This window comes from Megalobrama amblycephala, linkage group LG13 (genome assembly GCF_018812025.1).
Source record: "Megalobrama amblycephala isolate DHTTF-2021 linkage group LG13, ASM1881202v1, whole genome shotgun sequence".
NCBI lineage: Eukaryota > Metazoa > Chordata > Actinopteri > Cypriniformes > Xenocyprididae > Megalobrama > Megalobrama amblycephala.
The window spans coordinates 81,988-144,005 of NC_063056.1; the positions used below are offsets into that span (position 1 = coordinate 81,988).

A 62,018-nucleotide genomic window follows, 5' to 3' on the forward strand; every position below is an offset into this window, starting at 1 on the left:
AATGATTAGTTAATGATGAGCGAAACATTACAAAACATTACTATACATTCATAAACAATTAATAAGTGGTATGCTAATGATTTACAAATGTGTAAATCATGAAATAAATCAAACAGATCATTAGTAGATGGTTTATAAATTATTAGTTTATACATTATTTATCACTTATAAATCACTGAAGTATTTGTCAAAATTCAATAAACAGTTGTTAATCATGAACAAATGATGAACAAACCATTAGTAAATGCTCAGTATATGATTTATTGATGAAGTTGTAAGCTGGTCTGTGTTCAAAAGCACAAACATGCAGGTATGCTAAAACACTATTTTTAAGAAGAGTAATTTATTTGTTTTGAAGTGGATAAACATTTATAAACGCCTTACAGTCAGGGGATTTCAGTGGATTATATTAAGTCCTTTCACTCATCAGCACAGACTTGTGTTCTGTGTGGAGTGTGTGGATCTAGTGATAAAGTGAACCTCTGAACCAGTTTTACCTTCCACTGAAGCTCACATCAGGTGCACAGAGTTAAACACTCCATGTGTGTCAGAGAAGACACCCTCTGCAGTACACACTACAAAGTGTTCAACACCTGTTCAACACCTATATCAACTAATAATTTATAAACCATCTACTAATGATCTGTTGATTTATTTCATGATTTACACATTTTTAAAGATAATTTACAACACATTTGTTAATCGTTAGCATACCACTTATTAATCATTTTTGAACGTATAGTCATGTTTTGTTGATGATTTGTTCATCATTAACTAATAATTAATAAATGACTTATAACTGAATTAATAAAACATTCATAAAATGTTAACATATAACTTATTAACCATTTATGAATGTATAGTCATGTTTTGTAAATGATTAGTTCATCATTAACTAATAATTTATAAATGACTTATAACTGAACGTTATTATAAAGTGTTACCATTTATTTATTTATTTTTTCTTCAGTGAAATGAACATGCTTAGGGAATAGGGTGTCACGCTGTGGCTGTAATGAGCGTACGAAGATGAAGGAGGTACAAAAATAAACAAAAACGTGTCTTTAAAAAATCCACAAAGGTAACAAAGAACACACAGGAATAAGTTTAGCACAAACACACTAACATAAATGAGACCAAACACTGAAAAAAGGGAACTGAAGGGCTAACACACATGGAGATTAATCAAAGGAACTAAATGAAAAGCAGGAGAAAGTAATCAGTAACTATGGAACAAAATGGCAAACACTGAGAAACTAGGCCAACTAACAATGACAGGGAACACATGGAAACAGGAACAGACCAAATCCAAACTAAAACACAAATATAAGGAGAGACCAGGGTGGTGATGACAGTGGGAGGAGCCAGGGAGGAACTCCGAGAACAGCCAGGACAAAGGCCTACAGCGGAGACGAGGAAGGGAGGAGCCATGGCAGAGGCAGAGCCGCAGCGTCAAGCGTCCGAGGTGGTGCCAGAGGACTGAGGACCAAGGCAGAGCTGGAGGGAAGGCAGAGCCCGATGGAGCCGAAGTGGTGGAGGGATGAAGCGCACATCAATGAGTAATTTGTTGGTTGTGTCAAAAACATGGTTAAAAATTGGTGAGTCAGTCTTTATTCATTTCAGTCCCAAGCTATGCAACTTTCTTCCTGACAACCTATGAGCAATCCACTCAATATATACATTTAAAAAGTATCTCAAAACACATTCATTCACTGGGGCCTTTCCTTGATTTATTTTATTGTTGTATTATTTTTTTAATCTTATTTTTATTATGTGATTTTAGTCGTTTTACTATCTTATTTCTATAAGTGTATGTATGTTTTTTTTCCTGTGTATAAATGAATAAATAAAGCTTTACTTGCCTTCCTGGTCAGACTCTGTTGGCCTCTGGCTCTGGGTGAAGTTGGCTTCAGGCGAGGGCTCTGGTGTTGGCATCGCACAGGTGTGTGCTCTGCGTCTGCGGTGGGCTCAGGCTCTTGATCCATAGGCGGTGTGGCTGCTGCGCTCTTGCTGTGCCCTGGGTCCGTGCTCTATTGTTGTCATATGGACTCCATTTCCCACAAATCCCCATCTACGAACCAATCACACACTCACACTTGTTTCCCATCAGTGACACTTTATAAGCTGCACTCAAACACACGCTCATCGCTGAGTATTTTTTAGCCTTTGTTTTACCTTGTCTCCTTGTTTCCTTGTCCTTGTCCAGCCTTGCCTGTGTTTTGATTTTTTTCCTTGTTGATGATTGTTTGCTGCCTGCCTTGACCATAGCCTCTGTTTGGATTACTCTTTTGCCTTGCCTTTCCTGTATCTGTTTGCTGGTGTATGACCTACTGCCTGTACGACTACGCTCTCCTGTAATTAAAGCCTGCATGTGGATCTCCAACTCCATTGCCCCGTCCCGTACATTACAGCCAAACTAAAACACAGACTTAAAAAAGACACACATGACATAGGAAGCAGTGAACACTGCATAGGGACCCTGTCAAACGGAGCATAGCATGGCGCTCTCTCTTAACGAGCTGCAGATCTGAATTTGGTCTGTTACTGAGACGGGGAGAAGGGGGTGGGGTTTTGATTTCATGTCAGCTTCATACCTCTACCACTGTTATTATTTATTATTTATTTGTTCCATAATGTGCAAAACGCTTTCTCATAATGTTTCAGATAAATCTAAATGATAAATCTCGTCTTGTCCTCTATAAACCATAGTGGGAATTGTATGGTGTCCAGTCTTCTTATCACTCTCACACTTCAGGATATCCGAGAATTAGATTTTTGAAAAAACAAATGTTACCCTATTTGTTAGCACAATCAATAGGCACATCTCCATCGCATTCCCAAACATGCCATTTATCAAAACAACCTGTCTGTGTCAGTTTTATCATGTTATTATTTCTTTCTAATAATATTGTCAACAGAATCAAAATGTCTGTTTGAGCATAATGAATCAGTATTGGGTCTTTATGTCACTAGAGATGGGTTAAGTTGGATAAGAAGTGGGCTCTTGAATTGTGTGTCAACAGGAGACTTTGAGACTTGAAAGTAATAAATCCTAAATCAGTTCTATCCCTTACATTCATAGATAAGGCAGCCCAGAATCAAACTCATTTAAATTTCTGCACACAGGGTCGTGTTTTCAGAGCTAACACAGAGAACGCAGCCATGCCGATGTGAAGACATGGTCAATTGAACACCTCAGCAGTGAAGGCTACTATTTGTCAATTATTATTTGAATAAATGCATATTTTATGTGGTTTCTGCAGACCATCTAAACTAAAATTGAACTAAAATTTTAGTTGACTGTTAGATGGAAGTGTCGGACAAACGAAATTTATATATTTTGCATTGCACAGTCATTCGTTCATATGCCGTTATGTGTGACAATGTCAGCACTTGATCTGACAGGCTATTCATCACTCCGCTAAGTCGCAGCATTGCATTCTGCCTGCTATTATGACAGCCACATTATTCATCAGGATTAGGGCCAACCACACAGGCCCCTGTGCGTCTGCACCAGTTCCAGTTCTTTATCGATCTCTGTTCTCTCCATTACCAAAAAGAGGGGCTATCTGCATGACAGCGAGCACACTGTGCATGTTGATGATGCTCTTGCCCGCTGCACAATTTGTTTTTTATAGAGGAGAAGGTGAGGAGAGAGATAAAGAGGCACTGTACTGACTCTCCAGAGAGAGCCATATAATGGAGTGCTGGATGACTTAAATACGCAGAGTAGAAGGGCCTTCACCGGAGAAGAGTGATGCCGCTTCTCTTTAAACAGTTTAAGTTATCTTGGACTTTCTATGTTTTGATAAGGGATGAATGAGGTTTTCGGGGCACAGCTTGATTCAGATGTTATGTAAATACCCAGATAGCTCCAAAAACAACTTAGTATGATCTAAATCAACTTGTATGCGTACTTGTTTTTCTTAAGAAATCCTGCTCTCTGAGAAGTGCTAGAAGATAAACGGAGGCAAGAGTATCAACGCGCTTCCGGCGAATCAAATGCTTCACAAATAAAGAAAATTAATGAAAGCTGGATGTTAATTAACACCATGATATGTGTAAACATGCATATACGTTACAATAGTGTAATGCATGGATTATGCTACTTATATCACGGTCACTTGCCAGCATTGACAAGTTAAAGTTGTCATTTATGTTTGCAGCTCACAATTTGACTAGAGGCTAAAGAAATGGTTATTTTTGTTAGTTATTTGGGCTGTGGGTGGTTAGATCTCACATTCTGTGTGCTTTAAATCAGACACAGAGGTCACGTTCACACAGCAGCAGAATACGGCTGTCAGTGCTGTATTTGAGTCCTGATGACTTTCTATTCGCACTGTTTTAATCCCTCATTTCTTTGATCAAACGTCTCATTTCACCTTCTTTGAAACTGTATCAAATACCCTTTTTCAAAAAAAGAAACATTTTAGTGAGCGTTACTATTCAAAATTAATCATAAAAATAACATATTTGCTCAGCTAGGTGGCAGGTGCATCTTAGGGCTAGCTAGCATGTTAGCTTAGCACACCATCAATACACGACACTTTATGAGAATAAAACCATGTTTTTGCTCCAAACTTATTTTATATCACAAGTCGAGTGTTCTGTGATCTGATGTGGCTTCGGATAAAAAAAATCAGACAGAAAACATTATTTTACAGTATTCTGCACAATGATAAAAGCTATGTCAATTAGCATTGCATTATGAATATAATCTATTTTGAAAATACCCAACATGGCACGAATAACTCAAATAAACCATATATCATCACAATTGTGTTTATTGTCTTCAAAAGTGTCTATCTGCATGTTATAGATCTCTGGAAGCCTTTGTTTGATTTCCTGGAATGTCACATGGTATGCCTGTTCATCACGAGTGTCATTTATGGACAAAACCTGCATAGAGCGCCCTCAGGCTGCCAGTATGAACTGAAAACACAGTTCATCAGAGTATCCGGTGCTCATAATGATTACATCGGCACATTTTGAACAATTTAATAAATATTACTCCTTTGTATAGAAATTTGACATAAACAAATATTGATCAATCCATCAATATTTCTCCAAATTTGCATGCTTTTGAACTAAAAGCCCAGAGGGATGTTGTTTTGTCAGTAGTTTTCATGACTATCAGGAGGGTTTTTTTTTTTTTTTTTTTTCTCAATGAATGTGGCTGACACTCATATTTCAGTCAGAAGGTATCAATTCCGTTATTCATATTCATAACACCTGACACATATTAACAAATTACAGTCACTATAAGATTTTAAGAGTAAAACAGAGGTGAAAAATTGAAGCCTGAGTCTTATATGTTTTTAATGATGTATAGTTCGTCAAGGTATTTACATTACACCTAACAGTAACTTTGATCTAATTTAAACAAAGAAGCTTCAGTGCGTCAGCACCGAACAGGTTTACAAGACAACTCTGCACTGCACATACATGTCTATCGCATTGTTGCATGTTTTCGTGCGTGACTTACAGCGACGGAGACATGAGCTGTGTGTCATGTAAAGGTTTTAGATCCCGTCACAACAGTTTTGTGGACTCAGGGAACTATATAAAATCTGCGGTGCTGTGTGTACACATAAAACATAAAGCACACAGGTGGACTCAAATGAAGCAATTATGTAAGAGTTTAATTCAAAGTAGCATCTTGTGTAAAAACTAATTGTACTGTTTTTGTTTGACACAATATAATTTTAGATTAAAGTACATGTCATATGCAACATCTAGCTGGCACACTTACCTGATCTCATGAGAAAATCTAAATATTTAATGAGATGGCGATGACATATTGAATCGTACAGAAACATACTATTTTTTAGGAGAAAAAAAAAGTAAGCATGAAGGCCCACTTCTAACTCCACCCCTAAAAACATTAATGAAAAACTTGAAAAATGTAGTTTTTTATTCTTTTGGTTTAACTGCTCACTAGGTTTGAGCACAGAACACAGCAGAGACACTACAGCCTCTTTCACACTATAAATCTGCTAAATTATCGCTGTGCAGAGAGAGTGGAATCAGACGACTCCAGACTCGCTCCTCCAGTAGAGTTGTGCTGAGACAGTGGTTGGTATCAATATCATTTAAGTGTGTGACACGCTGTGCAAGTGTAATAGTAGACTGGGTCAATGTATGGATCCAGCCGTCTGGAGCATGTGTGAGATTTCTCTGCCACTGGTTTGGCTCTGTGAATCCTTAAGACTGTGATCAAACAGCCAAAAGATGACTAGAGCTCATGCAAAACATTGTTTCAGGCTCACCAGACCCAGTTTCCACCGCCCCAAGTCATTAGTGAACAAAAAGAAAATCTTCACCTATCTGTAAACCGCACAGTGTTTCAATCCATCTGAACTGTTTGGATAATTCTGTTCATATGTATAATAATAAAATGTTACACCTAGAATGAAACAGAGAGAGAAAGATCTACCTTTTTTCTGAGGCACAGTATTCCTGTGATTTATTACCAGTCCGAGTGTTTTTGTCATGCCTCCAGCAGACTCTCCGCGCGCTTGTCAAACAGAAGACTGCATGCGTATTTGAAAGAATGTGTAAGGTTATAGAAAAGGAAGGAAATAAAAGTGCATGTTTGTTGCTAAATTGATATGAAGTTCAGCTTTTACATTTTCTGTGAATTAGAGACAATTTGTTCAAATTTGGAATCTGAATTCCTGTTCGAGAACTGCATTTACGTCAGTATTTGTTTTCAGTTTGGCTGAGATGAGAGGTGAAAAAACGACTCGGCGCTGCTCTTAACTGATGACAGTGAAGTAAAGAGACTCTCTGTTGATTTCTGTTAGAGTGGCTGCAAACCATGTGTAACCTCCTGAGACCCGAGAGTTTGCCTGGTGTGCATTTTATAATTGTTCTTGCTATTTGGGATATGTAGGACCTAATAAGTGTAATACCTAAAATTTGTTTTTGTACAGGAAGTAGTTTTTGCAGAAAAAGATGTCCTCATGTGAGGACAGTGGGTCTATCATAACTTTTTGAAATATTATTTGTTGTTGAGGCCAGAAGGTCCCAATTAGTCAAAATTCAAAATTTCAGCTTAATACAATAAGTAGTTCTCTCAAAAATTAATGTCCTCGTACGAGTACAGTGGGTCTATCTTACTGTATGACACACATAGACTCCATTGGTACAAAAAGTTAATTTGACACATTTTCACAGTTTATTTGAAAATGTAAACATCAGAGTGTAAAGCCTACATAAAATGTAAACAGCCTGAAACATGGCTAATAAAACAGCTAAAGTGCAAACTGTAACAGTAACAAACAGTTGAATTCAGCATAGCAGCCTTTGAACTGTGGCTTTTTTTCCTAACTAGCTGCCTCTATCTTTCCAGCCTGACTGGAATAGCCCCTATTGACCGGTGTGAAATGCTGCAAAGCAGTTTCATTCACTTTGCAAGCACAGATGCACATTGCATGTCATGCATCGCACACGGGATTTCCCAGTGCAGCCTTGTGCTCTGCAACGCATGGGGTTTTTCAAGGCCACCATCTCCAGGAAATGAGCAGCACTGGAACGGACTGAGATATGGGGGATTGGAGCGACCCGAGATTTTTTGCCTGGTGGTGGAAGGTGTCCTTTCTCATTCTCTTGTTCTGTGACATGAGCACCTTCATGAAGAACATCACACTTGCTGAGGAATACCTGAGCCACTACCATGCGAAACTCAAGAAACTTCATGATAGATTTCCTTGGGGTGCCATTTTCCTGGTTATCTCTGCGATACAGCAGCCAGCTGTTGGCAAGGGCAAGATCCATGAAATGCATCAGCATGTGAATTGTCCACTTCTTCGTCCGCACAGACATTCGGTAGTAGCTCATCATTCTATCTGGCATGTCTACACCTCCCATCTTTGAGTTGTACTCGCGCACGATGCTTGGTCTTGTCACGGTCACATACTTTTTTCCCTTCTTGGACCACCGCTGGCAAGTATCTTCTGGCTGCTCTGAGTGAACAGTGGAGAGCATCACAACTGGCTTGTTGTCGTACCACTTGACCACGCATAGTTTCCCATCTGGACAGGCCCCTGTAAACGGGATCATCTGCTCATCTATTGAGACGCATTCTGGATGAACCTGAAGGCGGCAGCCAGTAAGAATACGGTCCATAAAAGGCCTCACATTCCAGAATTTGTTGGTTTCCCTCTTATCTTCTGATACATCATAGTCAATAACTACTTTCAGATGGCTCCTAAGTTTGAAGAAGCGATCACGTGACATTGTGTTACTAATGGCGGGGATTTGTAGGGCATTGGACCAAAACATCCTTATCTGTGGATAAGGCATGCAAGACATCAAGATTGCTGCTCCAAAAAAGTGATAAATCTCATCTACCGAAGTTGAGAGAGATCTCCCACTGTTACCCAGTGACATGGCATTTGTGCAGTCAGCAATGAGTTTCATCAGGTCTGAGTCAATGTACTGCTCCACATAATCCAGTGGCTGCCAACCTGTTCGCTCATCTTTCAGTCCATCATCTCCATCCTGAAACTGGACCAAATTTGGTCTAAATGGAGCAGACCTCCAGCGTTCTCCACGTCCAGCATTCCTTGGTTCTGGTCTGGGCTCTCCATGTCTCTGATCTTCCTCATCCAGCTCATCATTCTCAATATGCTGTTCTTAACGTCCACGTCTGTGCACTTGTGCATGATTTGGCTGACTTTCATTCTCAGAGTCAGTATCTTCAGCTGCATCAGGTGGTGTGTACTCTTCACCGGAATCATCTCCTGATGAATCAGGTGGCGAAAAATCAGGATGCTTATCCATGAGGTCAACATCTTGTAAAATGACTTCGTCCACAGCAGGATCATTATCTTCCCCATCTGAGAGATCCTCCACCTCAGAGTTGTTTGCAATTGCCATGAGCAATTGTTCTGCTCTTGACAATGAAAGTTTCGCTGTAATAACGTAAAAAAAATTAGAGATCCAGCTGGGGTTTGAGTAGGCCTATCTGCCGATATCCGATATTTACTAGAATGATTTACCAGGATTCTAGCATGATTCACCTTGATAAACCATATTGTAGTATTATTTATTATGATTTACTATGATTTACTCTGCTCACACACACACAGACAAATGTTGTTGTTTTTTCAATGCTAATGCGTCTAAATCCATCTAAATATTCCCATGTTTAGCTAACCACATGGTAGAAAAAATAACGTTATATAGTCCCAATGTCCTCAAACGAGTGCTTCACATTTACTGATGTCCTAGAGTGCTACTATTACTAAAATATGTCAAATTTTAATCCCCATATGATGATAGAGACAGTATTGTACATAAATACATTTGTTTCATTCATATAATTTGAATAGATTTTTTACCTGGGTCATTTTTCTTTTGGGAACTGGGGTAGAAGTTTTTTGCTGATATTCCAGCCATTTTGTTCTCACTGACAGTGGTGTAATGTTGTGATATCACCACAAGGTGGTGTGGGCAGTGTCCCTAAATGTGGCCAACAGGTCTAAGATTTACAAAATTGACTATCATTGTGTCAAGAGGCAAAAATGTAATGTCCTCATATGAGGTCGCAGGGTCTCAGTAGGGTAAAGCAAGTTTAACGAACCCTATGTTTACAAAAGCATCAGGAGTAACTCAGGTTACTTAAACTCCAGCGCCTTGATGCTCCGCTGGCCACAATACAGTCATCTACTTTCCTGTAAACGAGAGAGACCTGACATTCAGATCCCATTACACTGTATAATCTAATAACAGTCACTGTTCTCATTCAAATTTTATTGCCTGCATTACATGTAGGATTTTAATTAAATATTGTCAATTTAAAAGCTAAATTTAATGTCCAATGTTAGTATACGGTATGTTTGTGTGTGTGACAGTACTGTTCTGTGCAGACCAGAATAATCAGTAATAAAAGAAATTGTTGGCAATTAACTATTGAAATCAAAGTGTGCCTCGTGTTGCTGGTTCTGACTGTTTGTAGCTTTGATTGTATTTTTGTGTTTGGGCCAATTCGATCTGCCCTGCTCTTTCTGTTGCTCTTGCTTCCTTTTGTTCCCTTCATGCTTTCCCTAAATCTATGAGCATCTCTGACTGTTGGGTCGAAAGCTCTGTCCCTGCTTCCAAGTAGAGGTCTGCAATCCAACAGAGTGCGGCGCGGGACAAGTTTTGTTGAGTGCAAATGCGGAAGGGAATATACTGATATGTGGAGAAAGAAATGACTCATATGGACTCCAACCAACCATAATTATCTAATAACAGCTATCCATCTATTATTATTATCTATAAAAACAGCACGCGGAAGTCTGTAACTGAAGATCTGGAGTGTTGTGTTTGTGGAAATTGGAAAAAATATCCTATTGACACTGAAACGAGACAGAATCTACCCAGACCGGGACTGAAAAACTGTGTAGACCTCTTCCTATGGGCTTGTGCTGGTGGGAACAGGAGAAAATGTGAAAGTATCAGGCGGGAGTGTGATAAAATATAACATGTTTGGCAGGAGCGGTTCAGAATCTTGAAAAGTCCATCCCGTGCAGACGATTACTTTCAAGTGCTCTGCTTCACCCAATATATAATTTTTGTTCAATTCTGTCACTCTTTACTATGGCCAAAATCACTGTTAACGCCAATTCACACTGAACCAACAGACCGGACAATAATTATAAAAGTAATGCTGTTAAAATAATAGTAGATGAAATATGTCAACTTCCTACAGGTATTTTACGACTCCCTTAGAAATACCAAATATCCTATTTAACGGGAAAAGAAGAGTACAATTACAGGACAGAAAAAGGATTCCAGTTTCAGAATAAGATACCAAAGTGTGCAATCAAACTCATTCATGAACTCAAACATGCATCATCATATTTCACTGAGACCAAACGATCAGTTCAAGAAGTGTAGCCTAGTGGTTACAAACATCTGGGCTGATTTCCAAAAAAAATTATCCATATTGATCCATATTGATCCAGGGCAACTGTCCATATAATAATAATAAAGAATTATAATAAAACATTATGTCAATGGCTAATTGGTAATTAGGAAAGCAAGACAAAATCTTGTCTCTCTGCAGGCGCACTGCACTCGCAGTCAAAAATCACAGCCAATCAGAAGAGCGTGTGGGCGGGGTCTCTCTGCAGGCGCACTGCACTCGCAGTCAAAAATCACAGCCAATCAGAAGAGCGTGTGGGCGGGGTCTCTCTGCAGGCGCACTGCACTCGCAGTCAAATGGATAAACACGATCAAATTCATAAATATTATACCATTTTAACATTATTAAAAATACATACTGAGTGACTGAAACAATTTGTGTCAGAATACACTGTTTGAATGTTCTTGTTTCCTTTAATTTATTTTCAAGATCTGAGGTGAATTATCCACTGTTGCTTTCAGTCCAGCTTTAAAGGTCACACAAAACGATATTCAAACTCACATTAGACGCTTTTAACATTAAATAAAGCACATAATCAGTATCTGAGATTATCATTGTCATAGTTTGTATGTTGTTGTTCCAGCCGCGACGTTGCAAAAATAGAAACTGTTTCTAAAACAGAATCGTTGTGTATCATCTTTGCGACTGGTCAGGACAAAAACTCTAATAAACATGGAAAAGACGCCTTTTATCACGCATCGTGTCCATTCGGTTTAGGATGAGGTGTTGCTCTTTAAAATCTAGATCTACAATTTATCAATGCGCCAGCTGCGTGTCATAAGTTTTTCTCAAATGAAGCCACATTTTAACATGATACGACTAATCCTTTCGGAATCTACTCACGACCAGATGTTCTTCTATTTTAAAAGGGCAATGAGGAAATTTGGGACAAAGAAAGTGAAAGGAAATCACGTCAAAACAATTGGTAAATGAGGAAAAGATTCATTTTTGTGTTTCATGGGGAGAAAGGTCAGATGCTACAATGAAAACGTGAGAAAAGATAAACAAGTGGTTGTGATTTGCTGCCTTTCACCGTATCTTTTAAGTGGTAATAGGATAACCCTGGACACACGGGCCGCCTATCACACTGGCCCTCACACTCGACCCCTGTGTGAGCCAGAAAACGCCTGCTTTGTTTGCTGCTATTGGCTCCTATGTGCCTTTCCGTAATGAAGTGACCTGAAATAATGGAAAGCGCTCTGCCTCACTTGGATGATTTTTGCCGGGATAAGAGCAGGGATCCTGATTCCGAGACACAGTTCATTTCATTTTTCGCCTCTGATGAGATCTCCGTTATCTGATCAAATTGAACAGCCATTACCGGCTCTAGTTGAGGCAGGCGGACTGCTCCTAACAGAAATCCTATGCACTCCACTTTGTCAGCGTTTCTGAATTCATTGTCACCAGGGGTTGAGCTGGATGATAGGAATAATCTGGCACAACCAAGATTGACAGTTCATTTCAGAAATCAATATTTACAATTTACTTCTTTCAAAGTTCATTCTGGGAGACGATTCCATATTATCCCTTTCCAAATAAGCTGATCATATCTCGACTGGGGTCTAAAATGGGTTTCCCAAAATGTGCATTTTTGGTAAAAATCAATGTCGGCGTTGTTGGCTTTAATCTGGCCTTTGATGACAGTAAATCTTTATCTTTTCAGTGGCAAGCGGCGGTAGGGTGCTGAGAACATTTCCTCCCAGAACAAAGGCCCTTGCCCTGTGCAGTCTCTGCTAGACACATGGGGCCCTAATATGGCTGGACGTGCCTTGGACGGGTCATTAATCAGACCCGGTGACAGCCGGCGCTCCTCATCCACCGGCAGACAGATGAAGAGAGAGAAACGCACGGATTATAGAGAGGCTGCCTCCTCTCCAGCCTCCGATCGCAGCCTCTGCTTGTGATTTTATTCCATCTGAAAGTCATCTGCGCAAACTGGTTTGGATATTCCTCGCTCCATGCCTCAGAATCCCATAAAAATGCGGTTGATAATCTAGAATTTGTTTTCATCGAAATCCCAATTTTAAATCAGGATACTTTGTAAAAAAAAAAAAAAAAGACTACCAATTTCTGTGTGACGCTGCAGGAAAATCCATTGTTTTGTTTTGTTTTGTTGTTTTTATTTTGGGCTATTCTGCTTTAGATACGACTTCTTTTCTGACTTTAAACATTATTTCGCTTGATCTATTTGTGTCTGTAGATTTCAAGTTTGAGTCAGAAACCTCCACTTCACTAAACTATCATATATCATTCACCTGATCTGTACAATATTTGACTCCTAAAAATATGGTGAAAATGTATTTGTTTTCTGTCTGTATTTTCAGTTCTGTATTTTATGTTTTCACTATTTTCTGATTTATGGAGTGATAAAAAGAGAAATCCAGAATCCCATCTGGAAAAAATAACTTCAACAACATCAAACAAGAGTTGTTTAAGGACAATTCTATCCAAATTCACTTTCATTGGTGTAACCTAGTTGTCATGGTGAAGTATCCAAATGAAGGAAAAGGTTTAATAAATAATGTAAAATATAATAGCAAACACAAAGAGAGTGCAGAAAGGCAGAAAACTTAAGAAACAGAACTACAGGACAAGATGGGACAAGAACACGGGGAGCACAAGAGCTTAAACACACAGACGCTAATAAGAGTAACACTGCTGAGAACAATCAATAACAGGAAACAGCAGCTGAGCTAAACTACAGAATAAAAGTCCATTGAGTAGCACAAACAGAACACCACAGTAGTCAGGTTGCTCAGTCAGGATATTTCTGATTTGAATGAAACCTGATTTGAACTAAATATTTCCACATTTACAGCCTCGTCCAAACCTGATGGTTTAAAGGGTTATTTTCACCGTCGTGTCATTTCACATCTGTAAGACCTTCATTCATCTTCAGAACACAAATTAAGATTTTTTTGATGAAATCTGAGAGGTTTCTGTCTCCTCATAGAGATCCAACACAGCTAAAGCACCCGGGTATACTTCGGCCGTCCGCATTCGTGCACCATCCGCATGACGTAATTTTCGGCCGGCCGCACACCCTGGCCGCGTGCAGGCCAAATTTCGAGACCGCGCGGACAGTCCGTGTGCAACAGCGCATGCGCAAGCAGTATAGAAGAGTCCACTAGGTGGCAATACGCACAGTATTGAGCACAGTGTTCAGCCGTCAAAGAAGAGTGTGAAAAGACCATTTTAAAAACAACACACTTGAAAAGAGAAAAACACGACAATGGACAGTGAACTTGGCGAGCGTTTGTGCGAAGAGATTAGAAAGTAACCACATTTGTACAATTGTACATGTTTAAAGAGTACAAAGACGTGTTTAGGGCGGCAAATTGATGGAGGGGGATAAGTAAAATATGGGAAAGGATGGACTTCTTTTCTTCTCCGATCATGCCCAGTGAATGTCACGTTGATGACACGACGGTGCTGCTCTCCGATGTCTGGTAGAGCATAGAAAAAAGCTGTACTGCGCATGTGACGAACGCGGTCATCCGCGCGCATCCGTGGTGTAGTATACTTTGAAAGACGCGCGGACGTGACTGCGCGCGTGACACGTCCGGGCGCGGAAAGTGAAGTATACCCGGGGCTTAACACTTCAAGGTCCAGAAAGTTAGGAATGACATCATTAAAGTCATAATCATTAAAACATAATTTATCACTTTATTTACAAAATAATATTATCCAAAGCGTGTTGATGCAACAATGCCAGCTCTCATGTGAACACAAAACGCAGGCGTCGTGATGCTCTTGTGAACGTGCGTTGCAGAACAATATTTTTTTAAGTGGTAAATTATGTTTTGTTTTGTTTCGTTTGTTTGTTTGTTGTTGTTTTTTTGTTTTTGTTTTTTTTGTTTTGTTTTTTTGCTCCAACAAAGCACTCGAGCCACTGGAGTCACATTAATGTTGTCTTTTCTACCTTTCTGGACCTTGGAGTGCTGGATCTCTATGAGGAGACAGAAACCTCTCAGATTTCATCAAAAAGATCTTAATTTGTGTTCTGAAGATGAATGAAGGTCTTACATGTGAAACGACACAAGATAATAAATGATTTCATTTTTTGGTGAACTAACCCTTTAATGAGGAAGAATTGTTGTTCTCATCTACTTTATGAGCTTATCAAATAATACAAAAGTGCCCAATTCAATGACAGAGACTAAATAAAGAACTAAAACAAACAAAAAAAGCTAAACAAACAAACAAATAAATAAATCCGTTTTAGAATAAACCTCAAACTGCTATGTTCATTAGTTTGTGTAAAATGTTTGTAAAGAAAGCTTAGAAAGCCCCACTGCTAAAGGCACTGATAATGTAAAATAAGCTCATGCTTTAAATACTATTGATTTGATTCTAGATTTCTGTTTAATTGAAGCGTGAGTCTCTGTATGCGTTTTCTACATCACATTCATCAAATCAAATAGATAAAATCATATCAAACAAGAACGGTGTGGAGCACGAGTGATTGTAATTACAGTAAGTGAAACTGATCACAGGCTTTTCCTATAGTTTACAAAAACAAGAAAATAGAAAACTTCACTGAGCAATTTTCATCTGATGTAATAATATACAGTTGTTGTTGTTTTAATTGAATGCTGATGTTCTTGCCACACTGATGAATGTTTCGCATGATCTTGAGCAACACCAGCGGCTCTGCTGGGTCTGAGATTGAAGTATATTTCTGAACACTAGGTGTCACTGACACACCGGCAGGAGCACAGGTGAGACGCGCAGAAGTGTGAATGAGCAGAATCCTGAAATAAACGAGTGATTCCTGAAGATAAACACACAGGAAGAATAGATCTTTATGAGCATTACTGAGCATGATCTCATTCATTATGTTAATATGTGAATCTCACCAACCACATGTGAAGAATAATAATAATAATAGATAAATGACTACTCTAGATAAATAATATTCATAATGATGGGCATACACTAAAAATTAATTAATGATTAAAAATAGCTTATGGAATTTAACTTACTTTAACACACACAGAACGACTATAGTAACAATCAAAAGCTAAACATATATTGATGTATTGATATTGTGTGTGTGTGTGTGTGTGTGTGTGTGTGTGTGTGTGTGTGTGTGTGTGTGTGTGTGTGTGTGTGAGAGAGAGAGAGAGAGAGCAGGAAAGCATAACAGTTATTAAATCAGCAGTTATTCAGCTTATACAGTTAAACAAAATTGATTTTTAACAGTACAATTAACACTGTTAAAAACATAAATTAAATAACATGCTTTTTCAATTCATGCTCCCAGCCAAGTGATTTTGGTGTGAGAGAAAAATTAGATTTGATGTTAATAAAATAAATAAACATAGCCTATATTTATTATAAAACAAGACAAGGATACTAAATGATTTTTATCAAAGTAATCTCACTGCACAAATGGCATTTATAGTGTGTTAAACATGGTATCGTGTGGATGGGAATATGCATATTGAAATGATATGCAAATGAGTATATGCATAGTAAAACTAGGCGTTGTGAGCTCCATATATGGATATTTCAGGGAGGAGACGGGATGGAGCTGCAGGTGCGCACAATCTTCTGCCGACTGGGTTTAATAAAGGGATTTTTGTGCAGGTTCTGAAAAAGTTTTATACATGAGGCCCCTGGAACAGATTTCTTACGGCACAATAATTCAGTTTTTTAATGAGAAAGAGCCTCAATTTCAGGTCTAAAACGTGCATACCAAATTTATAAAAACACTTAAAAAATACATTCACATTTTAAAAACCTAATTAATAATAATTTATGAATAAAGTTTTATGTGAATAAGACTGTAATCATTTCTCTCAGCAGACTTCTCTAAGTGTCCCAGTGGAGCAAATTACATAATGCCATTTTCTAATTGGGTATTGAGTAAAATGACATGATGTATGATGTACAAACAAGTCCTAAATGAAATAATAATATACTTAGTGGTGAAAAACAGATAGATGTATTTAACTCTCATGAAAGTAGAAAACAGACAATCTCAAATTGAGGAAAATTACTGGTTAGCAATCATGTTAATATCTCAGAGTGGTGAATGGAGGCGCCAGACTTTTCTCCACTTCATCAATCAATTCATATCTCATTAGTTGATTTTATTTATGATTCTCATAATGGTCCCTGTCGGCCTCTGAGTGTGGATGATGGCTCAGCTGCGCTTCAAATGAAAGAAGACATCATGTATCTTATATAAGTTCATAGCTGCTTATTATAATGGTTTTTCCCAGCACTATTGATCACTTTTAGCCCATTTCAGAGATTAATGGAGAGGCAATAATTGTAAATAGTTGTAATTGGACATGCTGGTCAAAGCGATGTCTGTGTTTCATATTGCACAATAAAGCAATACATAAAAAACAGAACATTCATAAGCATTATGTAGAACATTTGGGTTTAAATGTAAGGTTATAGTACACACTGGGGTCAGATGTTGTCAACAAATGAAGTCAACATTGTTTTAATGTTTAAAATCTTCATTCTCTTCAAGACATTGAGGTTGAGCAAAGGAAAGATATGAGTGAGGAGAATGTTATAATGTCCTCCTCTCAGGTCTTGTCATGTTGAACAGAAGTTATGCATGTTACAGAGAAAATGAAGACAGAACGTAGTTGCCAAGGTCATTCCTGTTATAGCTTTGACAACAGAACTGGATTAATAGACCGAGACAGTTTTTGCATGATTTGGACATTTGGATGATTGAGTCTCAATTTATGCAATAGTAATCAAATTACAAGACAATCAGAAGGTGTGTACCTTATATGATTAATGTGAATACCAAATGATAAATGTAGAGCATATTTCTTCATTTTACCTCTCAGATGTAAAAAAAAAAAAAAAAAGAAAAAGAAAGAAAGAATGAAAAAAAAAGTGTCAAACATTTTTCTTTACTGTTTTCTCATGTAGCATAAAAATGTGCTTTCGTTTACGTTTATTCATTTAGCAGACACTTTTTTATCCAAAGCGAACATTTGATCAGTGTTTAGAAGAGTATCGGACCGAGAGCGAAATAAGAAATAGTGAGAATTAACATCAGCAGGATACAGTTGTGTTCACAGAAAACCTTTTTGACAGATTTGTTCAGATTCAGCTGTAGGTTTTGGAAGATCACAGTAAATGTTAATGTTGAGGGAAGGGATTTTGTGCAGGTTTCTCCAGGTACGATAAAGTGGAGTCTGCGGCTGACATCAATGTCTTGAACTTGATGAAAGTTCATGTGATAACATCTAAATTATATGACAGAATAATCCTGACAACATTAGTTTACATGAACAAAAGTAATTTTTTAAGGGTTTACATTTACTTGCACTATGTGAAAACGCATTTCATCTTTTTGAAATTGACAGATGTTGTGCAGGCATCCGTAACAACTGTCTTCAAATTTATCGATTTATCAAATCATGATCATTTATCTTTTAACAAAAGTTGTTATAAAAGACATTTTAGTGAGCAGTTTTCATATAATGATTGTGTGAAACCTGTTATTTTGGTTCTAGTTGTGGTTCTTGAGCTCAGACTCGAGTCCAGTTTTTAACGGATCACACTTGTCATGGACTCGGATGGATTTTTGACTCGGACTCAAGCCTTTGGGACTCAAAAAATGTTTCCGAGTGCAACCGAGTCCAGCGGGACAGATGATGGAAATATCACTGGCCTGACTGTGTCAGTACTGCATCGTCATGAAAATATATCATTTGCACGTGTTTTTAAGTCTCGCCAGTTTAAACGTTCAACCGATTTTGAATTGTTCAAGCGCAGTAAGACGCAGAAGAGAACTGAATTGCTGCGTATTCACATGAACACAGAGGGTTATGTGGGTTATGTCTAAAAGTAAACAGTTGGGGAAATATGCAGCGTTTTATTTGTACATTTGATCACTGCATTAAATGTCTGTAGTATTTCATATAGACCTACAGAATCCCATCCGGACAGAGTCTTTGACAAAAACACTCTTTTCTTTAGCAAAATGTTGATTTTTTTTTTTTTTTATGAAACTTACCCACAGTTGATTAAAAAAGTCTGAGTAATAAAATGGATGTTTGTTTTTCTTTCTTTAATATATTGACTGTTAACATATTCATACAACAAAATATTCAGGGTCATGAAAGCTTTGTGAATATGATCAAAAATGTCTCTTTAAAAAAAAAACGCTGGCCTGGAAAAAGTTAATCAACATTTTTATTTGACACAATCTGTATACAATATTTTATGTATTTTGTATGTATATGAAAGTAGAAAAAAACTAACAATCTCCATTTGATTTATTTTATTTGCCATCAAACAACAGTGCATTCAAATTGTTAATACAACAAAGTAATTACTTGTAGAAAGGCATGTAAAAGTCAAATGAACTGAATACAACTCAAATAAAGTTGTTAATCTGTTCGGCAGAGAAGGTTAGCGGACAGGTTTCGGCTCTCTGAGGCCGCGGGGAACGAGCAGAGACGAGACTGACAGCTCAGATGATGTCATCAGCAGGAGCCCCGGCAGAAAGTGCCCGAAAACACCCAGCGGGACAAAAAACAGGATAATGGCGGCAGCCGAGCGTGACCGTCCTCTCAGAGTAAAGCCACAGAACGTGTTCACAGATGTACTCTTAAAACCTCGGGGCACGGGAGAACTTTACATGACTTTACATGGACATTATCTTAATTATTTCACAGTTATTAAGCACACTTTTTAGGCCTGGAAATAAATGAGCATTATTAAAGGGGCTTTAAAAGAAGGCTACATCCCTGACAAAATGATTTTACATACATTATTCTGTTGTTCAACTATTGTGAGTTTATCATTGTTGTCATGAACGGGTTTGTGTAATCGTCCTCGGTGCAGATTGTAATGATGTCAGGAAGCCACTATCGATCTGTCTGCATCAAGCGTCTCAGAGCAGCCGCCGAGCGAACGCAGAGTAACGTTATAACAACTTTCAATATACGCATGACCGGGCGAAGCGGAATTGCTCCGCTCATATCGAGACTTGTGTTGTGCTCGTCTCTCGTTATCAACACCCTGCTTCATACTGCAGTAATGTTCATCTGTAATACATTAGCTCATCCATGAATATGATTTCTTCCAGATTCTTGTCCACCGGCTGCAGACGTGAAGACGACACCTCCCATGATTCTGTGAAATCAAGGCGTCATCAAGCTACTCATCTGGTTTGGATAAGCGACCTCTAGTGGCGAAAAATGACATATTGTGCCTTTAACAGGTTAATGTCAGTATCAGGACTAGCAAAATAATGGCAACTTACTCTCTTCGTACAGTGGCCAAATCCGCAGGATAACGGAGGTGGGTGAACAGGTGTGTGGTTCTGCTCCCTTATGCGCTCACTGTTAATCCAGACGGGGGTGATTAACGAGTCACAGAATCCAAGAAACCTCCACACTGGCGAGCTCTAACTTTCTCTGAGTGCAGGTAGAGCGTCTCATGCTTTACGCTGCGACTGCTTGTGATTTATGACAGATGGAAACCAGCGTTAAGGTGCAATACTTGACATTCCTGTGCTTTGGAATGTCAACCAGATATTAAATGGTTTGGCTGATATGGGACCATTCTTCATCATTCAAGCACAAGGTGTTTCTCCCAAGAAGACAAAGTGCTGTTACAACTTCTTGTTGTTGCTCAGACAGTCTCTCCGGCATGAAGAACACCAGATTTCACCGCGTCTTCGCAGCTCTACAGCTGAATTTGCGCTTCTCGTAGCTTGTCAGATGCGTTGGTGCTTCGCTGGAAGAACTGAACATTGTGCTCAGAATTATATAATGTTAGCACTGCATCATCAGTACCTCAGTACCAGCAGATCTAAAATATCATTCACAAAATTCATTAAATGCCTCATGATAACCCATTCCATGCATTTAATTGTTTAGCTCCTGTTTTTTTTTTTTTTCCTTTTTTTTTTTTTCTGGCAGAATGGGAATAACAATCAATATCTTCCATAAATTTGGTACTGTTTTTAACAAAAGTTGGAACAACTGGGTCAAAACCCCGGTCAATTGATAAACACAGTCTTTCAGTACCTGCTCATTCAACCCATCAGGTCCAGGTGCCTTATTAGGCTTAATACAGGATAAAAAATATGCAATGTCATGTTCTTCCAAGGTAATATTGTCATATAAAGGAATTTCGGAACAAATCCCATTAAACTCACAACTACATTCACCAGTATCAAACCTACCAAAAAAATACATCTAATTTACCAGCAAAGGATGCATCATATGAATGAGTGGAATTCATTTTCTTTCCCTTCATTCCCATCATCACATTCATGCATTGTATTACCCTTAAAAAATGTACATTCAGTTTTGGTTTTGCACTGTAAAAAAAAATCCCAGTAAAATTTGCAGTAAAAAAACAGCAGCTGTGGTTGCCAGAACTTTACCGTAAAAAATACAGTAGCGACGTTAAAAAAAATCTGTTACATTTACGGTAAAATAACGTATTTCATTAACTGATATAATGTTAATTTACCAACCTAATGAAGTATAATACACTGACAGTCACCAATCACAGTGGTGATAAGAGTCACATGATGAATCAAAGTTCATCACAAGCAGCTTTTCCACAAGCTGAGGAGGACAACACTAACATATAGAAGCACACAGTGTCATTCACACACACACTAAACACCATCATGGTAACATGCATGACATTTTAAAAATGCAATAAACATTAATTTAACAACATTAGATGTAACATAAAACCCTAATGTACATAACTGATTAGAAAAAAATGAGAAAAACTAAGAAGAAACAGAGTTATTTCAACGAAAATATACCAAATGTGAAGTGTCACGCAGGGTATGTCAATTTACGGTTTTTACGGTTTTTCACTGTAAATTTTACAATGAATTGTTATTTTTCACTTCCAAAAACGGTATTTTACCGTAAAATTACATTAAATGTACCGTTAGATCTATTACAGTTATTCACTGTATATAGTACGGAAACTTTCTGTAAACCAATTAACAGTTTTTCACCGCAGCATTTTTACAGTCTTTTACTGTTAAAATCACGGTTATTTTTTACTCACGTTTAGCACTTATAATTTTCCCCCTGAATTCTCTCTAATTCCTTATTGCCCTTTTATACAGGATACCTTCCTCTCATTAAGGCATAATTTTAGATCTTTGGTGAATAAGTTTGTATTGTTTGGGTATATACACTGAACACAATTGCTCTCACAGAAATTTAAATAGGATGTAATGTATCAGTAATATCATAAACACTTGCATTAAAAAACAGTCCCCAGTCCATCTGTTCAAAACAGTCTCTCAATAATGCTGAATGACCTACTATTTACAAAAATAGAAATATTTATACAAAATGAATGTGATTGTACCCAGTTTTTTGGGAAATACCTAATAAGCAACTTTGTTTTCACTAATAACTCCACAACTCCACTCTTGTTTAGTCAATTGTATATTTAATTATGTTTTACTATGAAAAGAAATGTACATATGGAGAACAAGTCATTCTGAGCAAACATGCTTAGTTTCATGAATTTATGATGCTTGGGAGGCTAACAGCAAATTCCAAAATATCAGACATATCAACTGAAAGATGAAGTCTGTGATATTAATGTTGTCCACTAGAGGGAGCCACAGGATAAGGAATCTTTGAAGCCTTTTTTCTATCAGTTTCCATCCCTTTGAGTGAAAATAAATGCATAGATATTATTTATTTGTATGGTGTGTTGACAGTATAGTTTATATAATTAGTGTACACGGAAATCCGCAAAATGCTTATTGATCATTAAATGTTTATTGAACTTGTATAGACCCCAATAAAACATTGTTTTAAATTGCCAGACATGATTAAATATACATTACTCCACTAATATAGTCCACTTGAGTGAATGAAAATGAGAGAGTGAATTCGGACACTAAGTGGGTTTTACAGAGCTTGTGCTCGCTGTTCAGTAATCATTAGAAACTTAGAGAACTGGCAGCTCCTATAGTAATGAAAAGATTTATCTTGAACTGCCATAAAAAACTACCATAAACCTCAATTAAACAATTCAATAATTAAAAAGGAATTTATACCTGTATGATATTACGATGTACCCACATTGGACCAGCGGTTAGGAAGATGGATGGATGGATGATTCAGCTGCGGGCGCCATCCTCTGGTCAGGCGCGGGAATTCATTCGTCATGCCGGTGCGGTTAAATTTTGTTGGAGGTCACATTGGTGCTGAAAAGAGCTGCCATTTCTGTTTCATATGAGAAACATCAAAAGGCAAACAAAATGAAAGGGTTAAAAAGGAATTTATACGAAAGTGAAACAAAAGATGGATGGATGGATGATTCATGCGGGCGCCATCCTCTGGTCAGGTGAATGCCGGTGCGGTTAAATTTTGTTGGAGGTCACATTGGTGCTGAAAAGAGCTGCCATTTCGGTTTCATATGAGAAACATGGCAAACGAAAGTGAAACAGTGCAGGTCATTTATCAGCTCTGACCAATAATGGACAGAAGCACAAGCTCAAAATAGGTTTATTTCTGCGCCGATCTCGAGCATGTGACAGCGTTACTACACAGCCCTGGGAGATCCAGTGAGAAAGAGTTTGAATTCGCCACAGAATTAATAACATCGCTGTGAGATCTAGTGGGAAACATTTAAATTCAGTGCAGAATTCCCTGCTTTAGACTACAGATATCAGATCAAATAGTGCTGACGTTGAAACCAGAAGAAACACTGTGCCACGAACAAGTTAATGCTCTCCATTCCACAAATCACTATGGATTTCTATCCTTTATGGATTTTCAACAAACATGTAACCAATCAGCATTGCGTATGACGGTCGAGGAGAGAGAGCAAGCAAGAGGGAGATTTAAAAAGAAAAAACTGCAGAAAGAGAGATGAGACAAAAGAGCTCAAAAGAATATCACTGGAATGAAGGGTTATGACCGGGCAAGATCTTTAGGATCCACGTTAATATCAGAAAAGCTTTCCAGCGCTGGAGAGAGCTAAGCGGGAAGACCTGGAAACAGACGCGGATGCTGCTCTGATTCCTCTTCACTGGGTTTTGATTGTCTGAAGCTGCTGTGCTGTTGGCGAACACTTTGTATTTACTCTTGTACTGTACGTTCATTTTTTGTGCTTCCTTGTCGTTCGTTCATCAACTGCGCTTTATTTTTGTGAAGCATTTTGTTGCGTGTGAGCTGTGATAAACAGACTTCCACTCTCCGCATTGCTGGTGTAACAGTGGCCAGATAGTGAGAGTTTTGCTGTAAAAACACTGCGCACTGACGACTGCCAGACAATGCAGTGTTTAGTGTCATTGTTAGTGCATTTGCCTCGCATGCCAGCAGTGATCGGGCCGGGGTTCGAGGCGATTCAGAGCAGGGTGGGTGTGAGTTTTGGAGGCGGAGCAATGAAGAGAGGGGTGGGTTTGTTTGGGTTGATTTCAAATATCATCAATGTCCAACAGCATTGTTCAAAATCTGCTTACCGCATCTTTAATTTCAGGGTTCATGCAAACTTTTGAGAGTGAAATTCAAGCATTTTTCAAGGACTTTTTAAAATGCTTCACACTTTTTCTTTCAAAGCTCTAAATATTTCAAAGCTCTAAATATTATCCAGATTTAATGTTATTTTTAATGTGGTGATTTGTAAAAATAAAAGGAAAACTAACACTTCTAGGCAAACACTTTAAAATAAGACATGAAATTAGCACTAGATGGCGGCAGAGGAGCACTTATTGACTCTGAATAGCTGGAAAAGTAGGAAAAGTCTCATGAAAAACAAAAACTTCTTCAAATTGTGACTAAATTACACAGAAATCACGTAAAGAGCGCTCCTTTTAATAATCACTGAAGCTGTCGGTCAGTTCAGTACGGTACATTTAATAAGAGTAGAATATTACAATTTTTCCCTATAAAAATGTTTTTGCTATTACTGTTAATAAGTTAATTTTATCTGCATCTCAATTCAAGCTCAGTGCTTTACTGTCAAATGTCCAATAGATAAACATGAAATATATTAATATTAGTAACTATTAATGCAAAACAATAGTAATATGATTAAATTAGGCCTACCTTTATGATTACCTTTAAAAAAAACAAAAAAAAAAAAAAAAACACAGATGCTCACAGATGTTAGTCTGAGCCCTGATTATGGGTATTCTCTAGTGTTAAGCGTACATCAGTTGTACACTCGTTGTTGCGGTGCATTATGGGAATGAATGAGTGCACTCAATGGGCCACTCTGGTTTTGGACCACACTACAAATGGCTGGCCCATGAAATAGTGCCGGCGATTTCGGACACAGCCATTGATTGGCTGTTAATTATATGTATCCATTGCGCATGAGTGTGAATCACGCGAGATCTGTATGATGTGGTCGGTGGCCGTCTGGACCTCATTCACTGCTGCCGTCTGCTCTCGAGTCTCCACTGCTTTCAGTGCGAGGCGTTCAGCATCTCAAGCGAGGCTGTTGTGTAATGCGAGATTCCCACACACTGCGGTGAGATCAGTCCTCACGCCCTCTGACAGCTCCAGCAGCCCCGCCTCGCTCTCACACTTCACTCCGGTGTCCGCGAGGCTTCCTTCAGCATGCTGAACTTCTGATACATCAAACACTTTCACCCGTGATGTTTGGCGACGCGACGTCGATAACAGTGAGGTGATACAGGGATCTACACCATGCAGGATGGACGAACAGGAGAAGACAGACGTCGCGTTTAAAACCACTGGATGCGCCTGGTTGGGTCCCGTCAGCGATCAGGTCGGCGTTCCTCTGGATCAGGTAACTTAAGCCGCTCAAACTTTACAACACAGTTTGATTTTGATTTGCTCTTGGCTTACGATGTAAACAATCATTAAAGTGGTCTTTGTCCAGACCAGTAACAAGTAGATAAAACTTTTGTCACATTGCAGCAGTAACTCAGACACGATATTCACTCTGAGAACTGGTTTCACGAGTTTCTGTTCCTCCAACACCAGTATCACCTTCTGGAGGGTTTCTTGAGCAACAGTCGCCTTTGTCCTGCTCACTGCGAGAACCACAAACATCATTATTATGAAGCTTTCAATAGAACTGATGATGACTTATTGAATTTCACATCATAATGCAATATCTTTCTGTAAAGCTGCTTTGAAACAATGTAGAGTATAGCTACAGCTTCTGTACAGCATTCAACTGACTTGACATTTCAGTTCAGTTTGATTTAATTCACTTATTTAGCACCATTAAAACAACAGACTGTTGACCGATGTGCCTTACAACAATAACATTAAGATACATCATATCAGATATCAAATATAAGTGTCTCTTTATAGAAGATGTTAAAAGAGACAAATAATATTTAATTGGGCAGAAATGCATCTTTAATGATCTTTAAATATTTTGGAGAATACAGATTTCTTTGCAAACTGAGGTTAAACTTTGTTTAATTATATGGAAATTAATCTAGACACTATCAAACAATCTGCCAGATTTCTCAATTTGGGAATAAATGAATGAATGAATACAAACTGAAATAAAAGAATGATAATAATATGAGAGAAAGAAGAAAATCACAAACAAACACAATAGAGAGCTAGTACTTTCGGTGCTTGGACACCTAATAAACACACAAACAAGGACATACAGCAATTAATCAAAGCTCTGGATGTTCAGGAGTATCGGTTAGTATTGGTTGTTATTATTAGTTAGTATTGGTTAGGCTGGTTCAGGCAGTATTTTTGCATTGGGTAACCAGAGACAGCGGTATCCAGTATTTAAAGGGATACTTCCACCCAAAAATGGATGTTCTCTCATCATTTACTCACCCTCAGGCCATTCCAGATGTATATGACTTTCTTTCTTCAGATGAACACAAATGAAGGCTTTTTTAAGAATAATAACCCATCTCTGTTGACGTCAGGCGTGAACTTACGCATGTGTGTGTGACAGCTGGCACAAACGATTCGTTTATTGTGTCTTGCAAAAGTGTTAATTTCTTGTCATGCTGCCGTCTAGTGTTGGGCGGTACGGCCGAACATCTGTGTCATGGTATTTTATACGAATCTGGCAGTATTTTTGTTCTTTTTTATGACTGGACCTTTAAATATGATTTATATCGGCTTATTTTACTGTCAGGAGTTCATAGAATATAAAACTTTGTAATGTCACATACAAATTTACTTTAAAAAATAGTGGTAATCAAATCAATTTATAAAAACTAACAATGTACTTAAACCTTTTAAAATGTAATCAAATTAAAATGTAATAATTCCGTTTTATTTGGTTTAAATTAAAATGTGCAAACTTGTTATTCCTTAAAATTGTTTTATAATTATTATTTTGATTATTACTTTAATAAGTAATTCTACTGTGCACTAGTAAAACATTTTTACTATAGTTAGTCTGAACTTTTATTTTGTCGGGTTGTAATGAAGACCTTTGAGATTCTGTGGGTTTTAATAAAATGTATTATTATTATTATTATTACTTGAATAAGTACAGTCTACTGTGCAATAGTGATATATTTCTGTTATAATTTCTTCAAGTTAAACCAGACTTTTATTTTGACGGCTTGTTGTGAAGACCTTTGAGATTCTGTGTAGGTGTTCACCCCATGTCGTCATTACAAAGTGTTCACGTCCTCGTATAACTCATAATTAAACTTGTAAATCGGGAATTTTCTGAGAGCTCTTGCTTGTACCACCTGATCACTTTTGGTGTTGATAATGTTGCCATAGAAACACGCAATTTGAGCTCAGAGAAGAACGTCACATGTTGTCGTCTCTAAATTATGGTAGTTATTGCATAAACGCAGCATATGATATGATGATGTTTTTATCAAAGCAAATGGTGAAATGCTGCTGAAGTGACTCTGCAGATGGAGATCATGTGCTCATGTAGTGACGCTTTCATTCATCCTCGTAGCTGGAGGGCGCCCTCGAGCAGAAAGTCTACAAGTGAGACTCATAAGTCATAAAGGCTGTTTCTCAATTCCAAGAACGCAGAGAACGAACTTGCGTTCTCGTGGAGTCCGGTCAGGTGACCTTGAAAGAACGAATGAAGGAACCCCATGGCTCCACCCTCCCAACACCATTCCAACGATTTGCACCTTCCATAAAAAACAAAACATAACATTAAGGAAAACATTTAATAATTATTGAAAAATTGCACAAAATCAAGTATGTAAACAAACATACACTGTATATTAAACAGCATATTAATCAGCTACATGTAAATCAGACAAGGCATTGCCACATACCGTTTTAAACGCTTTTGAAACTATTCTATATATTTAAAGCTGTAAACGAGACGTGAACACTTAGTTAGGATGGGGCTTTCCTCTGATGCTTCTCTTCCTACAGTAGCACCTGCCTTGTGTTTCTCCAAAAATGAGTTGAGTGAACCTGTCATGATTGTTTGTACCATTAATATAAAACTCTCCAGCATAAACAAACAGATTCTCATAATCTACACACCCAAATCACAATGCTGTCTGTCTGTGACTTCAGCTGCACTATTACAGCATAAAGAAATGCATTTATTTGATGTTTTTGTTGTCTCGTCTGTTTTTGCTTCGTCATTATGCGGTGTGGAGTGTAGATTGATGTGGAAAAGAGGAATTTAAAGCAGTTTAGCGTAAGACAAAAAATCTGAAGGGGTCTGAACACTTTGACAGGGTGCTGAAGCAGTGAAGAGACGCTAAGAGCAGCAGAAGACAAAGTGAGACCTGGACGTACTGGCCCGGTTTCACAGACGGGGCTTAGACTGACCCAGGATTAGGCCTTGGTTCAATTAGGGCATTTAAGTAGCTTTTATAAACGTGTCTTAGAAAAATATGTGCATCTTGAGACAAAACAATGACTGACATATTTTAAGGTATGCAAGTTTCTCTCAGTTAAAAAAGCTCAAACCTGCATTTTAGCCTGAGACTAGCTTAAGCCTTGTTTGTGAAACCGGAGGACTGTGTTTTAGTTCATATGATCTATTTTGTTTCTCATTCCTCAGGTGAATTTCATTGCCTGCCAGGTTTTTGGACTAGCGCTTGCATTCTGGTTTCGCCTCTTTCTCAGTCCGCAGCGTTTCACCGCTGAGGTTCGACATGCTGTCGCTGTCGTCTTTGGAGCTTCAATCGTCATGTTTTGCTTTGGCTGGTAAGTGCCTTTTCTGTTGGAAAATGTGTCATTTTATGATATGTTAATCAATGCGTTGCATTTTCACAGTTAACTTTGTTTGCACAAACACCCTAAAAATGACTGTGATGTGCTTAAGATATGTGCAGTGACCGGGAGGGGACGTGTTCGGTTCACGACATATTCATTTGTGGGAAGGTGATAATAGTAGTGGCCACAAGATAGGGGTGTAACGGTACACGTATTTGTACCGAACCGTTTCGGTACAGGGCTTTCGGTACGGTGCACGTGTGTACCGAAGCATTACATTGCAAGCAATATTCACCACCAATAACCGCAATAAGCTCTGCGTTTTGTTACTTTCGATAAGAAACAAAGTGTCATCCTTCAAATTCTGTCCATGAAATCATGAAGTTTAAACAGAAAATGCCATTTTGACGTGCTTTGATGTGGGGTGACAGATCACTGTACAGGCGCCTCAGTTCAACCGGCAGCGCGACCGCGGAGCGCAAGTGAATGTGTTCATCTCTTCCTCCTTAATACTAGTTACAGAATAAACATGAAAGAACATCTGAAGGTATGTTGCAAGATTCAGTACAACTTACTGAAACGGTCATATCTCATGTAATCGCTCATTCAGTGTTTCAACGGTGGAAAGACATCAATGAAAGCTTCCGTATTCAACAATATGTCATGATGCATTTACCTCAGAAAAGCCATTCAGTGTTCACAGCTTGTTGAAATGAACTCTTTCGCTTAATATATACACTGTATTAGCCAATATATTCATTATTTTACTTAACCTTTTAGTGATATCCTGATTAGGCTATTTAATGTATGTTTAAATAAATCTGATGTTAAAATAACAGCCACTGTGTAGAAATGATTATATTTCAACAACGAATTGGAGTAAAAACATTTAGAAGTTAATGCAAAAACTGCCTTAGGTGCAGCTTACAGGTTTGCATACAATTTGTTATTTGAGTGTTGATTATTTTATCTAAAAATAAAAAGCAATTGAATTTAGGCTAATAGTTTGGGCTTCTTTCAAGTTAGGGCTCCCTACATAGTTTATAGCATTAGCAGAGATCATTTTTTTTTATCCTTAAGAAACTTTTAGTTTTAATTTAATTTAATATATTTAAAGACAAAAACACAATTTGTTCAGTAAACCTCTGTTTAATAATAAAAAAAAGCAATTTTATGTTTAGTTTTCTCTCCACCTGCTGTACCGAAAACTGTACCGAACCGTGACTTCAAAACCGAGGTACGTACCGAACCGTGAGTTTTGTGTACCGTTACACCCCTACCACAAGATAATTTTGTCAAGGGAACAACATTTTTTCTTGTGTTTACATATATATATATATATATAAAAACAGTGCCCGGCCAATAAAAAAACTTGCTGTTTGGATTTTAAATACTTAAGAGTCTATGAATAGATCATTATTACAGTGATTATTATTTTTCTAGCATGTTATATGTGTTTGACAACAGATCTTTTAACCCTAAAAGATGGAGTGTGTAGCGCTTCATTTCTTAAACATGTTTTAAGATGTTTCATGGCCATATTCCAGGATATCAGGCTGAAACTGTGAAAGAATGGTTGTGAGGGAGCATGAAGAATCATTTTCACACAAGAATTGGCATCTCTGAGTCCAGACCTTAAAGGGGGGGGGGGATCACACACAGTTTCTGCCAATCTCATGTTAATCTAGAGTATCTATGGAGTAGTACACAATTTTACACAACTTTCACAGTTTTAATGCTGATGAATATTGGCATTGTCATCCTGGAATATGGTCATGATGTTTCTTCCTACATGGTTGTTTAAGAAGTGAAAAGCTACACACTCCATCTTTAAGGGTTAAAAGAACCGTTGTCAAACATATAACATGCTAGAAACATTAGAATCAATGTAATAATGATCTATTCACAGATTCTTAAGTATTTGCCTATTAAAATCCAAACAGTGACTTTTTTTTGGCCAGGCAGTGTATAATATCTTACGTACAGCACCTGTTTTGTAAATACTGTAAAGTTGAATGCTGTCTTTAGGCAACATTGTGCATTTCTTAAAGGGTTAGTTCACCCAAAAATGAAATTTCTGTCATTAATTACTCTCCCTCGTGTCGTTCCACACCCGTAAGACCTTTGTTCATCTTCAGAACACAAATTAAGATATTTTTGATGAAATCTGAGTAGTAAAAACATTGTTTATAGTCAACATGACTACCGTGGTTCGACTATTATCCCGTTCCCACAGGTTAATATGACGTTCCCATGAATTAATATCTTGTGGTCATGACAAAACTAAGTGAACCGAACATGTCCCCTCCTGGTCACTGTAGACATGAGATGGTAATACAAGAGTACCTTCACATATACCATGGATCATTCAGATCAGTATGTTTGTACATCCAGCCATCTGTATTAATTTTCCCATTTACGCTAGATAAATCACCTAGAAAAAGACAAAGATTTAAAGCTACAAACACCAAACTCGGGTCAGACTTCAGACCGACCGCTTCATCCATTTGTCTGTCTGTCTATTTTTGATCTGAAATGTTTGTTCTCTGATCAGACGGCATGTTCTCGCTGTGACAGGTATGCTGTGCATGTCTTCATCCTGGTCTTGTCTTGTTATGGCATTATGATCACAGCCAGTGTCCACAATCTTCACAGGTGAGCAGCGTCTCCGTTTTCTGCCCAGACGTGTTTTTATCGGGGGAGAAACCACAATCCTGGACGAAAAATGAAACCACATACTGGAAATAATTATTTTCAACTCTAATATATATATATATATATATATATATATATATATATATATATATATATATATATATATATATATATATATATATATATATATATATATATATATATGTATATTGTTGGGACTAAACCACAGTCTTCCCCAATGCTTGTCCAACATAATTCAGAGTAGTGTGCTTTTGTTTTTTGCTGTTTGTTTGTTTGTTTGTTTGTTTGGATCTTGCAAAATACTTGTCTTGTAAACTAGGATAAAGAAGGTGAAAGCACTGAAGCCGTCCATCTGTGAATGACCTGTGCGGTTCAGAGTTATGCTTTAAGTGTTTCCGATCATAATTCCAGCATTATGTCTAGGGATGACCCCATCGAGTGTTTTGAGCCGCCAGTCCGATCCGATACTTGTATTTTCCTAGTTCTTGTTGCAACTTCAGGTACATTAAAGTTATTAAATGTCTACAGGGACGTACAGAGAGTTTCTCAGGAGCTCAAATGTAAAATAGGGGCATCTGTCACTACAGAGTAATTCCAATATAACAATTACTTCACTAATCACATTTATAGGTATAAAACTAACACTGCAAAACTAGCAGTTTTTTCTGAATTTACTAAAAAAATGCTTAATGAGCCATGAGATCGGCTCGAGACATCCTTATAATTATGACATTAATGAAGTCCATGAATGATGAATCGGTGGTCACAGCACTAATGGTGTAAATTAACTGATCTTTTATCAGTCTGTAGAAGTGGATCAGTTCAGAAGAGTTTTGCAGAACTGAATTCATGTGTGTTCTCATTACAGATATACTCTGATCGCTTCGCTCGGATACCTCACGCTGTGCCAAGTGAGCAGAGTCTTCATATTCGACTATGGCGTCCTGTCCACAGATTTCTCAGGGTGAGGGCATTTCAATGATGTTTTCTGTCATTTTAATCATGAACGATGCACTTTAATTCAGTGTGAGTAGCGAAGGAAAGATGGACGTTTACAGCTTTTCTTCTGTGTGAATGTTCTCACATGTTAACATGGCGCTCAAAATACACATTGCTTGGCATCTAGTGTGAAACAGCGTCATAATGCTCTGATTTCTGTCATGTGGCCACTCCCCGAGGCTTGACTTTCTTATCTACCAGTTTAGTCAGTTTTCCTTCGCTGAGGTTTTTGTACACACCCTTGGATAAACAAGAGCAGAGATAACATGCTGTCGGGCTGCCGATGCCTCCGTCACGTCTCTTTCTCCCTTTAAATGTAATCGTAACAAAGTGCCTTGTGTGGATGAGGAGGAGGCTGACGTTCAACGACAAAATAAAATGCAAACAGAAAAAAAAACGGCAGCATATGAACATAAAAGAACCAGCAGCATCTGTTTCTCTCCGCTCCACTTCTGATGAACACATGCATCAACCATCATATGATTTATTAAACTGATGTTTAAGTCACTCTTTTGTACATTTGTTTTATTGAAGTATCGCTAAAAAGTTACTGGAGCTCTGCATTAGCCGTTCCTCTGAATCACACAGAACTGAACTGAGGTCAGCTGACAAACAGTGTCACATTTAGAGGTTGAGCTATCTAACAAACAAACAAAATCAACACAGAGACTTGGCAATATTATTTATTTTTCATTATAACACAGCGGATCATACAGAAGTGTAATTCTGCACATGTGGCTGTAACAGTTTCCTCTGGAGATAAACAGCCGCAAACGAACAACACTTGTTACACACGCAGGGATGACGTTTGCACTGCCGAAATTTAAGGGCGCAGGTTTGATTTTAACGTTGCTGGGGACAGAAAACGCTGTGCTCGTCCTGCACATGTTGAGTTGTCTCGTGCCTGTGGAGCAAAAGCCAATTCACCAACAAATCACTTGTTTTAATGGTTTGTTTTCACTCACCCGTGTAGTGAATCCGTCACTGAAAGAACTGAATCAGCATCAGTCTTTCTCTTCCAAAGCTTGTGTGACTGACCTGCGCTGGACACTGTACTCGAGTGTGTACGCTGACTGAAGGAAAACGAACCGCTCTGCTAATGCAGCAGGACATTAGTCATGTTCAAACACTGTTTCTCTTAATGATAAATGTGGGGTCTTTCTTCATTAGTTTCATTTAGTTTGTCTTCTCTTATTTTCAGCCCTTTGATGATGATAACACAGAAGGTCACGACTCTCGCCTTTCAGGTGCATGACGGTGAGAAATCATTGATGCAATTTTGTTTGCTGCAAATTGTCGTGTCACTGACATCTTAGAAAAGAATTCGATTGATGATTTCAGAAAATGTGACTTATTGTCTTTCCCTTTTTTTCAGGTATGAGTCGAAAGCCAGAGGAACTTAAAGAGGATCAGAGGCGTCTGGCAGTACAGTATGAGTTTTAATCCTCAGCAGAATCCACAACATCTTACAGGGCAAAATCTCTTGTAAAATCTTGCAGATATTTGGTGCTTACTCATGCCAGCTGTCAGAAAATCCCGGACACAAAGACAGAGCCTTGAGAAATCATCAGTCTGCACTCCTCACCCCATAATGACAACAAAAAAACTATTTGTGATGAGTTTAATAATTTATTAAAGTGAAAAAAGACGACTGTTTGGCAGCGATTACAGCCTATTTGGACATGATGCAAATGAAAAAAAAAAAAAAACTTTTGCAAGCCGCTGTAACCCTTGACCTTTAGTTACCTACATTTGAACTTTATTAACAAATTAAACTTGAAATATAAATTTAAACAATATCAGCTTTGGCAATGGTTTAAAATAATAAAAACAGGAAACAAAGACAAAAATGAATGCAGATGTGAACCAAAGAGCATCCTACTTTCATTGTTGTGGAAATAACAGCTTCGCCCCACAGAAGCAGACCATGTTTATGACTGAAACAGTGATTAGTCAGTGTAAAAACAAGCTTTTTTCAGGGAACGTTCCTCTTGCTTAGATAAGTCATATATTTCTCTATTTCTGCAGCTCTAGGCCGTCACTGTTGGAGTACCTGAGCTACAATATCAACTTCCTGAGTGTGTTGGTGGGCCCCTGCTGTATCTATAAAGACTACATCGAGTTTATAAAGGGCCAGCATGTGCGGCACAGGCTGAAAAGAGTTAAAGACAGCGGCTCGCAGCAGAACGGCTGGAATAAAGTGCCCGAGCCGTCGCCTGTGGTGAGACACAGACGGATTCATCCTCATACTGCTGTAGAAATAAAGCCATTCACACACAAACAGAAGAAGAGCAGTCAGTTCATTAAGAACAGCATGAATTAGGCTTTTGTGTGTGTTCAGGGCAGGAATACTTCATCCAACAATGAAATTCTGCCATCATTAACACCATCATGCCATTAAAACTCTTGATTTCCTTTCTTCTGTGAAACAAAAACTTTTAGGGATGCACGATATATCGGCCACCATATTGGTGTCGCCCGATATACATGTTCATTTTTAATGTTATCGTTATCACCCAGATAAGAAAATTTGGCCAATATATTAAAGCTAATAATGATTATTTCCTTCAGCTGAGACGCTTCAGATGTGCACCGTGCTTCATGATGGTTTTGAAACGCTTCAAAAAGGAAAATACAGAGGGCAAGCCTGTCATATAAGATACATTAAATTATCCTGAGAACATTATAATGTGCGCTTGGGATGTGGCTTTTAATGGAGAAACTTTGTTTTTGATAAAAAAATGTTGATTTAGATTTATCGGCCAATATATCAGCTATTGGATTTCAAATATAAAGAATTATCAGTTATCAGTACAGATTGGTTATCATAGTTATGGTAACACTTTACTTGAAGGGGTGTGCATAAGACTGACATGACACCTTCATAATCTTGACATGACACGTGTCATGAATATGAAGGAGGATTTATGAATGTTTATGACAACTGTCATTAAGTGTCATTCGCTCAATTATGTCATTTTTAATGCAAAGATGACATTGTTTGAGATGTCTTTGTTACGACAACTTGACATAAACCAACACATCATAACCTGTCAGTGTCTTTGTCATGACAACTTGACATTATTTAGCTTTATGGGTTAACATTACATTAAACTGTCATGTGGTTGGTTTTGACATGAGGCCATTATAATAGTGTCATAAATATGTATCTTGAGCTCAAGTACAGTGGTACAAATTGAACTTGTCATTAAAATGTCATTAAGTGACAATACTCTGTTTTTTTTTTTTCTTAAGTTTCCTCCAACAGAAGGTCAGATTATAGACAAATTTCGTAAAAAAGATGACACTGTTATAAAATAATGGTAACACTTTATTTTAGGGTCTTTTAACTAGTTGCTTATTACTATTAGCATTCATATGGCTAAAATATTGGCTATTTATTAGTACTTATAAAGCAGATATTAATGATCTTATTCTACATTCTTAATCCTACCCAATACCTAAACCTAACAATTAACTATAATAAGCAGTAAATTAAGAGTTTATTGAGGGAAAAGTCATAGTTAATCGTTTATATATGTGTTCCCTATACTGAAGTGTTACCAAAATAATGTCATGTAATGTTAACCCATAAAGCTAAGTAGTTTAAGTTTGATAATTAATCTGCTATGTCATGTTTATGACAGGTTATGATGTATTGGTTTATGTCAAGTTGTCGTAACAACAATGTCATCTTTGCATTAAAAATGACATAATTGAGCGAATGACACTTAATGACAGTTGTCATAAACATTCATAAAACCTCCTTCATATTCATGACACGCGTCATGTCAAGATTATGAAGGTGTCATGTCAGTCTTATGCACACCCCTTCAAGTAAAGTGTTACCATAGTGATCATATTGGTGCATCCCTAAAAACTTTTGTAGTACTTTTACTACACTTTTTTTTGTCATATGTAAAGCTTGACAGTCTCATTGTATGGAAATGAGCAGCCTTTACATTCTGCTAAACTCCTTTACTATTCCAGTGAAGCAAGAAAGACTTGACTATATGATGACAGAATATTCATTGCTAGGTGTAATATTCATTCACATGTGTGCTTTGTTTAATTTGTGGCATGTTTATTTGGATCAAATAATCAATGCTTAGAAGGTTTAGGGTGATTAAGCTATTAAACTACAACATCACCAGGTTTCTCAGGAAACTTCTTGAGTGTTAATTTGTCTACTGAGATGAATTCCTGCTGTTCTTCTACAGAGGACTGTGATTAACAAGCTTCTTGTGTGCGTCTGCTGTCTGCTCTGGTTCTTCATCATCACCAAAGCGTTCCCCGTAACGTACAATGTGGACCCGCATTTCGTCAGCGAGGCCTCTTTCGTTACCAGATTGGCCTATGCTTTAATTTCCGTCCAGGCAGCCAGACCCAAGTTCTACTTTGCATGGACCCTCGGTAAGCAGACGGGCACAGAAGCCTGAGACCGTGTGATTGGCTGAAAGGAGAACGTGTTATGAAAGACATACTGATATTTCTTGTCATGCATTGTTGGCAGAAAAACGTACCTCTGTTCCAGAATATTAAAACTCACTGGCAGATGACAGGGTTCCTATAGTCCTAGAGAACAATGCCAGGGGATTTTAAATGTATGGATTTCAGGCTTTGAAAGTCATGTAAAAAAAGATGAAGCCTGTAATTTCTGCATCACTAGAATTACAAAACGAATGTCATTGGTTCAATCCAAACTCATGGCTTGTTTGGCTGGTTTGGATGTTCAAACAGAGAGTGTTTAACATATTAAGCTGGGATCAGATAAAGTACTCTTACCATCAAAACAAATGCCCTTCATCTTTAAAACATCATGGAAATGTTGTTTATCAATGGTCTGTTTCAGCTAGATGTTGTTTGTGAGTGATTGTGTAGAGCACACCTGACTCTCAAGCTTGATGACATCAGTTTGTACATTAAAGTTTAAGGATAATCATTTAAATCTGAAAAAATTGGTCTTGTGCTTACAAATCTACTACAGAACAATTGGAAAGTCGTGGAAATGTGTTAGTGTGGGTGTCCTTGCACATGATTGGGTGTCACTGAAGCACCTGTTGTTGTTGAATTCGGCCTTCAGTCAGTAAGCCGGTCACCTTCGGCGGTTTCAGAGCGAAGCCCGCCAGAACATAAACTGTTGAACAGACTGAACTGGGATGATATTTATGGAATAACTTTACCCCATGGATGTTTGGGATACTCATTTGCTTTAGAAAGTGTAATTCTGTGCAACTTCAGTAATAATATGAATTAAAAAAAACAGACGGCTACGCTTTCTTGTTTTAGTGGTTTCATAAGTTTACGTGAAGGCCAGAAAAATGCTTGGTTGCGCTTGAGCGATGTGGCTTTGTGTTGTGGGGATCCTTACACATGATCTAGAAGGACTAGCGCTGTGTAGTAAATGTATGTTTTGTTTTCGTTTGCAGCGGATGCGGTCCATAATGCAGCGGGGTTTGGAGTCAGTGGTGTGAACGAGAGGGGAGAAGTGTCCTGGGACCTCATCTCCAATGTTCACATCTGGGAAATTGAGGTTTGTTCACTTCTTTTGTATTCAGTCCTGCATTTTCTAATGCCACAGAAGGGCTGTGGATCTCATTCCATGAATTTTCTCTGTCTGCAGACGGCGACAAGTTTTAAATCATTTATTGACAACTGGAATATACAGACTGCTTTTTGGCTAAAAAGGTGAGTTTTAAATGTTATATTTATATATTAGTCAACTGATCAAGAAAATGTTATTGGAAAGTTCTGAACCAGTGCGAATAATGACCCCAAACCAGTCAAGACAAGCAAGGATTTCTCCGCTGTAAGCGTATCCGGCGGGAATGAGTGTAGCTCAGATGATGAGGAGCTGTTCAGGATTGATGCTCTGTGAACCTGTGGACCGTCAGAGCAATGCATGGCTGATGCTTTCTCTCCAATTCCTGCTTATGTGAAGCTCACCGAAATAACAACAGAAGCACTGTGTGAACATAAGCTTTTGTTACGGACTGAACTGTGATGTAATTTATTGAATAACTTTACCACATGAATGTTTGGGAGATATTTGGGGAAGCCGAGGTGAAGATGAAGCCTCCATTCTCCCGGTGTAATGTCCGAAGGGAAGAGTAGTTCAGGAGAGGAGATCCAGTGTGCCACACCTTCACACCTGACAGTAATGGCAGTGAACGGGAAACAAGAAGTCTGAGCTGAAGAAAGTGTCTCCATCCACATCCATCCATCATAAACTCACTCCACACGGCTCTGAGGGTTAATAAAGGCCTTCTGAAGAGAAGCGATGCGTTTGTGTAAAGAAATATCCATATTTAACAAGTTATGAAGTAAAATATCTAGCTTCCGTCAGACCGCCTTCTGTATTCAAATGATGAAGAAAGCGTAACTGATGTCGTAAGCTGAATAGGGAAGGTGTAGCGTAAGCGTTTTGAACTGCGAGAGTTTTCTCAGAGTTTTGAACAACTTGTCAAATATGGACTTTGCAGGTCCTGTGTCTGAGAGAGTAACGCAGCATTTTTGTGTTTTTTGTCAGTGACGGTAACGGCATTGTAACGGGAGCAAAAGTAATTAGTTTGATTAATCGTTACTGAAAAAAGCAACACGATCACATGAGAATGCGTATCAATAGTACGAGTTTGTAATCTCGTAGAATATATACGTCAAAATGAGTTTTGGCGTGCTTATGGTACGCAGTTTTTTCGCGTGCATATGATACGCACTTTATGGCGTGTATATGATACACTCTTGGGTAGGATGGGGGTTTCGTATGTATAATACGCCATAAAGTGCGTGTCATATGCACGCGAAAAACTGCGTTCCATAAGCACGCCAAAACTCAAAACTCATACTATTGATACGCATTTTCGTGTGATCGGGCTCGAAAAAAGTAATGCTGTTAGTAATGCCATTTATTTATAACGCCATTATTCCCATCGCTGCTAATAAGCAGTTAAAAATGAGAATCGTTCCTCATACTAAAGTGTGACCAAAACTGCTATACAGTATATAGGTATTTTTAAATTCTCATGTATATATATTAGCATATATCTGTTCATTGCCGTTTCTCACATCCTTTCATCTGTTGTGCTCCAGCATATGTTATGATCGAGCGCCGTTTCACCGCATGCCACTCACATTTGTGCTGTCGGCCATCTGGCATGGAGTGTACCCAGGATACTACTTCACATTCATCACCGCTATACCCATCACCTTAGCAGCTCGCACTGTGAGTCTCTCTCACACACACACACACACACACACACACTCCATCTCTCCTGTACAGACACTGCAGGTTTACCTGCATCACTGTTATGTCATTCACATCTAACCTGTGCTGTTGTTCTGGTTGAACTGCATTCTCTGTCACATGCTGCAGAAACACTGCAGATCTCACTCTGTCTGAAACCTAAAGCTGCTGCTTTTCCACCTCGGTTAGTCAATAATTATTTTTATATTATTTTAATATTCAAATATTTAATTCAACAATTAAATTAACTTAATATTAACTTAATATTCAGCAGTATTACTGATCTGCCTGCACTGACACTGTATGTGAGCTGAGCTGGATGATGACATCACTGTCTTCTCCAGAGCTGCTGTATAGATAAATTAACTAAAATAATAACATTATTGCAACAGAAATGAATCAACACTGAACTTTCTTAAGGTGGACAATGACACTATTCTCTTCTAGAGCCGCTGTACAGCCAAAACAAACTTTGTTGCATTATTTTCCTGTTATCACTGTAAAGCTGCTTTGACACAATCTGTATTGTAAAAAGCGCTATATAAATAAAGGCGACTTGACTTAACAGGTAGCGGTTTTTGTGTTAAAGCAACAATGGTATATATATGTGCGACCCGATCTGGCGAAATGAGTCGGAAGTCGCAACGTTCTATTTTAAGATATGGGCCGATAATGTGGAAAAACAATGAAAAAATCGATTTTTTTTTTTTTTTTTCAGCTAATTTCAAAGAACAGACTTTCAAAAATAATCTCCCAAAGTTTCGTAGTCCAGATAATTGAGTAAAGGTATTTAAATGGCTATTAAATTTGACATGGTTTTACTAAATTAGCTGTAAATGAACTTCTCAACTCCTCTCGTCACTTATGAGCATTTCCCAGTATCCCCTGAAACGTCATTATCTCTGCTCTACAAATATGGTGTTACACGTTGTATAGAACCAATCAAAAAGCTTAGAAATGTAAACACACTGACCTAAACGCTGATTTTTAACAATGGGAAGCCCCGTTTCGACTGACAGGCACGCGATCGGTCCAGCCATCCTCCTGTCAGACTAGCGCGCCTTATAAAAAAAAACTCCCAGTTGCGTGTCTCTCTTTAAAAGCCAATAAAAATTGAATCCATATAGGTAGCACAAAAATTCTTTTTGCATACAAAACCAAAGACTTTAAACTTTCATATCAAGCCTCCAACATGCTTCTGTTGTGTTGTTTTCACCCTCTAATGAGTCTGAGTAATATGCGTTTACAACAAAAATAGCACAGCAGCTAACTGAATACAAGTATGTATTTCATGTGCTCATAACTTCATGAAAAATGCACAGATCATAAAAATCGCACATCAATATTTAAAGCAGATTCTCAAGATTAAAATGAATCCAAAATCAATATAATATATTGTGTTGATCACAAGATATTACTCACGAAATGATTTAACATACTTGGCTAAAAACATGTCTCTCATCTCTCCGGGATGCAGTGTGTATCCAATATCCATGTTAGTTTTCCAACGTGGAATAACACAAAATAGATATCATTTTAAAGCTTAGAATCTCATCTTTTTAATGCATCTAACCATTTTGAAAAACTCCTAACGAGTGCTGAGAAGCACCTCTAAACCGGAGTTTACCGCCCGTTGGCGCCACCTGGCTGCGGAAAAATTTGCGGAAAACAATTTTTCAAACTATTCTTTATAATATCACCACGAAATTTAAACCAGATGCAGCTCACATATAGGAGAGCATCACCAAAAAAGTTTTTTTAGCGATCTTATTGTGTTCCTGAGTTATTCCATGTCAAATAAAAAAAGAAAAAATATTTTTAAAAAATGATATATATATTTTGTCTATTATCAGCTGTTTCTCAGCAAGAAAATGTCCAAATGTAATGTAATTTCTATTTTCTTAAAATTTAAAATGTTTTCTATCAAATGATACCTACCTTTTGACTCTCCTTGCTAGAGTTTTGGAGTTATGAGTCTTTACTTTTGTGTGTGTCGCTCAGAAAAAAAAAAAGAACTCTAAAAAAGCCTTCAGGTCTTAAAGGGTTAATTCAAATAAATACTTTAAAATAATGTGAGCTTCAGCCTGGTTTAATAGCATTTATATATATATATATAAATGTCTTTGGCCAAATTAAGCTGTAAAATAAATAGTTTATCCCTTTAAATGCAATGGATTTTGAAAGATATCAACAGAAAACGGGCAAAAAACTTTAAAAGCGATTTTCTCAGGTTTTTAATTTGAAAAAGAGGGCAGACGACCATAATTAAAATGGATATATCTTTAAAACCATTCAAGGTATGACTTTGACTAGGATATCATTTTAAAGCTTATTGTCTCATCTTTCCATTGATACCAAAATCTCAATTTTGAAATTTGGGTCACTGTGACTCATTTTGCTGGATCAGGTCACATATATATATATATATATATATATATATATATATATATAAATAATATATTTACCTTGAAATATCAGTTTCAAAATCATTCTGTACGGTGACTTATAAGGCAAAACCTTATCTGTTCTGGGAGTATGGAGGTTTAGTCAGCGGGTAAGAAACTCAAAAGGGCGGATTGCTTTACGGCAGTGTCACACCAACATATCTTTAGCATGGCAGAGGTTAAGAGACCAAAGCGAACATAAGCTGCGATACAATGGGGGAAAAACTGTTCCGTAGTGTTTCGTTGCGATATATCGTCACTTGTTAACAGCAGCTTGTTACTGGAAAAGCTGCATTATTTCAAAAAGTAGTTAGGCCCTGTTTCCACCTGCTATTACAAGTAGTCAGTGAACACGGGGTGCAAAAAGTTCCACATATGGAAGGAAAAAACACGTAACTGCACTGCATTTATACTGGAAAACTATCTTTCCTGAATGTGTCTCGGACAGAAGTGAATGACAGCTTTACTCGCTGCCCACTCCCCTAACACACACTCATTATGAGAGGTGCACCTGAACAAAAGCTTCCCCTTTCCCACATGCCTCTCCCATGAAACTGATGTAGGGTGTGGCAGAATAAGAGGAGAGTTTCTCCACAAAATCTGATTAGATGCTTTTAAGACATGTTAAAACAAGGTGTTGCCTTTCTGAAATCTGACCAGATAAATCATCAAAATAAAAAGGATTTTACACAACAATTGGATTTGCTTTGTTGTCTTCTTACCAGTTTATTTTGCCTGCAAGGGATTTTTTTTTTTTTTTTTTGAACAAAAAGTGTCTTTTTCCATTTCTCCTCACAACACACACACAGTATGAGTCACACATTGATATAAATGACTTTATTGCCCATCATTCTCAGCCACACCTGCCACTCACTCACTATTGCTTTTGTCTTGGTTTGATGTGATCAGGTGCGCAGAAACTTCCGGGAGTATTTCTCGTCTTCTCGCCAGCTCAAGATCTGCTATGATGTTGTGACCTGGGCTGCCACACAGATGACTATCTGCTACACCGTGATGCCCTTCCTTCTGCTGGCCGTCGAGCCCACCATGCAGTATTACAGGTACAGGCTCAGTTATGTGATTTGTGTAGTCACACATTTGGCATAAAGTCTGGTCCATGTTTCAGCTTGTTCTGGTCAAGAACTGACCATGAAGAAGGGAAGGTGTTATCTAGCCAACATATACAATTATTTTTTGTTTTTATGCAAGTTTTAGGGTTGGGTAAATCTAAAAATTGTACCACAATAAGACTGTGGCATACAACAAAGTTATTTGAAAAATTGTACAATAGTCCCCATAAACGATTCTACAGACGACACGAGGACATGTTTGTACACTTTGTGTTCTGCATTTCCATCAGTTGGCATAGTATTTAAAATAAATAAATGAATGCTTTGTTTATAATGAGGAGGACATTTTAAACTATGAACCTTGCATGTATTCAGGATTTTTTTAATGGTACAAAGACATCTTATATGTAAAAAACATCTAGGAAAATTTGATTTCTCATGTCATGAACTCTTTCATTTAAAGCTCCAAGATAAAACTCCTTGTTAACTTTTACATAAAATACATTTACATTTAATCATTTAGCAGGCACTTTTATCCAAAGCGACTTACAAATGAGGAGAACAACAGCAATCAAACCAACAATATGCAAGTGCTGTGAGTAGTCCCAGTTAGTCTAGCACAGTAGGTGTAGCAAGGTGGGATTTTATATTAAAAAAGACACTGTTGCTGCAGCATTCTGGATCAGTTGCAGAGGTTTGACAGTGCATGCTGGAACGCCAGCCAAGAGAGCATTACAATAGTCCAGTCTGGATAGAACAAGAGCTTGGACAAGGACTTGTGTGGAATGCTCCGATAGGAAGGGCCTGATCCTCCTAATGTTGTGTAAGGCAAATCTGCTGGACCGGGCAGATATATCAATGTGAAGTTTAACTGATCATCAGTCACAACTCCAAGGTTCCTGGCTGTCCTGGATGGAGTTATGGTTGAGGAACCGAACTGAATGGAGAACTTGTGACGAAGTGTTGGGTCGGCTGAGACCACAACCATTTCTGTCTTTGCATGGTTGAGTTGAAGGTGGTGGTCCTTCAGCCAGCAATGATTGAAATGTCTGTCAGGCAGGCTGCGATGCGAGCAGCAACCGTCGGATCATCTGGCTGGAATGAGGGGTAGAGTTGTGTGATATCGGCGTAGCAGTGATAGGAAAAACCATGTGTCTAAATGACAGATCCTAGTGATGACATGTAAATGGAGAAGCATTAAGCCCTGAGGCACCCCAGTTGTTCGATTTTGCAACCTCACCCCTCCACGACACCCTGAAGGACCTACCTGAGAGGTGAAACTTGAACCACTGGAGTGCGGTTCTTGATATGCCCTTCGACATGAGGGTTGACAGAAGGATCTGGTGGTTAACTGTGTCAAAAGCAGCAGACAGATCCAGCAAGATGAGTACTGAAGATTTGAAAGCTGCTCTTGTCAGTCTCAGAGCTTCAATAACCGAGAGCAGGGCAGTCTCCGTTGAGTGGCCACTTTTGAAACCAGACTGGTTGTTGTCCAGGAGGTTGTTCTGTGAAATAAATATAGAGACTTGGTTATGCATAGCTTGGTTAAGTGTCTTAGCGATGAATGGAAGAAGAGATGTAGTTTTCTAAAAGGCCTGGATTTAGAGTGGGTTTCTAAGCAGTGGGTTATCTGAGCCTGTTTAAATGCTGCGGGAAAGATACCAGTGTGAAGAGAGTGTTGATGATATGAGTGAGTGCAGGAAAACTGAAGAAGAAATGGCTTGAAGGAGATGAGTTTGGAGACTTCTGTCTCTGAGATTGCAGAGAAGGAGGGGAGAATGTGTGTGTTTGCTGTTAAGATGTAGTGTGAAAATGCCCATTGATGGTCGTTTTATTTATGAAGAATATGGCAAAATCAGCAGTTGTTAGGGTTGATGAAGGAGGGGGAGAAGGACTATAAAGTGTGGAAAAGGTTTTGGAAAGTGTGCAAGAGACAGAAGAATTGATCATTTTGTTGTGGTAGTATGTCATTTCAGCAGAACATCAGATAGCCAGGGGCTGGCCTGGATGAAAGCGGGCAAAAGTTGTCTAAACGAGACTTTAGAATGGAGAAGAGAGATAGTATGTAGTGAGGAGAATTGATCTGTGGAGGAGTGTGTGTGTGTGTGTGTGTGTGTGTGTGTGTGTGTGTGTGTGTGTGTGTGTGTGTGTGTGTGTGTGTGTGTGTGTGTCAGGAGCCAGGTGAAGTTAAGAGACAGGAGGAAGCAGGGCTCCGAACCAGTTCAAGGAATGAAAAAAAAACTGGAAACAAATGAAATTTTAACAGGAACATAAACAAAAACAAAACATTCTGAACAAAACCCGACAGTCTAAAGATCACGAGGTCATGAGGTTTAGTCACAAGTTCTTAGTAGAAAGTTCAATTCAAGCTCTGATATAAAAAAAACAACAATAATAATATAATTATTATTAACTGTTTTTTTTTCTAATCAAGCCATTTTCAGAATGATAATGTTACAGAAGGAACGCATGAACAGAAACGTTAAAATACTGATTCTGCTCTGAGTGAATGATGGTATGGTCAGTCAGTGGAGAGGGCTGCAGGTGTGTCAGTGTCCTCGGGTCTGATCCGGCTCTCTCTGATCCGGCTCTCTCTCATTGTCCTCGGGTCTGATCCGGCTCTCTCTCAGTGTCCTCGGGTCTGATCCGGCTCTCTCTGTGTCCTCGGGTCTGATCCGGCTCTCTCTCAGTGTCCTCGGGTCTGATCCGGCTCTCAGTGTCCTCGGGTCTGAGCCGGCTCTCTCTCAGTGTCCTCGGGTCTGATCCGGCTCTCTCTGATCCGGCTCTCTCTCAGTGTCCTCGGGTCTGATCCGGCTCTCTCTGATCTGGCTCTCTCTCAGTGTCCTTGGGTCTGATCCGGCTCTCTCTCAGTGTCCTTGGGTCTGATCTGGCTCTCTCTGAGTGTCCTCGGGTCTGATCCGGCTCTCTCTGTGTCCTCGGGTCTGATCCGGCTCTCTCTCAGTGTCCTCGGGTCTGATCCGGCTCTCTCTCAGTGTCCTCGGGTCTGATCCGGCTCTCTCTGATCCGGCTCTCTCTCAGTGTCCTCGGGTCTGATCCGGCTCTCTCTGATCCGGCTCTCTCTCATTGTCCTCGGGTCTGATCCGGCTCTCTCTCAGTGTCCTCGGGTCTGATCCGGCTCTCTCTGATCCGGCTCTCTCTCATTGTCCTCGGGTCTGATCCGGCTCTCTCTCAGTGTCCTCGGGTCTGATCCGGCTCTCTCTCAGTGTCCTCGGGTCTGATCCGGCTCTCTCTGTGTCCTCGGGTCTGATCCGGCTCTCTCTCAGTGTCCTCGGGTCTGATCCGGCTCTCTCTCAGTGTCCTCGGGTCTGATCCGGCTCTCTCTCAGTGTCCTCGGGTCTGATCCGGCTCTCTCTCAGTGTCCTCGGGTCTGATCCGGCTCTCTCTGATCCGGCTCTCTCTCAGTGTCCTCGGGTCTGATCTGGCTCTCTCTCAGTGTCCTCGGGTCTGATCCGGCTCTCTCTGTGTCCTCGGGTCTGATCCGGCTCTCTCTCAGTGTCCTCGGGTCTGATCCGGCACTCTCTGATCCGGCTCTCTCTCATTGTCCTCTCTCTCTCAGGTCCTCGTCTGATCCGGCTCTCTCTCAGTGTCCTCGGGTCTGATCCGGCTCTCTCTGTGTCCTCGGGTCTGATCCGGCTCTCTCTCAGTGTCCTCGGGTCTGATCCGGCTCTCTCTCAGTGTCCTCGGGTCTGATCCGGCTCTCTCTCAGTGTCCTCGGGTCTGATCCGGCTCTCTCTGATCCGGCTCTCTCTCAGTGTCCTCGGGTCTGATCTGGCTCTCTCTCAGTGTCCTCGGGTCTGATCCGGCTCTCTCTGTGTCCTCGGGTCTGATCCGGCTCTCTCTCAGTGTCCTCGGGTCTGATCCGGCTCTCTCTCAGTGTCCTCGGGTCTGATCCGGCTCTCTCTGATCCGGCTCTCTCTCAGTGTCCTCGGGTCTGATCCGGCTCTCTCTCAGTGTCCTCGGGTCTGATCCGGCTCTCTCTCAGTGTCCACGGGTCTGATCCGGCTCTCTCTGATCCGGCTCTCTCTCAGTGTCCACGGGTCTGATCCGGCTCTCTCTCAGTGTCCTCGGGTCTGATCTGGCTCTCTCTCAGTGTCCTCGGGTCTGACGGCTCTCTCTCAGTCTGGGTCTGATCCGGCTCTCTCTGATCCGGCTCTCTCTCCGGCTCTCTCTCAGTGTCCTCGGGTCTGACGGCTCTCTCTCAGTCTGATCCTCTCTCTCAGGCTCTCTCTCAGTGTCCTCGGGTCTGATCCGGCTCTCTCTCAGTGTCCTCGGGTCTGATCCGGCTCTCTCTCAGTGTCCTCGGGTCTGATCCGGCTCTCTCTCAGTGTCCTCGGGTCTGACGGCTCTCTCTCAGTCTGATCCGGCTCTCTCTGATCCGGCTCTCTCTCAGTGTCCTCGGGTCTGATCCGGCTCTCTCTCAGGGCCATGAGGTTCAGACCAGTTACTAGTTGAATGACTAGTAATAGATATAATGAAGTCTGCTTGGTTTACAGCAGACTGGCAATACCAGAAACCAAGAGACCACGAGAACAACGCGACTTCAGACAGTAAACAAAACAATGTTTCCAAGCAATGAAGACTACACTAAAATCACATGAGAAAAGAAACAAACACACACTTACACACTGCTGTCCACTTCTGCTGTTTTACTGCTTCTGTTATAAAAGCTTCATTCAGTGAAGGTTTACGATTCTTATATTTGCGTTGGCTTCTCCATGAATTGTTTTCATCATTGAATCATTGTTTTCCTGTTTATCCCTGTGAAGCTGCTTTGAAAGATCTGTATTGTACCTCAATCTAGTACATTATGAAGCAGTTAGGCAATAATAACAACATATAACGTCCAGGGTTTAAATCCCAGATTAAAACAAATCCCAGATTACAAAAAAAAAGTCAAGTAACTTATTCTTTATTAATCTGATATCCATGTTTTTTTGTTGTTGTTATTGTTTTTCCTCTTGCTATTATTTGTACAATATGTCTATATTATATGTTATATAGTGCTTAAATAAGTGACTAGTTGCTTTTATGCTGTAAGGTGTGTTTGAGTGCTGTGAAAGACACTAGTAAATAAAAATGTATTATTATTATTATTATTATTATTACATATTACTAGTTGTCAAAACTCTGAATACCTTACCACAAACCTCACAAACTTTGTCACAATACAAAAAAAAATAAGTTAATAGTACTAAAATTAGGTCTCATTTTATTTTGCCATGTTTATTTTAGTGTGTAATGTGACTATCTTATAAAGTGTCGTTGGGTGTTGTTGTTTGTGCTGTTAATGTTCATGTCTTGGTTTCTTCTGTGTCCCTCAGATCGATGTACTTTCATGTGCATATCATCAGCATTCTGACCGTGATCCTCCTGTCCAGAAAACCCTGCGGCTTCAAGCCTGAAAGCCTGAAAACACGGCATTCCAACAATAATGTGAAGGAGGACTGAATCCGTGTGTGTGTGTGTGTGTGTGTGTGTGTGTGTGTGTGTGTGTGTGTGAGAGAGAGAGAGAGAGAGCAGAGGCACTGACAGACAAAGACTACTTTGTGTGAACAAAATAAAAGCTGGTCTGGGTCTTCTCTTGCTCAGGCCAGTGCTGAGCCGTACACACACACACACACACACACACACACACACACACACACACACACACACACACACACACACACACACACACACACACACACACACACTAGAGACGCACTCTATTCAAACTAAACTCAGCTGGAGAGAAATGAGGGAACAGTCGGAGTAGTGCTGTACTATGAGGCAAATATGTGACATCTTTACTAAGTAAATAAATGCTGCCCATTTTAATGGTCTTTTAAAATAGTTTAACAAATTTTTCTAATTTATTTTGGATATAACTGCATGATCACTTGATACTGATGCCAAGAGAGAATTATTTGATCTGATGTTTCATACTAATGTGTAAATTATAATGTTTTTAATAATAGCTTAGTTTTGTGGTGTTACGATGTTCATTTTCAGTGAAATGACAGTGTGGTAAATACATAATGGCTATGAATGAGTGAAAAAACTGCTGCAAATATTAACTGAAGAATAGTCACATTAGAATGACATGTTGTGGAAGGTGATGTCTAAATAAACAGGTTTTTGAATGAATTGAATGTGTACACTGCCTATATTTATTAAATATATTTACTAACTAGAGTTTCTGGCAATGAGAATATCTTCTGACTGACCTCTCTGACGCCGGCCTACAGAAGAGCCGCGGCTCCGCTCCGTCTCAGAGAGGCACAAAGTCATTCCAGAACGTTTCTGTTCATTGTTCGTTGCTGGTGGAATGATCTTCCCAACCCTCTCCAGACAGCCAAAGTTCAAGAAACTGCTGAAAACTCATCTCTCCCGTGTCCTGCTGACTCGTACTAATAAAAAAAAGGTCTTTATGTAAAGTAATTTAGCTCAAAAGGGAAATATGTGTAAATAATTATAATTAGTTACAATCAGTTATAAATATTTATATCAGCTGCCAGAAGTAACTGTGGAAGAATTAAAGGGATAGTTCACCCAAAAATGTCATCATTTTTGTAATCATTTACTCGCCCTCAAGTTGTTTCAAACCTGTATGAAGTTCTTCTGCTGAACACAAAGGAAGATGTTTTGAAGAATGTTTGTAACTAAACAGTTGATGAGCCCCATTGACTTTCATCTGTTTTTTTGTTTTTTGTTTTTTTTCCCATACTATGGAAGTCAGTAGGGCCTAGATTTCAATCATTATAAATCACCTTGTACGACGTGGATCTAATAAATGTAGGTATGACATATATGTAGACTGTATGATCATGAGGCCTATTGAAGGACCTGTTCTTGCATTGTAAAAAGTGCTATATGGTGACTTGAGTTTGTATAGAAGAATAAAACATCAGCATGCGCTAGTGGTAATCAATCGCAGGAGGAAGGAAAGAGGAATATGGATGTGGATAGGGAAAAGAGACCAACATGGTATGCCAATTTTGCAAATGGTGCTTTTTGTATGTTTTATTTTATTTCAGATAATGTTCATTTTAGTTATGAAAATCTTAAGTTTTAGTTTTAGTTGGCCATCATAATGCTGTTTTGTTCATTACAGTACTGTAGAATGCTTTATTGTGCTGACAGACGTTCATTCATCTCAGTGACTGCACTGGGTCATTATTACACTTCTCTAACAGATCACTAGCTCCCTTCACACGCACACCTTTTCTTTTAATCTGAATGAAAACAATCTTTTTTGTTTAATTTATTTTTAAAGGCAGATCTAAGCTTGTTTCCTCCAAGTAAATTAAAAAAAAAAGATAATTGGAGATATAAGTTTGCGATTCTGAGAAAATTCAGAACTGCAAGTTTATCACTCGCAATTACAACTTCATATCTTGCGATTCTGACAAGAATGTTTTTTTATTTCATGGTGGAAATGAGCTTCCATCGATCTGAATGCAAGCATGCTGGGACGGGTTTGAGCTGACGTTTATTAGAGAAGTCTGGCATACGTCACCAGAGAAAAAGATTTGTTTTGGTTTTTTTGTTCATTTTTTATTAAAAAAATAAACGCATGGATAAATAAATTAAAATAAGATCAATAACGTGTATTTTTCATTTCATGCTGAATTTAAGTCTGTGTCAGGTGTGGGTGTTTGGAGGCACAAACAGAAAAGTCTTTAATAGTCACTCCAAAAACCAAACATGTAGGAGATTAGAGAATCGAGTATTAACATTAGCATTAGCATATTAGCATTAGCATAAGCTATAGATGATACCGGACAAAGGAACAGAATGAAATTCAGGTCTTAAAGACAAGGAGCGAACACAGGGAACTAGATGAACAGAATCTAATGATCAGTCGTTAACCATTACAACTCCAAACATATCTGTACAAATAGGGCACAATGTACTATATTAATTTAACAGAATTTTTCCGTATTTATTTATTTATTTATTTACAGGTGTTTTACCTGTATTTAGAATTTTGCACTTCATTGAGTTGTTTTACGGTTAATGGAAATTTCCATAAAATCACTGGATAATGTCCAGCTAATGAGCTGCCAGTACTTTTTCCGTTATTTTACAGATTTATTTTTTACAGTGTACAGTTGAGTGAGTAACCAAGGAAACTAATATGAACAGGCAAACTAAAACAGAACATACATTTTCTTGTTTTTCAACCATTCTGAGGGAAATGTGCTTGTATGTTTCGGGTCTTTGTCTTGCTGAATGACCCGACTGTGCCTGATTATTTACATACCAGAAAACCCCAGCATACCAAGACACACGGTTTAAAACACTCAGTATTTCAGCTCATGTGTTTGGCCATGGTGAATTAATTGTACACTTACAGTTTTTCACAATTGCTATGACACTAAACCCCATTCTCTGAGCGTAAACCTATTCATTGAATAAATCACTCTTTCTGCAAAACCTTTAACAGTTCAGGCACAGTTAGACAATATTTGAAAATCTCATGCACTCTTTTTGCAAAACATTCTTGCTCACTAAAGCACACGTCACGTGTTTTGCAACTTGTGTTGTAAAACAGTAAACATGAGTGTCATAAGTTAAACACAACTACAGCACAGTTTACACACAACGACTCTAAAGAGTTTCTAATGGTGTGATCAAACCAACTGTACGTAATAATGCAGTCAGAGAGCACAGGTGACACAGGAGCACTGAATGATGACGGGAACAGTCTGAGAGGAAGAGGAGGAAGAGCGAGTGGAGGAGAATGTTTCAGGGCTGGATCGGGTTTTTCCCATCATTCCCTGTGATGTGGTGAAGTCCTCAAGCTGGACCCAACTGACTTTCATGACTTTTTTTAACATGCTTTCATTTCATTTAGAGTTTTCTTTTACCTTTTTGGCTTTTGCACTATGACTAATGTATTTTTACAAGTGCTGAATATACAGAAATTCAAAACTATACTCAGTACAATACTATACTTGCAGTACATGCAGAATACAATATACAGTTGAGCTCAAAAGTTTACATACCCCTTGCAGAATCTGTGAAAATGTGAAAAATGTTAACAAAATAAGAGAGATCATACAAAATGCATGTTATTTTTTATTTAGCACTGTCCTGATTAAGATATGGTGCGAAAAGTAGTAGCTTTGTAGCTTCTGTGTTGACCCAGCCGGGTTGGTCATTTCTGGACTCATTCCATGGTTGAGTTATGTCTTTGACTCTCGCCGCCTTCGGCCGTGCCCACCTCTGTTCGAGTAGGCCCTATGTTGGGCCTTTCTTTGAGTTCTGTGGCGTAGTGTGTACTTCTTATACCCGAGGGTTTTCAAGTACCTTGCCTGCGGGCTGGCCCTAGTCATGAAGCTACCACTGGTTGATGCCATGTGTTCATAGAGGTTGTAGGCCCCCGTCAGGGCCTCCTTTCTGTCTGCATATTAGCACAGCTTCGTGTGAGTTTCTATACGACTCATCACCATGGATGGGTCTTGACGCCACTAGCTGACGCCGCGTGTATACGGGTTGTAGGCCTTCGCAGGCCTCCTCTGTGTGACGCTGGAGTTTGGCTTTGTACTCCTCTCGCTTGGAGAGTAAAAGGTGCTTTAACTGAGTACATTTCTAAAGTGGCTTGCCTCTCGAGGTGAGCTTTTGTACTAAAACCAATTTTTAGTCTGGTTTTATGCATTTGCTGCCTTGAGCTTGGTTTCCTTTAGCTCTAGTCGAGCTAAATAGCTACCCTCTCTATGACTTGGTTCTATTTTGCTCCTAGAACTTTAGTGGCCGCTAGCTGACGCCACGTGCGATGGGTAGGCTTGAGGGCCTCCTTTGGGAGCATGCTGGCTTTTTCCCTTTCAGTTTTTATTTACTCACAGTAAAGGGTCTTAGGTCGCTGGCTGGCCGGGGCTCGGGCTGTCTAGCCTGAACCTTGATAACACTGCCACGAGCTGATGCCACGTGTCTGCTGAGGGTTTAGGCCCATGGGGCCTTCTTTAGAGTTCTTTGGCCTTATGGGCCATCCTGAATACCACCTGGTATGATTGGGTTTGTGTTGTGTTGTTAGTTCTCTATAGAACTCGTAGCTATGTTGTAGGCCCCTTTTGTTCGGCCTCCATGGTTATGTGCCTACAGTACGGTCTGTCTGTTAGGTTGAGCTTCGTACTTCCCTCTGGGTTGACTGTGTAATTGTGCTTAGCTCCCTAAGCTTGTCATTGGTTGTAGACTTCTGTGAAGTCTCCCGTTCAGACTGGCCCCAGGCTGGTTTGTGCTCCCCTGTACCAGGGTTCTCTAGCGCACGGCCTCCTCAGCGCTTTTATCAGGAGCTGAGTAGATCCTAGGATGAGCGGTCTTACTCCCCTCAATACGAGGGTTCATAGCGCTCAGCTGAGTTCCGCTCTCCAGGATGCCCATCTCTGCGTGTGAGTTTGAGTTGCTCACTGCCCTTTCGCAGTCGCTCTTACCTGCTCTCCTCTTTGGAGTTCGTGCATTGGAGATTCTGTATGTCAGACAAGGTTGGCCCAAACTATGTTTGGCTTTCGCTAGATTAGTACGGCCTCCTTGGTGGCATCAGGGGTGAATTTATCCCCCTAGTGACTGGCTGGGATTCCTCTGGTTCCCTGGCCACATTCCCTTTAAGTGACCGCTTCCTACGGGTTGTTGGTCCCAGATGCCTTGAGCAGCTTTGGCAGGCCTTTTGCGAAAGGCCTCTTTTAGGCTCAGCTTGGGCAGTTGGCCGTAGGGAATGCTGTCACTGACAGCCTTGGAGAGTTGCTCCCGTTTTTTCCCTGGAACTGCCGGACGTTTGTCCAGACTTCTTGGGCATGCACTCTCCTTCAGCATGGCGGCGTGGGTATATCGTTCCCCATAGAGCAGTCTAGCGCAGAGTTGAAGTTCCCTTTGAAAGGGAACGTCTCAGGTTACGCATGTAACCATGGTTCCCTGAGAACAGGGAGACTCAGCGCTTCCCTGCCATGCTTCGGGATGCCTGCTGAACCGTCCCTCAAAGACGAGAAGGTGGTGACTGCTTTCTCAGGCGCTCCCTTTATACGTCATGGTTCACACCGTTTGACGTCATAGGCTGTTGCCAGCCAATAGGATTGGAGTTGTGTGATTCTTGGCATTTTGAACACCTGTCACGAGTGACGTTCCCCATAGCGCAGTCTAGCGCAGAGTCTCGTTCCCTGTTCTCAGGGAACCATGGTTACATGCGTAACCTGAGACGTTTTTCTTAGTTGGAGAACATTTTAATAATCCCTTTTAGTGAATCATCTTCTGCTTAAAAAGAACATTTTGTGGAATGGTGAGTTTATCTATTGATCCAGCAGACCAACCTAATAATCTAATATCTAATAATAATCTAATAATCTAAGCGCTCGTGACCTGCAGATTATTGTGTTGCTGTGTTTGTCCTGCTGCTCTATACATGAGCTTCAGAGTATAGAGTAACCACTAGAATCATATCAGCCCAAAATTATCCTCTATCTTTCATGTTACATATCAGTTTTAAAATTCTGATAATCAGTCACGACAGCCTGTTGATTGTACCCAAAATAAAATAAAAATACACAACTCATAGTTATGCTGTATTTGTCAGAACTGAAAACCTTTTTATGCCTTTTATACTGAATGAATGACATCAGTGGTAATGTTTTTCTTTTTTTACTCAGTTCTCATTCCCAGCGCTCCGTGACTACAGATCTCTGACCATCACAACTACACGACTGTCTCCAGCGTCACACGTTTGGACCTCACAGAGACTGAACATCATCTCCGTTCACTGCATCAGGGCAGACATACACTTTTCCTCGTGGCAGAGAGAGAGAATTTGGAAATCTAAGTAATTCCTCCTCGCCGTTCTCAAGTAAAGGTTTTGGACACTGACTGGTCTTTTCACACATACGCACATTTGAGAAATGACCGTAAGACCAAATGTAGGACGGTTTCTATGCAGCATTTTATAATGAGGCCCCAGTATTTCAGAGACGAGCCTCAAAGGCACTTGTTGTTAATGTTTAAGTTGACATTGTTTGAACTGGTTCTCCTCAGGTCTTATTTCATTCCTTGCCACTGACGTCTGTGGTCTGCTCACTGGGCGATTAAAGCATTATGTGTTGACTTTAGTTTTACACTGGTGGACGATATGACCAAATACTCATGATATAAGTAATATTTAACCACAGTAACGAACAACATCACAATATAGCAAATCTGCCTGAAATCAGAGACGTTACTGTTTGAAATTAAAGTCATAGCCTTTATATGTCTACATCGTCTCTTAAATGACTGCTAATGACATTGGAAAATGTTAAGCTCACATCAGGCTCTCTATTTTTCACTTAGTCAACTGATGGTTTAGAGAATTGTTTACTGTTATTTAGAACAAAACTGACAATTTTTAAATACCTTCATTACTGTTGTATGTTGAATTTTTGTGAATTTGTCCGAGCTTCAGACTTATGAAACTTTTCACGTGACAACTGATCATATTTTCATTAACACTTTTTGAGAATGTCTTGCTCTCAAAACTGACCAGCGTATAAATCTCTTAATAGAACAAAACCGATGAATATTTAAAACTGTTAATTGTCCTGATCATTGCAGCACTGATATAAGCCAGACAACACTATAAATACAATAAAGTTATAGATCTAAATCACCCATATCATCATTATATATCATATCATCCAGCCCTAAAACTAAAACTTTACTCTATATGGTAAAACTGTAAGGCATTGTGGACATAACATAACATAACATAACATAACATAACATAACATAACAACAATATGTCTTTCTGTAAAGCTTTGAAAAGTGCTGAACCAACAGTTTTTACTTGTCTTCAACCTTTTGGTTACTAAAGCAAGTCTTCATTGAATATCTTTGGACCCAGACATCAATGAAAGGGTGTTGTGTGAACCTGCATGGACCAAAACTCACCCTGCCAGTTTAGCAAGGCTTCGTGTGAATTAATAAGAGCATGTACTTGAAACCACCCACATGTCTGGCTATGAACCTGAAAGTTAATGCTCCTGCTTGTGTACTGTATCTGAGAATGTATTTTCTTAGAAACTGAGTGGCTGTAGTTTGATTGTCATGATAAAAGCATGGCTGCATGTCACTGCGAGTTAAGCAGTCACGCAGGTCCTGCAGCGTGTCGAACAGAAGAAAAAGCCGCTCGGATCTGCCTGCTCATTCCCGAATGCTGATTTAAGGCCGGTTTTCTCTCATTCCAGCTCTACTACAGCACCTGTGAGGAAAGACGAAACTCTTCTCGGAATGTGTTCTTACAGAGAATCGAATAATAATGAAACCCATGTCAAAAATAGGTTTGGTTTTCGATTACATCTGCTGTTTAAATAGCTGTTTTCTTTCTTTTTTTTTTTAATAAACAAATTTATGTTCTTTTACGTTTAATTATAGTCAACAAATCTGATTTGGCAAGAATGCTTATATAAAGTTTTCACCGCTGATCGGTTCGGAGCAGATTTTGCTGATCTCAAACGAGTCTATATTCCCCTCCAGCAACCTGTCACTCACATGAGATCCACCACAACCATCCAATCATTTCCCCACGGACACAATCAGGCCCCGCCCTACATTTGTTCTTGTTCACTCAATATACGGCACAATAGGGAAGAAAACACTAGTGTCACTTTTCTTTCATGACGACTTTAAAGATGCATAAAGTGATGGGATCCTGACAAACTATTTTGACGTTTATAAGATGTTTAATATTAGTTACTTAATACCATGATTTAAAACCAACATAATATCAATATCAGCTGTCAGCACTACATCAAACTGATGTTGGCAATGAACATTGAGTTTTGGCCATCTGTATTCAACCATTAGCGTCTCATGACGGCAGGGTGACCGGTATGGCCATGCAGCAACACAAGTACTCTTTGTGCAATCATATCCTATCACATTCGTATTCATTTAGGTAACATTTTTGACACAATCCCTCATTTTTTGAATAAATCAAACTGGAATAAGTTATTGATTGCATTTGAATGTTTGTTTTACATCCAATCACATTAATCAGGGAAATCAGTGTAGTGATGTGGTGGTCTCGAGGTGAAATCCTGAGTCTCGGTCTGAGATGATGAATGGAGCACATGGTCGCCGCGTGCTGGTTTAGTGCTCAGCTGTCACATGTTACCCCGTCCCTCTTGTTACCTCATTATCTCATTATTCCCTCCTCTTCTGCCCTCTGTCAGATCAAGGTTTAGCTCTTTACCCCGGCTCTCGTCTGAGGACAGTGTTTCTCTAGATCTTGTTATATTCATAGTTTTAGTATTGTCTTATTTTCCCTGCCCTTATCTCAGTCAGAGTTATGGTTTCTCTCTCCTCTTGTTCTTTTGAGCTCCTGTTTAGTTTAGTTGTTTCATCTTTTCTCTCCCTTTTCTTTTGCTCCTGTCGTTCTGTCCTCCCAGTTTTCAAAAATTCCCCCCTTCAATTTAATGCTTTATTTTTGAGTTGACACAAAGATTTATTTTGCACCCAGAGAGCTGTGTGTAAATTAAAGATTACAGAGATACTCTTATAAAAGAAATCTATGAGAGGGCACCTTGTTTTGAGACTGAATGACTGAATGACGGACACAGAGGCGGTTCCTGCTTCTTCCAGCGACTCTCTTTGCTGTTCGGGATTATGGGTATATTGTAATTATTCCCCAGGATATCTGCAATTCTTAAACATGACATAAACATTTTATTTAGCTGAAATGTCTATCAAAATATAATGTCTATCAATCCATCAGTGTGTTAACATTTCGGTAAACTATGAATAATGTAATATGTTGGCTAACTTTTACTTGGTATTCTGTTAGAAGAGCTAAAACAGGTTTGCTCTTATTGCTCCTGCACTGACTATTCATTCAACTCTTTCCCATAAATATAATGCTTATATTGGCTAACACTGATTCAGTGTATGCTTGTAGATTTTATATGACACCTTTGATTCTTATTATTGTAGAGTATCATATAAAATCTATGTGAAAGCATGTATCAGGTACAATATAAGCCCTGTTGTCCTAAAGCATAGTGTCAGATTGGGTGGAAGCACAGGTGGGTGATCCAGTGTCATGAGCCGGGAGACGCTCTTCACTGATGCTTCGCTCCTTCAGGATCATCTCGAGGTGCTGCAGCAGTGGCTGGACGTCTCTCTACTGCCCCCTGCAGCCAGCCCTGAGATCCTTTTTTCTTCTCCTGAGCCAAAAGCTCCTATTATAAGTACTGCAAATTAAATGTCAATAGTAAGAAATAAACACATGGGTTAGGCTTGCTGACGTGTTGTGTAATATGTCATACAGGGTAGCAGGGTAGTTTCTTGTTTTTTTTTTTCCTCACCGCCCACGATCTGCAAATCCAGCACCGAACTGGGCTTGTTTACAAAGCATTCATCGCTGAAATCCCGGGAACAAACAAAAATACATGCACAATTCCATTGCTGCCCCGGAAAAACAAACTTCATCCTCTGTTCCCTTAACGCTGGGTCCTTTGGGAAGCTGAAAAAGGTCATCTTTCCCTCACAACCAAATACTTCTTTGGTGACATTGTTGAAAACTCTCTCAGCTTCTGTAACCCGAGCGAAGTGTGTTGATGTGCGGCTCTCGCTCTGGGTGATGTGTGTGTGTGTGTGTGTGTGTGTGTGTGTGTGTGTGTCTGTGTGTGTGCATGCTTTAAGTGCCCATACAAGCCCATTCCAGCCTTTATGACGTGATACAGGGCCATACTCAAAAAAAAAAAACTTTCTGAAACGTATCCGTTGTTATGTTTAGCATGAGAATGCAACTCTTTAACAGTGTAAATAAGTCAGAATGCATGAAATAGCATTATAATAATAATAATAACCTTTATTTTCTATAGTGCCTTTAAATGTACATCTCAAAGCGCTTTACAAAAACAAGGGTACACCACATAATATAAAGATCATAATTAAAGCAACAAAATAGACTATAAAATAAGCAATGAAAAAATTCCCTAAAAAAATGATTTAAGCTGAGATTTAAAAATGCCAAGAGATTTATCTTGTCTTATCTCAGTCGGTAAAGAATTCCAAAGTTTCGGAGCTAGTGAAGAAAAAGCCCTGTCACCCATCAATCTTAAACGAGTTAAGGGAACAGTTAAAAGACCAGTTTCAGAAGAACGAAGGTCACGGGTTGGAGTATAGGGAATTAAAAGCTTGGTCAAATATTGAACCCATGTAAGACCTTGTAGGTAAGCATCAAAATTTTAAAATCAACCCTAAACTTAACGGGGAGCCAATGCAAAGACTCCAAAACGGGAGTAATATGATCTCTTATCTTAGGTCTAGGATTCTAGCAGCCGAATTTTGCACAACCTGCAGTTTGTTTAAGGTAGCTTTTGACACCCCAGCCAACAAGGCATTACAGTAATCAATACGGGAAAACACAAAAGTGTTGATCAGTCTCTCAGCAACAGTAAACGACAGCATTGGACGCAATCTGGCAATATTTCTGAGATGGAAGAAAGAAGTTTTAACAGTATTTTGGATATGTGGCTCAAACGTTAAATTGGCATCAAAAATTACCCCTAGATTCCTCAATTTTGTTTGAAACTCCACATTTGAACCATCAAGAGTTAGCTTGACTGACCCAGGTTTGTGTAGTCGGTGGGGTGAACCAATGGGCATAATCTCAGTCTTTTCACTGTTAAGACAAAGAAAATTTTCTGTCATCCATTCTTTCATCTTATAGAGATACATTCAGAAAGAAAATCAACAGGCACAGTTTCATTAGCTTTAAAATGAATATAGATCTGAGTATCATCTGCATAAAAATGAAATTTTAGACCAAGTGATCTCAAAAGCTGGCCAAGAGGAAAAACATAAATATTAAAAAGCAGAGGGCCCAAAATTGACCCCTGAGGCACTCCAGATTGAACAACATTAACCTCAGATCTAAATCCACCCATAGGACTTACACCGATTTAGTACAGTATCAGAGACACCAAAAACAGTTTCAAGACGAGTAATTAAAACTAAATGATCAACAGTGTCAAAAGCGGCACTGAGATCAAGAAGGATCAAAACTGAAAGACAGTCTGAATCTGAAGCAGTTAACAGGTCATTGGTGACCCGAACCAGAGCCGTTTCTGTACTGGAATTTACCAAAGCCGGATCAGGCTCAAAGAGATTGATCTCAGTTAAATGAGAAATTAACTGAGTAGCAACAACTCGCTCCAAAAGTTTAGCAAGAAAAGAGAGATTAGATATGGGACCGAAATTAGCAAGATTCTCATAGTCAATATTTGTCTTTTTAGATAATCGCAGCCGTTTTAAAAGCTGTTGGGACACCCCCAGGACACAGAGAGTCATTTATAATGCTCAGAACAACAGGACACAGAGCAGCAAATCATGACTGAAACAAACCGGTCGGTATGAGATCTAGTAAAGAAGTGGCTGCTTTCGTTTTAGAGACCTCTGCTAAAAGAGAATAGTGTCACTTGTACAAAATTTTGAAAACATCGAACCAGAATAACAAGGAACAAAAACGGCTGAAGAAGACAATGAAGTAGAAGCACATAAACCTCTACCAACATTTTCAACCTTATTACAGAGATGATCAGAAGCAGTAACATGAGAGACAGTTTTACAATTCAGCAATTTGTTAATAGAGTTAAAGAGTTGTCTTGAATTTCCTTGATTGTCATTAATCATTTTAGAAAAATAATCAGATCTGGCAGAAACAATACCAGCCTTATATTCTTGTGAGCAGTCTCTCCATGTTTGATGATGAACAGACCTGAGAGACGCCACCTATACGCTGCATTTTACGGCAAGATGTCTTCATCATACGCAAATCCTCATTATACCAAAGAGAGCAAGACGTACAGATGAAACAGAGCGAGACTTTTGAGGAGCAAATAAGTCCAGGTTTAATCACTGAAACACAACAGTATGATCTTCTTTCAGTTTAGACTTTTATCAATCAGTTCATTCAGTAGCAAACAATGCAATGCATGTTTCACATCACCCCCGATGCTGAAATAACTACAGATGATGACACAATTAGAAAATCCACTTACATTACCTAAATTACATAATTGACATAAAATCCATAATGTTTGTAATAGTATTTATTTAGTGTGTTCTCAAAAGGTGTGAAGTTTGACACAGTCATGAGGTTTTGTGCAGAACAGAGTTTGCTGTAATACAGTAAATGATCTCTGTGACTGAATCTATACTGTAGCTTTATAAGGGTGAGTTACCGTAATGTGGCAGTCTCTACCATGGTAATGCCTCTGTTTACAGTATCACATAGCACACTATAATGTAAAGCAATGCCATCTGTCTCTCTTCTTCTGATGCATCTCTGATCAATCTGATGTTATACAGTCATTGACTGCTTCTTTTTCCTTGTACTCTGTCCTGCTCTGTGTTCACACATTTCAAATCCCTCTGTATCTGTCTCTCTCTCTCTCTCTCTCATAGACATAATGATTTTTATACTGTATAAACGGTATATTCTATCCCCTACACTAACCCTATCATCACAGAAAACTTTCTGCATTTTTACATTTTATAAAAATATAATTTTGGATGATTTATAAGCTGTTTTCC

At 39.0% G+C, this 62,018-nt stretch overlaps 1 protein-coding gene across 1 annotated transcript; it reads left to right on the forward strand.

Annotated features, from left to right (window-relative positions):
* The first annotated feature begins 25,111 nt into the window (after positions 1–25,111).
* On the forward strand, positions 25,112–49,604 carry mboat1 (membrane bound O-acyltransferase domain containing 1). Its single transcript, XM_048153338.1, has 13 exons — positions 25,112–25,666; positions 28,871–29,016; positions 31,603–31,680; positions 32,570–32,665; positions 33,902–33,957; positions 34,076–34,130; positions 34,729–34,921; positions 36,921–37,113; positions 38,130–38,233; positions 38,324–38,388; positions 39,790–39,922; positions 43,297–43,448; positions 48,800–49,604. Exons 1-13 carry the CDS (start codon positions 25,571–25,573, stop codon positions 48,924–48,926), a joined length of 1,494 nt encoding a protein of 497 aa, XP_048009295.1. The 5' UTR covers positions 25,112–25,570; the 3' UTR covers positions 48,927–49,604.
* The last annotated feature ends 12,414 nt before the right edge of the window (positions 49,605–62,018 follow it).

Coding starts and splice junctions, on each gene's coding strand:
- mboat1 (XM_048153338.1), top strand. CDS start 25,571: ATGGACGAACAGGAGAAGACAGACGTCGCGTTTAAAACCACTGGATGC. Junction 25,667..28,870: donor TCGGCGTTCCTCTGGATCAG/GTAACTTAAGCC, acceptor CTCATTCCTCAG/GTGAATTTCATTGCCTGCCA. Junction 32,666..33,901: donor CTGTCCACAGATTTCTCAGG/GTGAGGGCATTT, acceptor TCTTATTTTCAG/CCCTTTGATGATGATAACAC.